The sequence below is a fragment of the Eucalyptus grandis genome, chromosome 3 (assembly GCF_016545825.1).
Source record: "Eucalyptus grandis isolate ANBG69807.140 chromosome 3, ASM1654582v1, whole genome shotgun sequence".
NCBI classification, from domain to species: domain Eukaryota; kingdom Viridiplantae; phylum Streptophyta; class Magnoliopsida; order Myrtales; family Myrtaceae; genus Eucalyptus; species Eucalyptus grandis.
In genome coordinates, this window is record NC_052614.1 from 30,833,320 (window position 1) to 30,905,408 (window position 72,089).

At 40.7% G+C, this 72,089-nt stretch overlaps 2 protein-coding genes and 2 long non-coding RNA genes across 6 annotated transcripts; 2 read left to right on the top strand and 2 right to left on the bottom strand.

Moving 5' to 3' along the window:
• The first annotated feature begins 24,513 nt into the window (after positions 1 to 24,513).
• Positions 24,514 to 26,655, top strand: LOC104454851. Of its 2 annotated transcripts, XR_005549256.1 has the most exons (6): positions 24,514 to 24,637; positions 24,753 to 24,871; positions 25,034 to 25,094; positions 25,177 to 25,289; positions 25,410 to 26,228; positions 26,567 to 26,655. It is a non-coding gene; the product is annotated as an uncharacterized LOC104454851 (long non-coding RNA). The 2 variants fall into 2 exon arrangements; XR_005549257.1 differs by lacking the exon at positions 25,177 to 25,289.
• Positions 26,656 to 26,800: 145 nt separating this feature from the next.
• On the top strand, positions 26,801 to 27,744 carry LOC108960738. Its single transcript, XM_039308464.1, has 3 exons — positions 26,801 to 27,133; positions 27,257 to 27,333; positions 27,444 to 27,744. The coding sequence occupies exons 1-3, from the start codon at positions 27,000 to 27,002 to the stop codon at positions 27,722 to 27,724; spliced, it is 492 nt and encodes a 163-aa protein (XP_039164398.1). The 5' UTR covers positions 26,801 to 26,999; the 3' UTR covers positions 27,725 to 27,744.
• Positions 27,745 to 34,251: 6,507 nt separating this feature from the next.
• LOC108954186 lies at positions 34,252 to 36,313 on the bottom strand. The gene is made up of 4 exons (XR_001979914.2): positions 36,072 to 36,313; positions 35,701 to 35,921; positions 34,746 to 35,108; positions 34,252 to 34,335 (listed from the first exon to the last, which is right to left on the bottom strand). It is a non-coding gene; the product is annotated as an uncharacterized LOC108954186 (long non-coding RNA).
• A 35-nt stretch (positions 36,314 to 36,348) lies between these two features.
• LOC120291382 (glucose-6-phosphate isomerase 1, chloroplastic-like) lies at positions 36,349 to 37,449 on the bottom strand. 2 transcript variants are annotated; one of them, XM_039308656.1, is made up of 4 exons: positions 37,402 to 37,449; positions 37,092 to 37,314; positions 36,858 to 36,996; positions 36,349 to 36,657 (listed from the first exon to the last, which is right to left on the bottom strand). In XM_039308656.1, the coding sequence occupies exons 2-4, from the start codon at positions 37,172 to 37,174 to the stop codon at positions 36,481 to 36,483; spliced, it is 399 nt and encodes a 132-aa protein (XP_039164590.1). In that variant the 5' UTR covers positions 37,175 to 37,314; positions 37,402 to 37,449; the 3' UTR covers positions 36,349 to 36,480. The 2 variants fall into 2 exon arrangements, with proteins under 2 accessions (XP_039164590.1, XP_039164589.1); XM_039308655.1 differs by lacking the exon at positions 37,402 to 37,449 and having other exon boundaries at positions 37,092 to 37,364.
• Between the last annotated feature and the right edge of the window lie 34,640 nt (positions 37,450 to 72,089).

Consider the following 72,089-nt stretch of genomic DNA (forward strand, 5'->3'; position numbering starts at 1 on the left):
CTCTATCTTCCTTTACTTACATGAGAGGTGTAACGAGAATGATCAAACAGTGGGACACATGCTAAATGGGCTCTTTTGGCTGATGGATCACAATGAACTCGCCGCATCTAACGCTTTGCCGATATCTTTTCTTTTTGGTTTCTTCCTTTCTTCTGAGCCAAAGACAACTATATTATCAGTAGGATCTGTAACCCTCGCATAACATTTACTACAGTAGCAAATATAGGGCCAGGTTCCATTTTATGTTCCTGGGCCATTTTGGCCTTCCTGTGCCATTATTGGCTTCATCAGGCTTCAAAATAAATTGGTTTTTTGTCCATGAACTAATAAACAGGTGAAATCTATTTTATTGGCCATCTTGTTTAGCTTGTGATAGGAAATTCATAAACATAACTTTCGACTAGGCAATCAGATTCATCTTCTGTACGACTTCTAGATAGGAGCATTTGCTCTGGGATCAACGGTTGAGGAAGGGGATACTCTGGGATTGGCAGCAATTTTGTGAGCTATACCTTTCTGTCAAGGAAAATTCTTTTGTAAAGATATGAAGTTGTGAGAAGCATCCACATCTTAGTAGAAGCTGGTGCATGGAGGCCTTTTCAATCTCTCTCACCAAAATTATTTGACTTAGCCGGTCTTGGTCCATCTCTTCAGGTTTTGCATAATGCGAGTTTGTACAAAATCCCTTGTCTTGAGCTCAGATATCCCTGAGGAATGTATTATTCCTGGATCGAGATGAATCGGCTGTTAAATTCTGGAGTTTGTAGAAGTTTTTCAGTCTCGAGCTTACATGGCAAGCTGTAGCTCGAGGCTTTTGTCCCGAGTACTTAAGAACAGTCCTGACACTCAGAAATATGATAAAGAACAGAATTCAGTAGCCTTGGAGGTCTCAGAGACTACGCCAGGAACAATGTAGTATCCAAATGCAAGCTGCAAAGAGAAGCCAGGCACCTCTTCCTTCACAGGTAGATGGAGCTTGCTTTTTTGTAAGGATTCTTCATTGTGATGATATTACAGGTCAAAGGTTAGATTTGTTGGAATTTTGTATAAATTGGTGCCAGTGCTATAGCTTGTTCAAACCTTGACTGGATTTCTTCCAGAAAGCAGATTGTTGGGTAGAAGTGCACTTGGTGTCTTCTGATGTGACTTTCACGTTTAGTTCTTTAGCTTTATACTAATAATATCCTGGTTGATCCTCTTCATTTTTGCATTACAACCGTAATGAAGTTATGGAAACTGGTCAAAGGAAAAAGACTTGATGATTGCTGCTTTAGTGGCTCTTATTTGTAAACGCTTTTTTGCTTGAGATTTAATCCTGACTAGCATTACTACACTGTTATTCTTGACCTTGCAATTATGATCAACATGCTTTACTAGAGTTACTTTCCTTGAAATATCCCAAGTGGTACCGCATATGTTTATGGTTTGCTCAAGGACTCGTGGGTTCATCCTTTTAATTTCACATTGTTAGAATTTAAACGTGCGCGGAAGCATGGTTTTAGTTATGGATGATAGTTTTTGGTTAGTGGCGTGTGTGCAAGTGTATGGTGTAGTTTATGGATGATGGACAAGGGATAGACTAGGATAATTGAAAGACAAAGAACATGGGATATGGGAAATAGTTTCATTAGTTGGATAAAATAATTTTACAAGGAAGTGTCAGAAGTGTTGGTGGAGGAGCATGGAATATTATCTCATGCTCCTCACACTCTCTTACATTTGTTGAACTTACATGCCTATTTATAGAGACTAAATACAACATTCTAGAATAATGGGGAATGTTATCCACTTAGGCTTATTCTAGGAAATTCTAGATTCTAGTTTTTCTAGAGACTTCTTACATGTTGGACATTTCTTATTTCTTCTAGAAAATGTTTTCTTCTTTCTTCTAGAAAATTCATCTAGGGAATTCTAGAGAATTCTAGAAGTTTAGCAATTCTAGGAAATTCTAGAAAATGGATCACAATTTCCAACACACATGCATGTTTGCTTCGAAGGTGAATGATGATCGAATAATTCTTGACAAGACAGTTGCTGATCAAGTGTCTTTGTGTGTCGCAACCTCTTTTTTCCTCGGCACCCGCAATCGGGTACGGGCGCCTAAGGAGGCTAATGGCTCGACTGAATTTAGTTAAGCCCGGACTCTCCCAAGTCCACCAATTCACGACTTTAATAGTCTAAATTTTTAACTTGTAAATCAATTTTTAAAAATGGAGTCACCACTAATCGATTTGGAGTGGGTTGATTAGAAACCCAAGTGAAGTATCGGGAGAAATACTCACTCTGCGCAACCAGAGAAATTAGGATCGAGGACTTGATTACACTAGTTAATCACTAATGCCCTTTCGGTACCTAATCTTGTTTAAACACTAGGTTTTTTTGGATGTTCGAGGGATTTTCCATGCATTTTTGGAGAAAAACATTTTTTGAGTCATTTTCTAATTTTTGGACACAAAATGGATTTTTGGGGTTTTTTGGTATTTTTTTTTTGGAAAAATACATGTCTTTTTTTTTCTGAATTTTTGGCTTTTTCATGAATTTTTGGCCTTTTATTGGATTTTTGACATTTTTTGGAAAATATGAAATATTTTTATTTTTTTTATTTTTGGAAAATAAAGTATTTTCTAAATATTTTTTAATATTTTTGGAAATAAATTATTTTTTTATTTTTTTTTTTATTTTTCGAAAATAAAATATTTTTATTTATTTATTTATTTAAAATATTATTTTATATTAAAATAATATAAAAACTGACCCGGTCGAATCCGAGGGTTGGGTTCGACCCGGGCCAGCGATCACGACCGTGGACGGGCCCGCGTTGTGGGCCCGACTCGGGCTTTTTCTTTCTTTTTTTTTTTTTTTTTTTTTATTTCAAACGGCATCGTGGCCCGGCGTTTTAGGAGACACCAGCCCGGCCCGATGACTCCGGCTCCACGACTCCGCTCCATGACTCCGACCCCGTTCCTACGGAACCCTACCCGACCGCGCCCGACTCCCGCCACCCCTCCCCGCCCTCGCGGATTTACCCTACCCGGTTCTCTAAGACGGGTCCGACCCGGCGACCGGGATCGCGACCCGAAAATCGGGAACCCTAGGGTTTCCGCGAATGCGCGGCGCCGATGGGGAAACCGAGGTGTTTGTCGATGTTGACCGGACTACGGAGAGGGAGATGGCAAGGGCGACAACGGCACCCCCCCCGGCACGATTTACCTTCTCGGCAATGGCGCGGCAAAGGGGGCGGCAACAAGGGCAACGGTGGAGAAACGGCGATGGCAACGACCGCGGCGGACAACGAGACCCGGATCTTGGACGGTCAAATTTGGCCGGATCCGTCGCACTTTCCCTCTCTCTCCCTCGGGCTCGCTCGGCGAACTCCCCAAAGTCTCTCAGGGACCCTTCTGAGCTCACCACGCCACGGCCGACCCAACGCTCGAACTCCCCGAAGTCTCTTAGGCACCCCGAGCTTCGGCCGCCTCTCTCTTTCTTCCTCCTTTCTCTCTGTGTGTTTCTCCGAGAACTTCCCCCTCTCGATCCGGAGCCTTGGATCTCGGGCTTGCTCAACCTCGGCTCCCCTTTTGAAGTCTCTCGAAGCTCGAAGCTTTGCAGCCTTCGATCGTTCTCGGCGTGCCCATCAACGACGGGGGGCCCTATTTATAGGCGAGGGGGCGGCCGGTCGATGGAGCTTTGACCGCCGGTCCCCGTGCGCCGAACGCCTCCGTCGGCCGAACCGGCATCCCCATCATCGACACGCCCCGTGACGCCCCTCCCACGTGGGTTGCCGTCCGCCATCTCCTTCTCCGGCGTCGCGTCCTCTGCGCGTGTCTTGAGGCGCGAGGAAGGAGAGACCCCAGTGGGGCCGGGCTGAAAAGATGGGCCGTAAGGGCCCATTCGGAGGCTACTTCCCTTTTTTGTTTTTCTTCCGCTTTTTTTGTTTTTTATTATCCGTTTTTTTCTCCGATTTTCTAAAAAGATAAAATAAAAGAAAACCTAATTAAAAACAAATAATTTTTAGGCGTCAACAAAATGCCCCTCTTTGAAAGTGAGCTCGTAGAGGTTGCATTTAAAGACAAACTGATGCCTAAATTTTATCTATACATGCGTAACAGATTATATTTTACTTGGGACCTATTATCCTATGCAAAAAGAGCAATATAACATTACAAATACTAAGACAGATAAGAAGATACCTATAGTTACTTACCGGGAGTGAGTGAGATAGGGTGTGAACCCCGAGTTTGGCAAGTATCAGGGCGTCATCTTACCTGGTGATATGAAGAGGTTGCTTTTCCAGGGCTCGAATCATTCTTCGGTCGCCTGTTAAAACAATCAATGATTTATCTAGGACCCGAACCTTTCTTCGGTCGCCTTGACGGAAATTGCGTCTCCGGACCCGAACCATTCTTCGGTCGCCGTTAAAACAATCGACGGTTTGTCTAGGAAAACCTTTCTTCGGTTGCCTTGACGGGAGATTGCTCTCCAGGACCCGAACCATTCTTCGGTCGCCTATTGGAAAACAACCATTCTTTGGTTTGTCTTCTCCAGGACCCGAACCATTCTTCGGTCACCGTGACGGGAAATTGCTTCTCAAGACCCGAACCATTCTTTGAAAACAATCGATGGTTTGTCTAGGACCCGAACCTTTCTTCGCCTTGACGGGAGATGCTTCTCTAGGACCCGAACCATTCTTCGGTCGCCTGTCAAAACAATCAATGGTTTGTCTAGGACCCGAACCTTTCTTCGGTTGCCTTGACGGGAGATGCACCGACCTTTCTCAGGGCATCTCATTTGTTGGGAGATAGTACTTGGATGATCACAAGTACAAACTCTTGGAGGATACCTGGATGATCACAAGCATCGGAGGGGTACCTGGACGATCACAGGTATAAACTCTTAAGGAAGAATCAAGGCATACTTGAGATATTCGTGTGGAAATATCGAGGATGGGTCTTGCATATACGTGAAGGTTTCTCACCTCACAGTAGTGGGAATATCGGAGATACCTTGGATATTCATGAAGGTCTCTCACCTCCTGGTAATTGGGAATATCGAGGGCGTACAAACTCTTATTCATGAAGGTCTCTCACCTCTGGTAAAAGGGAATATCGATGACGTACCTTGGATATTCATGAAGGTCTCTCACCTCCCACAAGTAATTGGGAATATTGAGGACGTGCCTCGCATATTCATGAAGGTCTCTCACCTCTGGTAAATGGGAATATCGAGGGCGTACCTGAGATATTCGTGAAAACCTCTAATTGGGAATATCGGGGCGTGATCACATATTCATGAAGGTCTCTCACCTCTTTGTAAAGGGAATATCGAGGACGTACCTTGGATATTCATGAAGATCTCACCTCTTTAATTAGGAATATTGAGGACGTGCCTCGCATATTCATGAAGGTCTCTCACCTCACGGTAAATGGGAATATCGAGGCGTACCTGAGATGTTCGTGAAGGTCTCTCGGGTAAATGGGAATATCGAGGGCGTGCTCTGAGATATTCGTGAAGGTCTCTCACCTCACAGTAGTTGGGAATATCGAGGTGTGCCTCGCATATTCATGAAGGTCTCTCACCTCTGGTAAATGGGAATATCGAGGGCGTGAGATATTCGTGAAGGTCTCTCACCTCGGTAATTGGGAATATCGATGGCGTACCTGAGATATTTGTGAAGGTCTCTCACCTCCTGGTAACATAAACTTGAATATAGCACAAGGCTTACTTGGATGGCCGCAGGCACTCAAAAGGGCTGAAACACCTGAGTAGCCGCAGGAGTACAAAGTACCGGAATACTTGGATGAGCACAAGTATTTAATGACATGATCTGGGACCACTCAGCAAGTCCAAGTGTAAGAAAGCATACCTAGGCGGCGGTGCCAAGCAAAGCAATGGAATGCTTGAACAGCTGCTATATTATTTGGGGACAACTCGAGCAGGTTGAGTGTCATGAAAAGGAAGTACCCGGACAACAGTGGGTACTTTGACGATATAGGGATACCTAGACAGCAGTAGGTATTCCAAGAGATATTTGGTCAGTCACAAGTATCAATACTCTAGGGACAACTCGAACAGGTCGAGTGTCAGGAAAATGGAGTATCCGAACGATGGCCGGTACTAAAAACAATGGAGATACCTAGACAGCAGCAGGTATTCAACGATAAAGGGATACTTGGTCAATCACAAGTATCAATACTGGTGGGACAACTCGATGACTCAAATAGGTCGAGTGTCAAGAAGAGAGTACCTAGACAGTGATAGGTACCTTAAGACAAATGGGGATAGAGATATGCTTACCTGACAATATCTCTGATCTCTAAGAGTATGTTTGCTATTTGCACAGTATGCACACATGATTGTATATGATGTAAATTTATGAGTTCAAATGAGATTCATGCATGATAATTTTTGTCAATTTTGCATCATCTGATTTCCACCGGGGAAGATTTTGAAAGACAACCTTTATTTAGAATGTAGATGTCTTGAGCATGCCAGATGAGGGACTTTCAGTCTGAAAGGACTTTTCGCTCACTCTCATGTAAAAGGCTATCCTGACCATTGATGCAGGATTTATTAGGACCACACTTCTCACTGTCATCATGTCAGCAGGGGTTTGAGTATTCTCGCAAATGGTACGACTTTACCAATGTGAGTGGTCTTTGTTGAAATTATGATGAAGTTTTGGTCAATAGCTCATCGAATGGGACCATCAAGGTCGAAGGCTGATGGACGAAAATGTTGCACGATCATCTCCGGGTTTACAAGTCAAGAACCCTGCGAAAAGAGATAGAGTAATCTTGCTCGTACTTCTTCGGGCGATGCTTATGCACATATGAAATCCTACGTTAATTGAAGTGCCCCTAGTCCGAAGAGACTTTTACAATGGGGATGTAACGTAGGCTTGATTCATGTGTAAAAGGTAGAGCTGGTGATTGCCTTGGCATTTGTCACTAGTCTTTCTTCTCACCGTCAAATGGAGGTTCTATAGACCACAACAACAACATTTTCTTGGCTGCATTTTTTACTTGGGGGCATTGGCCTTGCTTTTACCGCACACTGCTTTTTTCATGCCCCTATTTTTATTCCAGTTCTTCTTTTATGGGCATTGACCTTGCTCTTACCAGGTACACTGCTTTTTTATGCCCATGCTTTTTCATTCTTGTCGTTAGAGGAACTAGCCTAGGCAAGTTCAATCACGACACTATTGTTAAACTCTTGAGTCTTCGTCTTCAACTGGCGCTCAGGTTATAATAACTTCCGCTTTATCTTGATGTGAGGGTAAAATTACAGACTCGCTTGGGTCGTACAATGAATACAAGTGCGTAAAGAAAGAATTGCTCTTCATGACTCTAGAGCACTTAAATTAACGCGAGTGTTCATATGCAATAAAGACACTCGAAGATTGATGCAAGTGCAAGCAAGAAAATTTCTATCCCCTTTCTCACTTTGTGATGCTGACTTGTTTTCGACTTGCCCCAGTGTGGGGTGGTTCTTTGACGGGGATATGAGAGAAGCTTCACCAAAGTGTATGGGGCTTAATGGGGTGAGCAATGAAATGCCTCTCACTGTTTTGGTTATCGTACCATTAGCGAGAGAACTCTTTACCCCGCAGTCATGGAATCTTCTGCACTCATCTCACAAGTGTATAGATGGGGATTGTGTGTAGGATATAGCTTGCCTTTCATCATTCGACGCGACTCATCCAGCATGCCCAATCAATCTCGTATTCTTCACTTAGCTGTCTATTCTAATAATCCTCGGTGGAATCGGTGATTTAGACAGACAAAATTATCATGCATAATTCATCTGGAAATGACATGTAACATTTTGAATATGATGGAGTTTGAACTTTTCAAAACAAGTGAATGGTTTTGACTCAAAAAAGACCCTATTGACAACTTTGGGAGATAACATAATGGTGTTTCCAAGTATGTTAAATTTTGAACATCAAAAGGGTTATTCGCAAATGGGTGTCGATAGTTACTCCTATTGATTTAGGGATATGACACATGAAGGATCAGCTAGGGTTAGGGATCTGATCGTGCATCTCGCTTTTGCCCTGCGCAGAAGAGAAGATGTACAAGTAGATTAATTAGTCCGGCCAAAATCAAATGTGAGTTGAGGCTCGAAGGATCTCTATCATTTGCTTTGGCAATACTTGAGATGCCATTTTGCTTGGGAGAGTTTGTCATGCCTCTCATTTGATTTGTGATTTTTGTTTTTGACAGTAATCCTACAACAAACAAGACATGCTTCACATTGATTCGTTATCCTTACTTTTGACAAATCGGTGATCCCGCAACAAACAAGAGGGAATGTGTTAGTCATGAACTCTTTCAAGAATCGAATTAACTAGAAGCGATACAACTTTACCCTTCACCGGTTTGCGATGATTGGGTGAACTGAAGTGAGATGGGGACACGAAGTCCTATGTCCCTTGCTTTGTTAAGTCAATTATTCTCTCGAATTGGCTCCTAGATGACACGTCCTTCTTTACACAGTCGTCGGTGAATTTGATACGGGTCATTCTCATGGACCTCACTTGGCCAATATTGACCATCAAGTTTGGTTTTTGATTCCCAATGTTTCCTGTCAATAGGAAAATACGTCAAAGCAAATTCCAAGGAGTGGCGAGTATTGGAAACGATACCAAATTACTCTTCTCCAAAGCTTGTATATGCTAGCTCTTAAAGATATTTGAATGCCGATGATGGCCTCTTATCTTGGCATGGTTTGACATTTCTTTCGATTGGCCTTCCTCACTTGTGACCATGTATGCATGATTGCTGGTCGTTGATTCATCTTCAACGCCTTCCTTCTGTAGAATTTCTCCTTCTGTCTTTAACTATAGCATCATTGAGCAAAGGTCATGTACCTCAAGCTTCTATGGAATCTGAGATGGACAATCAAAACCTCTAATTCTCTGATGGCAATTAGTTCTTGGGAGAGCATGCGTCGAATAGAAGTCGGGTTTCTAGGTCCTCATTTTGAATACGGGTTAGAGACGGCTTCAAACTGTCTAGATTTCTTCCCCGTTGACAAAGCCAATTCAAAGAAAGAGAAGAAAAGATCCCTTTTTGTGCTTCTGGCTTGTCAAAGCTAGAAGTCCCGTTGATGGACTCACGACATCTGATTGCTTAGGCACATTATCATGCTATGCATGCTTCAAGTTTGATAATATGCATGTGCCTATTTTCACATCCCATCCTTCGTCTTATCTTCTGTAGATGGCAGAGAGAGGATGTCATTTTCCAAATTATGTTCGGGAATAGGACTTACCATTGAAGCGTGATGATCCTTTCTATTTGCCCCCGCTTTCTTGGAAGAGTGCTTTTGAACTTGGTGAGTTCACATGATGTGCCAGTTCAAATGTCCCTTGGTCACACTAAGTCAAAGGGGTGAGAATGATCTTTTGAGACATGAAGTGAGTGAGTCAGAAAGACAAACATGATTAAATTAATCATCTTATTTTAACAAAAGCTTTTGGGTGATGAAATATTTTTTATTTTCAAAATACGTCTTTAGGGGAGAAAAAACATGAGGAAGCCCAGCCCTCAGTATTCTCCTTGGATGATATTTTCTTTTCATGGTTGGATAACATCACTGGGCAGGTTTGGGATACCACCTCATGCTCTCAAAATATTTTCAACTTTATTTAATAAGTGGATTTACATTTTGGAAAAGTGTTTTCAAAAGTTAGTTCCTCGCGAAACCGATGTTGAAAATAAAAACAAGCCAGACTTAAGAAAGATGTACAAGTTCCCACGTAGGGAATACAAAGAAAATTAAAAAGGGTTCTACTTGAGCGGCCTGCACCCATTTCCCCTTACGGTCCTTCATTGATGGTGTTTATGAAAAGGTCTCCAAACATGGTGGTCATGTCATCTGGCCCTTCTTTCTCTGTTGCTAGGGGTGGCACTTCATTGCCTGAATAATACCCAGCCTTCACCAGTCCTTGATAGATGTCAGCGGTATGTGCTTCGACATTTCTGCTCTGACTATCTTCAAAACTGAATACTGCGTTTACTTTGTCGGTGTGATCAGGGAGCGGATTGTCTTGGAATGAGAAAGCTTTAGTGTCCAACAGGTTTTGGATTCGACTCTTTGGGCGAAGCACTCATCGCTTGAATGCCCCACTTCTTCCATGTGATAGTCACATATTTTTGATGGGTCATAGTTGGAAAAACTTTCAGCGTTGGGTTGTTTTGGCTCAATCGAAAGGAGGTTCTTTTCCGGAGGACTACCAAAACTGTGATGGAGATCCAGGAAGAGGAGTAAATTGTCTCTTGTTGTTGTAACGCTGAGATGGCTGACGGCTGGTGGTCTGTTGCTGTCTTGCACTTGTCTGAATTGTTGGAGAATGATTGTAGGTTGCATTGACATCTACCAGGGGTTCTTTATCTTTCTTCATGCTGAACTTGCCCGTGGATGCGGATTTCGTGAACCAACCATCCCTCAACCCTATCTCGATTTGCTCCCTACTGGAATGAGTTGATTAAATGATTCGATCGTGGTTACCATTCGATTGCGGTACTCGTAAGGGAGAGTTTTGATAAACATCTTTCTCAGCTCGAAATCGGTTGGTTCAGGACTGATTTGGGCGGCTAGATTCCTCCATCGGATAGTATATTCTTTGAATGATTCGTGCTTTTTCTTTTCGGTACGCTCAAGATCCTCACGAGAAGGGGTAATATCCATTATGAACTTATACTGCTTGAGGAATGCCTCACTCACTTCGCTCCATGTTTCGAGGAGATTCATGTTCTTTGTAATGTACCATCTCAGGGCAGGGCCTATTAGACTTGATTGGAACAACTGGATCATTAATGGTGCATTATTAACGTATTGGGTCATTCAACCAAGTACATTTGCAAATGAGCCCTAGGACAAGTCGTGCCATCATACTTCTCAAACTCGGGCATTTTGAATTTTTCCGGCATTTTGACATTGGAATAAATGGAGAGGTCCGTCAAAGTAGGATCTTGGAGGCCTTGCAGTTGTTTCACTTCTCCTCGAGCTTTTTGAGGCGTTTGTCATGCTCGGTTTAGACAAACCGTCCGACTAGCTTTCTCGATCATGGTTGGGTGCGGATCATCCTCCAATTCGGGCATGTTATCGTTAGGTATCTCCACCTTGATCACCCATGTAGATGATTGTGGCAACAATACCTCGATTGAGGCCGGGCGGGAGTAAGCTTGCCTTGGATGGAGTCTATCTGCTTTGAGAGTTGTTGAAGCACATTGAAGACTTGTTTCATTTCGTTTTCCATGACCGCAACACGGCTTGGTACATTCTCTTCGGCCATTCTTGCTCTTGCTTTTGAGCGAGCTTGGATCGGCGAACGTGATTACCTGGCCATGAATAAACAAGCATGTGTGAAGACAAGGCGTAGATAGGGAGTCTGTCCATGATGACAACCTAATCCTACTCTTTTTGTTTATTCATGAAAAGGTAGAGGATTTCCTAAGCATGAATTGAAAAATGGCATGTGACATGCTAGCATGGGCTAAAAGGCTATTCAATTTGAAAGGCGAGGAAAGCATGAATTGTAACAAATTTTGAAAAAGACTTCTATCCCTTTTTGAGGCAAATGAAAAATCTTGCGAAAAAGAACTTTTTAACATGCTTAAGAATAAAAACATCAACTGAAAGTAATTTCTTTTGCAATTTAAAAAAAAAAAAAACTTTATGACAATTACTCCCAAATTTAGATGACCGTGATATTAAATCCTACACTAATCATGGACTACTCAATATATACAGGAAGGAAAGTAAATTGCAAAGTACACGAAATAAAAACTTACTTCACATGAGGAAATTGATGGCAATCACATAGACATGCGCATGACATGTGCGGCTCGATTTCTAACGAGAAGGTTTGTTGAAATTAAAAGGATATCCGCCCGTCGCAGTCTCGCGTTAGCAGCATACCCTCCTAACCTCGGCTAAGAAATTTGGGGAAAAGAAAGGCAACCTCTACATCGCAGTCTCGCGTTCGAGGTCATATCTTTCTTAACACCATCCTAGAAATCCTATGGCGGCCTAGGTCCGGCGGCCGGGTTGTGTGTGCCATGTGTAGTGCTAAAACAGCAAAGCATGCACAACAATTTATAATCACAAGATAATCTATTTTAAGCAAAATTAAAATAAATTTCTAAGCTTTTGACCTGCATGAAGAAAAAAACCTAAGTCAGTAAAGAATTTAAACAAGACAAAAATGGCCTAAGTCCTCAAAGTCCCCAGCGGAGTCGCCAGTTGTCGCGAACCTCTTTTTCTCGGCACCCGCAATCGGGTACGGCGCCTAAGGAGGCTAATGGCTCGGCTGAATTTATTAAGCCCGGACTCTCCCAAGTCCACCAATTCACGACTTAATGGTCTAAGTTTTTAACTTGTAAATCAATTTTTAAATTGGAGTCACCACTAATCGATTTGGGGTGGGTTGATTAGAAACCCAAGTGAAGTATCGGGAGAAATACTCACTCTGCGCAACCGGAGAAATTAGGATCGAGGACTTGATTACACTAGTTAATCACTAATGCCCTTTCGGTACCTAATCTTGTTTAAACACTAAGGTTTTTGGATGTTCGAGGGATTTTCCATGCATTTTTGGAGAAAAAACATTTTTGAGTCATTTTCTAATTTTTGGACACAAAATGGATTTTTTGGGGTTTTTTTTTTTTTTTTTGGAAAAATACATGTCTTTTTGGCTTTTTCTGAATTTTTGGCTTTTTCATGAATTTTTGGCCTTTTATTGGATTTTTGACATTTTTTGGAAAATATGAAATATTTTTTATTTTTTTTTTTTTGGAAAATAAAATATTTTCTAAATATTTTTAATATTTTTGGGAAATAAATTATTTTTTTTTTTTTTTTTATTTTTCGAAAATAAAATATTTATTATTTATTTATTTATTTAAAATATTATTTTATATTAAAATAATATAAAAACCGATTTATTCGAATCCGCGGGTTGGGTCCGACCCCGGCCAAAGAACACACCCGTGGACGGGCCCGCGTTGTGGGCCCGACTCGGCTTTTTTCTTTCTTTTTTTAAATTTTTTTTTTTTATTTCAAACGGCATCGTGGCGGGCGTTCGTTTGGGACACCCCAGCCCGGCCCACGACCCGGCTCCACGACCTGCTCCGACTCACAACCCGGTTCCTTCGGAACCCTACCCGACCCCGCCCGACTTCGCAACCCGGCTCCCCGCCCTCTGGGATTTACGGAATCCCTATCCGGTTCCCGATCCGGGTCCGACCCGACGACCCGGGATCGCGACCCGGAAAATCGGGAACCCTAGGGTTTCCGAATTGGGGGCGCCGAAGAGGTGCAGCGGCGACGATGGCGAAGACGGCGGCGACGGCGATGTTGACCGGACTTACGGAGAGGGAGATGGCAAGGGCGACGACGACGGTGGCGGCACGATACCCGGCTTTCGGCAATGGCGCGGCAAAGGCGACGGCAACAAGGGCAACGGCGATCGATGGCAACGACCGCGGCGGACAACGACTGCGACGGTGGATCTTGGACGGTCGAATCTGGCCGGATCCGTCGCCGAAGTTTCTCTCTCCCTCGGGCTCGCTCGGCGAACTCCCCAAAGTCTCTCGGGGACCCCTCCAGAGCTCACCACGCCACGGCCGACCCAACGCTCGAACTCCCGAAGTCTCTTAGGCACCCCGAGCTTCGGCCGCCTCTCTCTTTCTTCCTCCTTTCTCTCTGTGTGTTTCTCCGGCAGAACTTCCCCCTCTCCGGCCGCGAGCCTTCGGATCTGGGCTTGCTCAACCTCGGCTCCCCTTCTGAAGTCTCTCAGCAGGAAGCTCGAAGCTTTGCAGCCTTCGATCGTTCTCGGCGTGCCCCTCAACGACGGAAATGGGGCCTATTTATAGGCGAGGGCGGCCGGTCGACGGAGCTTTGACCGCCGGTCCCCGTGCGCCAAGCAGCCTCCGTCGGCCGAACCGGCGTCCCATCCGACGCCAGCCGCCCTCCCACGTGGGTTGCCGTCCGCCCTTCTCCGGCGTCGCGTCCTCTGCGCGTGTCTAGAGGCGCGAGGAAGGAGACGACTGGTGGGGCCGGGCTGAAAGGGGAAATGGGCCGTAAGGGCCCATTCGAGGGCTACTTCCCTTTTTTTTGTTTTTCTTCCGCTTTTTTTTGTTTTTTTCTCCGTTTTTTCTCCGCTTTTCTAAAAAGATAAAATAAAAGAAAACCTAATTAAAAACAAATAATTTTTAGGCGTCAACAGCTGCCCCTCTTTGAAAGTGAGCTCGTAGAGGTTGCATTTAAAGACAAGCGATGCCTAAATTTTATCTATACATGCGTAATGCATTATATTTTACTTGGGACCTATTATCCTATGCAAAAAGAGCAATATAACATTACAAATACTAAGACAGATAAGAAGATACCTATAGTTACTTACCGGGAGTGAGTGAGATAGGGTGTGAACCCCGAGTTTGGCAAGTATCGGGCGTCATCTTACCCGGTGATATGAAGAGGTTGCTTTTCCGGGGCTCGAATCATTCTTCGGTCGCCCAAAACAATCAATGATTTATCTAGGACCCGAACCTTTCTTCGGTCGCCTTGACGGGAAATTGCGTCTCCAGGGACCCGAACCATTCTTCGGTCGCTGTTAAAACAATCGGTGGTTTGTCTAGGACCCGAACCTTTCTTCGGTTGCCTTGACGGGAGATTGCTCCTCCAGGACCCGAACCATTCTTCGGTCGCCTATTGGAGTAATCAGTGGTTTGTCTTGGACCCGAACCATTCTTTGGTCGCCGTGACGGGAAATTGCTTCTCCAGGACCCGAACCATTCTTCGGTCACCGTGACGGGAAATTGCTTCTCCAAGACCCGAACCATTCTTTGGTCGCCTGTTAAAACAATCGATGGTTTGTCTAGGACCCGAACCTTTCTTCGGTCGCCTTGACGGGAGATGCTTCTCTAGGACCCGAACCATTCTTCGGTCGCCTGTCAAAACAATCAATGGTTTGTCTAGGACCCGAACCTTTCTTCGGTTGCCTTGACGGAGATGCACCGACCTTTCTCGGGGCATCTCATTTGTTGGGAGATAGTACTTGGATGATCACAAGTACAAACTCTTGGAGGATACGGATGATCACAAGCATCGGAGGGGTACCTGGACGATCACAGGTATAAACTCTTAAGGAAGAATCAAGGCATACTTGAGATATTCGTGTGGAAATATCGAGGATGGGTCTTGCATATACGTGAAGGTTTCTCACCTCCTGGTAGTGGGAATATCGAGGACGTACCTTGGATATTCATGAAGGTCTCTCACCTCCTGGTAATTGGGAATATCGAGGGCGTGCAGGATATTCATGAAGGTCTCTCACCTCACGGTAAAGGGAATATCGATGACGTACCTTGGATATTCATGAAGGTCTCTCACCTCCTGGTAATTGGGAATATTGAGGACGTGCCTCGCATATTCATGAAGGTCTCTCACCTCCTGGTAAATGGGAATATCGAGGGCGTACCTGAGATATTCGTGAAGGTCTCTCACCTCCTGGTAATTGGGAATATCGAGGGCGTACCTTGGATATTCATGAAGGTCTCTCACCTCCTGGTAAAGGGGAATATCGAGGACGTACCTTGGATATTCATGAAGATCTCTCACCTCCTGGTAATTAGGAATATTGAGGACGTGCCTCGCATATTCATGAAGGTCTCTCACCTCCTGGTAAATGGGAATATCGAGGGCGTACCTGAGATATTCGTGAAGGTCTCTCAGCTCCTGGTAAATGGGAATATCGAGGGCGTACCTGAGATATTCGTGAAGGTCTCTCACCTCCTGGTAATTGGGAATATCGAGGGTGTGCCTCGCATATTCATGAAGGTCTCTCACCTCCTGGTAAATGGGAATATCGAGGGCGTACCTGAGATATTCGTGAAGGTCTCTCACCTCCTGGTAATTGGGAATATCGATGGCGTACCTGAGATATTTGTGAAGGTCTCTCACCTCCTGGTAACATAAACTTGAATATAGCACAAGGCTTACTTGGATGGCCGCAGGCACTCAAAAGGGCTGAAACACCTGAGTAGCCGCAGGAGTACAAAGTACCGGAATACTTGGATGAGCACAAGTATTTAATGACATGATCTGGGACCACTCAGCAAGTCCAAGTGTAAGAAAGCATACCTAGGCGGCGGTGCCAAGCAAAGCAATGGAATGCTTGAACAATGGCTACTATTATTTTTGGGGACAACTCGAGCAGGTTGAGTGTCATGAAAAGGAAGTACCCGGACAACAGTGGGTACTTTGACGATATAGGGATACCTAGACAGCAGTAGGTATTCCAAGAGATATTTGGTCACCACAAGTATCAATACTCTGAGGACAACTCGAACAGGTCGAGTGTCAGGAAAATGGAGTATCCGAACGATGGCCGGTACTAAAAACAATGGAGATACCTAGACAGCAGCAGGTATTCAACGATAAAGGGATACTTGGTCAATCACAAGTATCAATACTCTGGGGACAACTCGAACAGGTCGAGTGTCAAGAAGAGAGTACCTAGACAGTGATAGGTACCTTAAGACAAATGTGGATAGGGATATGCTTACCCGGCAATATCTCTGCTCTCTAAGAGTATGTATGCTATTTGCACAAAGTATGCACACATGATTGTATATGATGTAAATTTATGAGTTCAAATGAGATTCATGCATGATAATTTTTGTCAATTTTGCATCATCTCGATTTCCACCGGGAAGATTTTGAAAGACAACCTTTATTTAGAATGTAGATGTCTTGAGCATGCCAGATGAGGGACTTTCAGTCTGAAAGGACTTTTCGCTCACTCTCATGGAAAAGGCTATCCTGACTATTGATGCAGGATTTATTAGGACCACACTTCTCACTGTCATCATGTCAGCAGGGGTTTGAGTATTCTCGCAAGTGGTACGACTTTACCAATGTGAGTGGTCTTTGTTGAAATTATGATGAAGTTTTGGTCGGCTCATCGAGGGGACCATCAAGGTCGAAGTTGATGGACGAAAATGTTGCACGATCATCTCCGGGTTTACAAGTCAAGAACCCTGCGAAAAGAGATAGAGTAATCTTGCTCGTACTTCTTCGGGCGATGCTTATGCACATATGAAATCCTACGTTAATTGAAGTGCCCCTAGTCTGAAGAGACTTTTACAATGGGGATGTAACGTAGGCTTGATTCATGTGTAAAAAGGTAGAGCTGGTGATTGCCTTGGCATTTGTCACCAGTCTTTCTTCTCACTGTCAAATGGAGGTTCTATAGACCACAACAGCAACATTTTCTTGGCTGCATTTTCGGTAGGGGGCATTGGCCTTGCTTTTACCGGCACACTGCTTTTTCATGCCCCTATTTTTATTCCAATTCTTCATTTATGGGCATTGACCTTGCTCTTACCAGGTACACTGCTTTTTTATGCCCATGCTTTTTCATTCTTGTCGTTAGAGGAACTAGCCTAGGCAAGTTCAATCACGACACTATTGTTAAACTCTTGAGTCTTCGTCTTCAATCGGCGCTCGAGGTTATAATAACTTCCGCTTTATCTTGATGTGAGGGTAAAATTACAGACTCGCTTGGGTCGTACAATGAATACAAGTGCGTAAAGAAAGAATTGCTCTTCATGACTCTAGAGCACTTAAATTAACGCGAGTGTTCATATGCAATAAAGACACTCGAAGATTGATGCAAGTGCAAGCAAGAAAATTTCTATCCCCTTTCTCACTTTGTGATGCTGACTTGTTTTCGACTTGCCCCAGTGTGGGGTGGTTCTTTGACGGGGATATGAGAGAAGCTTCACCAGTGTATGGGGCTTAATGGGGTGAGCAATGAAATGCCTCTCACTGTTTTGGTTATCGTACCATTAGCGAGAGAACTCTTTACCCTGTAGTCATGGAATCTTCTGCACTCATCTCACAAGTGTATAGATGGGGATTGTGTGTAGGATATAGCTTGCCTGTCATCATTCTGACGCGACTCATCCAGCATGCCCAATCAATCTCGTATTCTTCACTTAGCTGTCTATTCTAATAATCCTCAGTGGAATCAGTGACTTAGACAGACGAAATCATCATGCATAATTCATCTGGAAATGACATGCAACATTTTGAATATGATGGAGTTTGAACTTTTCAAAACAAGTGAATGGTTTTGACTCAAAAAATACCCTATTGACAACTTTGGGAGATAACATAATGGTGTTTCCAAGTATGTTAAATTTTGAACATCAAAAGGGTTATTCGCAAATGGGTGTCGATAGTTACTCCTATTGATTTAGGGATATGACACATGAAGGATCAGCTAGGGTTAGGGATCTGATCGTGCATCTCTGCTTTTGCCCCTGCAGAAGAGAAGATGTACAAGTAGATTAATTAGTCTGGCCAAAATCAAATGTGAGTTGAGGCCTGAAGGATCTCTGTCATTTGCTTTGGCAATACTTGAGATGCCATTTTGCTTGGGAGAGTTTGTCATGCCTCTCATTTGATTTGTGATTTTTGTTTTTGACAGTCAGGTAATCCTGCAACAAACAAGACATGCTTCACATTGATTCGTTATCCTTACTTTTGACAGTCAGGTGATCCTGCAACAAACAAGAGGGAATGTGTTAGTCATGAACTCTTTCAAGAATCGAATTAACTAGAAGCGATACAACTTTACCCTTCACTGGTTTGCAGATGATTGGGTGAACCTGAAGTGAGATGGGGACACGAAGTCCTATGTCCCTTGCTTTGTTAAGTCAATTATTCTCTGAATTGGCTCCTAGATGACACGTCCTTCTTTACACAGAGTCAGGTGAATTTGATACGGGTCATTCTCATGGACCTCACTTGGCCAATATTGACCATCAAGTTTGGTTTTCGATTCCCAATGTTTCCTGTCAATAGGGAAAATACGTCAAAAGCAAATCCAAGGAGTGGCGAGTATTGGAAACGATACCAAATTACTCTTCTCCAAAGCTTGTATATGCTAGCTCTTAAAGATATTTGAATGCCGATGATGGCCTCTATATCTTGGCATGGTTTGACATTTCTTTCGATTGGCCTTCCTCACTTGTGACCATGTATGCATGATTGCTGGTCGTTGATTCATCTTCAACGCCTTCCTTCGTAGAATTTCTCCTTCCTTTTAACTATAGCATCATTGAGCAAAGGTCATGTACCTCAAGCTTCTATGGAATCTGAGATGGACAATCAAAACCTCTAATTCTCTGATGGCAATTAGTTCTTGCGAGAGCATGCGTCTGAATAGGAAGTCGGGTTTCTAGGTCCTCATTTTGAATACGGGTTAGAGACGGCTTCAACTGTCTGGATTTCTTCCCTGTTGACAGTAGCCAATTCAAAGAGAGAGAAAAGATCCCCTCCTTGTGCTTCTGGGCTTGTCAAAGCTAGAAGTCCCGTTGATGGACTCACGACATCCTGCCTCGAGTTATCATGCTATGCATGCTTCAAGTTTGATAATATGCATGTGCCTATTACATCCCATCCTTCGTCTCCTGTAGATGGCAGAGAGAGGATGTCATTTTCGACATTATGTTCGGGGAATAGGACTTACCATTGAAGCGTGATGATCCTTTCTGTTTGCCCCCGCTTTCTTGGAAGAGTGCTTTTGAACTTGGTGAGTTCACATGATGTGCCAGGTTCAAATGTCCCTTGGTCACACTAAGTCAAAGGGGGTGAGAATGATCTTTTGAGACATGAAGTGAGTGAGTCAGAAAGACAAACATGATTAAATTAATCATCTTATTTTAACAAAAGCTTTTGGGTGATGAAATATTTTTATTTTCAAAATACGTCTTTAGGGAGAAAAAACATGAGGAAGCCCACCCTCGGTATTCTCCTTGGATGATATTTTCTTTTCATGGTTGGATAACATCACTGGGCAGGTTTGGGATACCACCTCATGCTCTCAAAATATTTTCAACTTTATTTAATAAGTGGATTTACATTTTGGAAAAGTGTTTTCAAAAGTTAGTTCCTCGAGCGAAACTGATGTTGAAAATAAAAACAAGCCAGACTTAAGAAAGATGTACAAGTTCCCACGTAGGGAATACAAACGAAAATTAAAAAGGGTTACGCTCGAGCTGGCTGCACCCATTTCCCCTTACGGTCCTTCATTGATGGTGTTTATGAAAAGGTCTCCAAACATGGTGGTCATGTCATCGGCCCTTCTTTCTCTCGTTGCTAGGGGTGGCACTTCATTGCACGAATAATACCCGGCCTTCACCGAGTCCTTGATAGATGTCGGCGGTATGTGCTTCGACATTTCTGCTCGACTATCTTCAAAACTGAATACCGTTTACTTTGTCGGTGTGATCAGGGAGCGGATTGTCTTGGAATGAGAAAGCTTTAGTGTCCAACAGGTTCTGGATTCGACTCTTGGGGGCGAAGCACTCATCAGTTGAATGCCCCACTTCTTCCATGTGATAGTCACATATTTTTGACGGGTCATAGTTGGAAAAACTTTCAGCGTTGGGTTGTTTTGGCTCAATCGAAAGGAGGTTCTTTTTCCGGAGGACTGCCAGTACCTGTGACGGAGATCCAGGAAGAGGAGTAAATTGTCTCTTGTTGTTGTAACGCTGAGATGACTGACGGCTGGTGGTCTATTGCTGTCTTGCACTTATCTGAATTGTTGGAGAATGATTGTAGGTTGCATTGACATCTACCGGGGTTCTTTATCTTTCTTCATGCTGAACTTGCCCGTGGATGCGGGTTCGGTGAACCAACCATCCCTCAACCCTATCTCGATTTGCTCCCCTCTTGGAATGAGTTGATTAAATGATTCAGCGATCGTGGTTACCATTCGATTGCGGTACTCGTAAGGGAGAGTTTTGATAAACATCTTTCTCAGCTCGAAATCGGTTGGTTCAGGACTGATTTGGGCGGCCAGATTCCTCCATCGGATAGTATATTCTTTGAACGATTCGTGCTTTTTCTTTTCGGTACGCTCAAGATCCTCGCGAGAAGGGGTAATATCCATTACGAACTTATACTGCTTGAGGAATGCCTCACTCACTTCGCTCCATGTTTCGAGGAGATTCATGTTCTTTGTAATGTACCATCTCAGGGCAGGGCCTATTAGACTTGATTGGAACAACTGGATCATTAATGGTGCATTATTAACGTATTGGGTCATTCGAACCAAGTACATTTGCAAATGAGCCCTAGGACAAGTCGTGCCATCATACTTCTCAAACTCAGGCATTTTGAATTTTTCCGGCATTTTGACATTGGAATAAATGGAGAGGTCCGTCAAAGTAGGATCTTGGAGGCCTTGCAGTTGTTTCAGCTTCTCCTCGAGCTTTTTGAGGCGTTTGTCATGCTCAGTTTTAGACAAACTGTCTGGCCTAGCTTTCTCGATCATGGTTGGGTGCGGATCATCCTCCAATTCGGGCATGTTATCGTCGGTATCTCCACCTTGATCACCCCTAGTAGATGATTGTGGCAACAATACCTCGATTGAGGCCGGGGCGGGAGTAAGCTTGCCTGGATGGAGTCTATCTGCTTTGAGAGTTGTTGAAGCACATTGAAGACTTGTTTCATTTCGTTTTCCATGACCGCAACACGGCTTGGTACATTCTCTTCGGCCATTCTTGCTCTTGCTTTTGAGCGAGCTTGGATCGGCGAACGTGATTACCTGGCCATGAATAAACAAGCATGTGTGAAGACAAGGCGTAGATAGGAGTCTGTCCATGATGACAACCTAATCCTACTCTTTTTGTTTATTCATGAAAAGGTAGAGGATTTCCTAAGCATGAATTGAAAAATGGCATGTGACATGCTAGCATGGGCTAAAAGGCTATTCAATTTGAAAGGCGAGGAAAGCATGAATTGTAACAAATTTTGAAAAAGACTTCTATCCCTTTTTGAGGCAAATGAAAAATCTTGCGAAAAAGAACTTTTTAACATGCTTAAGAATAAAAACATCAACTGAAAGTAATTTCTTTTGCAATTTAAAAAAAAAAAAAAAACTTTATGACAATTACTCCCAAATTTAGATGACCGTGATATTAAATCCTACACTAATCATGGACTACTCAATATATACAGGAAGGAAAGTAAATTGCAAAGTACACGAAATAAAAACTTACTTCACGCGAGGAAATTGATGGCAATCACATAGACATGCGCATGACATGTGCGGCTCGATTTCTAACTGAGAAGGTTTGTTGAAATTAAAAGGATATCCGCCCGTCGCAGTCTCGCGTTAGCAGCATACCCTCCTAACCTCGGCTAAGAAATTTGGGGAAAAGAAAGGCAACCTCTACATCGCAGTCTCGCGTTCGAGGTCATATCTTTCTTAACACCATCCTAGAAATCCTATGGCGGCCTAGGTCCGGCGGCCGGTTGTGTGTGCCATGTGTAGTGCTAAAACAGTAAAGCATGCACAACAATTTATAATCACAAGATAATCTATTTTAAGCAAAATTAAAATAAATTTCTAAGCTTTTGACCTGCATGAAGAAAAAAACCTAAGTCAGTAAAGAATTTAAACAAGACAAAAATGGCCTAAGTCCTCAAAGTCCCCAGCGGAGTCGCCAAGCTGTCGCAACCTCTTTTTTCTCGGCACCCGCAATCGGGTACGGGCGCCTAAGGAGGCTAATGGCTCGGCTGAATTTATTAAGCCCGGACTCTCCCAAGTCCACCAATTCACGACTTAATGGTCTGAGTTTTTAACCTTGTAAATCAATTTTTAAATTGGAGTCGCCACTAATCGATTTGGGGTGGGTTGATTAGAAACCCAAGTGAAGTATCGGGAGAAATACTCACTCTGCGCAACCAGAAATTAGGATCGGGGACTTGATTACACTAGTTAATCACTAATGCCCTTTCGGTACCTAATCTTGTTTAAACACTAAGGTTTTTTGGATGTTCGAGGGATTTTCCATGCATTTTTGGGGGAAAAACATTTTTTGAGTCATTTTCTAATTTTTTTGGACACAAAATGGATTTTTTTGGGGTTTTTTGGTATTTTTTGGAAAAATACATGTCTTTTGGCTTTTTCTGAATTTTTGGCTTTTTCATGAATTTTTGGCCTTTTTTTGGATTTTTGACATTTTTTGGAAAATATGAAATATTTTTTATTTTTTTATTTTTGGAAAATAAAGTATTTTCTAAATATTTTTTAATATTTTTGGGAAATAAATTTTTTTTTTTTTTTTTATTTTTCGAAAATAAAATATTTATTATTTATTTATTTATTTAAAATATTATTTTATATTAAAATAATATAAAAAATAAAACCGGTCGAATCCGCGGGTTGGTCCGACCGGGCCGCCCACCCACTGGGACGGGCCCGCTTGCGGGCCCGACTCCCCTTTTTTTTTCTTTTTTTTTTTTTTTTTTATTTTATTTGAAACGGCATCGTGGCCGGGCGTTCAAGGACACCCGGCCCGGCCCAACGACCCGGCTCCACGACTGCTCCAACTCACAACCCGGTTCATTCGGAACCCTACTCGACCCGGCCCAGGATCGACCGCAACCCGGCTCCCCGCCCTGCAGGGTTTACGGAATCCCTATCCGGTTCCCGATTCGGGTCCGACCCGACGACCACGGGATCGCGACCCGGAAAATCGAGAACCCTAGGGTTTCCGGGTGGGGGCGCCCGAAGAGGTGCGCGGTGACAATGGCGAAGACGGCGGCAACGGCGATGTTGACCGGACTTACGGAGAGGGAGATGGCAAGGGCGCGGCGACGGTGACGATCACGATACCCGCTCGGCAATGGCGCGGCAAAGGCGACGGCAACAAGGGCAACGGCGGCCCGATGGCAACGACCGCGGCGAACAACGACGAGGACGGTGGATCTTGGACGGTCGGATCCGGCCGGATCCGTCGCGCCGAGTTTCCCTCTCTCTCCCTCGGGCTCGCTCGGCGAACTCCCCAAAGTCTCTCGGGGACCCCTCCGAGCTCACCACGCCACAGCCGACCCAACGCTCGAACTCCCCGAAGTCTCTTAGGGACCCCGAGCTTTGGCCGCCTCTCTCTTTCTTCCTCCTTTCTCTCTGTGTGTTTCTCCGCCGGACTTCCCCCTCTCCGGCCGCGAGCCTTCGGATCTAGGCTTGCTCAACCTCGGCTCCCCTTCTGAAGTCTCTCAGCAGGAAGCTCGAAGCTTTGCAGCCTTCGATCGTTCTCGGCGTGCCCCTCAACGACGGAAATGGGGGCCTATTTATAGGCGAGGGGGCAGCCGGTCGACGGAGCTTTGACCGCCGGTCCCCGTGCTCCAAGCAGCCTCCGTCGGCCGAACCGGCGTCCCATCCGACACCAGCTGCCCCTCCCACGTGGGTCGCCGTCCGCCTGCTTCTCCGGCGTCGCGTCCTCTGCACGTGTGCTGCAGAGGCGCGAGGAAGGAGACGACTGGTGGGGCCGGGCTGAAAGGGGAAATGGGCCGTATGGGCCCATTCGAGGGCTACTTCTCTTTTTTTTGTTTTTCTTCCGCTTTTTTTGTTTTTTTCTCCGCTTTTCTAAAAAGATAAAATAAAAGAAAACCTAATTAAAAACAAATAATTTTTAGGCGTCAACATTGTGGAAAAGCAGCAAAGGGTTCACTGATGCATTGGTTCTGGACCATGTTTGTTCAGGAGAAACGTGTTCTTATCATCAAATTGGCGATGTCTTCGTTTGTGAGAAGACTGGAAATGTTCATGGTAAAATACTTTAATTGCTAACAATGACAAGTCTCTTTAGTATATCCAATTTATATGTGTCGTGCAGGAATGTCTTTCCTAATGAGGTTTCCTTCATCATCGTCTTTTCTTTCAGTCTGTGATGAGACGTGCAGAGAAACTGTTATGGATCCTGCCAATGAGCTCTTGGTTTGCAAAATATCTGGACACTGTTTAAATAGGTTGCTGTCAGCTGCTGAAATGGAGACTGATGCCGTGAGTAGAACGTCTTCTTTCAACACTCCAATTTCTTAAAACAGAGTCGTTCTTTTATCTATCTAGCCAGGATCACAAATTAACAGCTAGCATTTGTCATTCTCGTAGAGTAAAATCTTTGAGGTAACTGATTTTTTTGCTTTTTCACATGAAAAATTTCAGGAGCAGCAGCAAGGTGGTGTGACAGATGAAGCTGAACCATTCATGGGACCTGGTCGATTTGGTAACTAGTTAACCGTTTCCTTTCTCTTTTTTCGTTAGCTATGATTGACACGTGCCTCACACTTCATGCTTGTGTCTTGCAGCACGAGCTTATGTCTTGGGATATAATTGTGCCAACGAAAGAGAATTAGATGCTGTGTTGAGGTTCTGCTGAGTTTTGGGGATGGAATGTATATGCCTTGATCCTCCTCTCAAGGTAGTTCATAGCTATTTGAGGAGTCTTGCCTTGAGTTAGATGTGTTAATTGCTGTCATTTGTCTTATCGTACTTGATTGAGATAATTTAGTTGTCTCATTTTACGGTTTTCCATTTCCAGCGGATTCCACTAAGGAAATGGCAATGTCCTAAGTGCCGCTCGAAAAGTGATTCAGTTGAGCCAATAAGCCATCTCGATTCCAGTTTGAAGCGAGCTCGGACGAAAATTTGTGGGTCAAGATCCAAGACTTTGTCTAGCACGGAAAAAGTATCTCGAATGCTTGGTGGCTCCCATTTTCCAAGCAAGAGGTCTTTGAGTGGAGGGAATTCTGTTGTAACACCTGAAGTTCAGCCATTGGAAGGTAAACCAGATCTGTCCCAGGAGAGGACCCATGCACCATCAAGCCTAATTGCCCATCCCTGGGTGGTTCTACGGATGGAACCTCTTCCTCTCAGAAAAATGATGATGAACAGAAGGTAGATGTACCTCCAGCAAAAGCACCTTCAACCAGAAGGTTAGCTTCTCCTTCTGTGCCCGCTTCATCTCATTCTCAACTGGTGAGTTCAGAACAATATGATGAAGCATCAAAGAAAAATTCTCAATGTTATGATGGATTCAATAGTCGAGATGGTCAAGCTGCTCTCGGAACTGGTGCTAGTAAAGAGAGCTAAGAAGAGAAAGCTTGTGCAGAAAAATGACATTCAGAAGAAACGCATGACTCGACGATGGAAAGCAAATTATTGCTACTTCTAAGAGCAGGAATGATGATGGCAAGCAAATTATTGCTACTTTTAAGAGACATGGGTCGAAGAAGAAAGCTGCATTACCTGAAATAGGTAATTCACAATTAAGAAAGAGAACAATTGTAAACAAGGGTTCACGGTCTGCCATGGAAGAAATGGAGCAAAAGAAGGTTCAAATGGTCCAAATAAACAAAAGGTAGATACTTTTACATTGGCCTTTTCATTACCGACATATTACGTATAGACATATATAAGATACTTCCTCGCATTCAGTTACATTTAGCAAATCTAAGGGACTTACAATTTTTTTTTCCTTTGCTTCCTAAGATATGAACCTCTACAATATATTGAGTGGACGCAGTTTGGTGTTTGGTCCTCTTGCATGGCGTGTTTGTTTTCTAAAGATATCTAAAAGCCCTGGATATATTTTGGTTGGTAGTTCTAAGTTGATGGTTTCCACATGCAAAGACACAGGGAAAGTCCTTTTAATTGAGGCTTGATGATATATTAAAAATTGATTTTGTGGTGCATAAGGTTTCTGGAGAGTTGAAAAGCCCACCAGTAAAGCCAAAGAAAAGAGACCGTCATGTGAATAATACACCAATGTGCATAAGCAGTACCGCCAGAGTGAATTCAGTAGGTAAATCTACTTATGACCAACTTTGTTGTTTGATTCTGGTGATCGATCTTAGAATCCATCTTAATTCATTTGACACTTTTCTGCTTTTCATGTTGATCGGGTTTTGGGCTATCGTGTTAGAGGTAATGATGCAAGTTCATTGTTTTATGTTTATGTATGTATTGTAGACATCCTTGATTCTGTTAGTTTACTTGTTCCAGAGAAGCAGGACAGACATCAACATAGTACTTTCGGCAAAATCAACTTAGATGCAGGAGATGGGTGGACTTGCTGATGATAGACAAGCTGATATAAGTATTGACAGTGATATCAAATTGCACAATCTAAATGTTTTTCAGTGGTTATTCTCTTATTGGCTGGAATTTTAATGGTAAAACTGGAGGAAGAGTCGAAAACTGTAAAACTTGGTTGACAACATTTTATCTTTCTTCTATTGAGGTTGAAAGACGTGTTTTGAGCAGGTTCGTCAATGTAGACCTGCTGTGTATAAAGTTTAGTTACCAGGTTTAGTTCAAATGCTTTACTATCGTTCCTTTTCAAGTGCTGAACGTATTCTCCTCGGTTTTTATCCTCTAATTTTGCAGGAGGAGCCCCATATCTAGTGCAGCAGCTATTATTTACATTATCACTCAGCTCTTTGATGAGAAGAAGTCTCCCCAAGGTTTTAGTTTCCCCAATTCTATTCAATTTAAACAACTAAAGACATATTGGTGCATATGTAAATGGCATTTGAGATGGCACGTGCATATAAATAATCGAATGTTTGTGTAGATATATCACTTGCTACTGGAGTCACCGAGGGGATGATTGCGAACTCCTCCAAGGATCTGTATCCTCACATTTCAAAGATAAATACCAAGCTGGTATGCCAAGAAAGAGGATCTAAAGAATTTCTACAGCTTTTGAGTGTGTGTAGATATACAAACAGAATTGACATTAGTTTACTTTCAATTAGTTTTGGAAATCAGAACAATCTTGAATTTTTAATTATTGTTATAAAGAATATGGTGGTTCTTAATTCTCACTCTTTGTATTGTTGGAAGATATCTTGAAAAGTTTGTTATTCAAACATCGTAATGCTGTGTTCAAGTTCTTTTTGGCCCTCGACTACAGAATACATGTGTCATATAAAATACACTACTTCGATTTCGCATGATAATGTGGGCGAGAAGACACAACATTGTTCAACTCTGACGAGATGTTGGTTTAATAAGTTATAAGTCCGTTCACTTTGGTCCTTTAAGCTCTCAATTCAGCTGGTTAAATCTCATTAGTAGTCTCCATACCTGTTCCTTCCTTTGATTGGTCATCATAGTAAAACTCAATTTTACCAGGTACGTTTCTGTGACTAAAGAGATAAAAGGCGGAAAGTATTAGCCAAAAGCATGGGAATGCCAAGGTCAAGTAGACCGAAAAACTACTTACAAAATTCAATGAGAATCATTTCTAGAAAAAAATGACATTTACGGACACTTTTAATTTGTATATCCAAAGCATGACCAAAGAGTCAACACCTGACAAGTCCTGCACTTCCTAATCTCATGGCAAGAAAATAACTTACAAATGAGATTAAAACCTAAATAAGCAAGTTAGATAAGTTCAACCATGCTTGTTTAAGAAATGTTCCTGATCGATGAATGTAATTGCATAGAAGGAATGACTTCTTGATAGCATTTTCTCAGTTGAATGATCGATTCCAAATATTCTTAGGAGTTGCAACTGTGATCCAGATATAAACCCATATAATGAAGATTCTGAGACAGAGATAGAAGAGCTGATCTTAACCTTCGATAATACATCTTTTATCATCAAATGGCTTGATTATTGACTTAAGGAGAAAAAATATGAGAAGGAGATCACATCATCACAGGTAGAGTAAATACTGACATTGTTATCACTAAATCCCTAGAGCAAGATCAGGTTTTAAAGATAAATATTTAATGCCTTCAGAAGGACCCAGCTGATCTAATGTTGTATATACCCCAGCCAAGAGAATGACCCCACCCAAAAAAAAGAAGTAACCGATAAACAGAAGAAGAAGAATGCATAAAGCCTACCACAAAAATCATCTACACCTATTGCGCAGAACTTGTAGCCATCTTACAAAATCGATAGCATAGTATATATAGTCCACTCTAAGGTCAAGATTCTGACATCACACCTTTGCTCATATCGAGACTGATTTCGGCCCCTTTTGACAGTCCACTTGGAAGGAACAAGAGTTTCGTTCTCCTACTAGCAGCTGCACGCCGGACGTTTTGGAGGGGAAACGGCAACTTAAAATAAGGATGTACACTTAGTCTAGTTCTTGTTCTGTGAGCTGCTTCAGTCACCCTCTTCACTTCCTCGAGCAAATTATAGTCTGTCCATCATGAATTTCAAAGAATTATGAGCATAAAAAACTCAAGAATAAATGAAAGATTCTTAAAAAGTAAATATGAAAACAGAAGTCTTGACCACCTACAGACACGTGTCGATATCTGAGTGGTAGATGCGCACCACGTCAGCAGATGACGTGGCGCGCTCATACTACTGAATAATTTCTCGATTTAAAATAGGATATTCAAATTCACATGAAGCTATAAAAGTGAACCTTCAAAGTCCAATTCATCGTCTGAGTCACTAACTGATCCATCTTTGTAATGAGAACTGAAATCATAATGATTGTTCACTGCAGAATCTTCATCAAACGCATCTTCCACGTTATCATACTCATTCTTTTCGTTGTCAGCAGTTTCTAACGCATATATATCATCAATACCATCACGCGTGTCTTTTGGGATCTCCCTACTTTGTTCCTCATTATTATTATCTCTTGCAAATTCTTCCCCGCTTTCCTTCTCTGTCTTCTCCCCTGTCCAATGAGAAGCAACAAGTTGACTCAACTCTTCCTTTGACAGTTCGTCAGCATTCTCAGATGCGTCATCTCCCTACAAGTAATAAAACAATCATTAAAAAGGGGCATTGTAGCACCCCGAACCCTTCGAAGGTCGCCACAAACACCGATGTTACATCTTATTACCCTTTTGTTCTACCCTTAGAAGAAGCGTCGTTATTCACAGGCATTTTTTTTTTAAAAACGGTCCCAGCGCGACTCACTAGCGAAAGCTAAATAAAGCATCACCATCTCTCCCCCTACCAACCATGATACCAATACACACCACTAATCACCATAATTTTTATAGACGAGCCACAACACTTTATTTACATATATTTCCAAGATGGGACTTCTTTTGGGTCGGTACATCAAAAAGGAAAAGCTAGGACTCAACCATGTCCAGCTTAAAACCTCAAAAAGAACCCTCGACCCTCTACATCACATGTGCACAACCCCCATCATAAGTGTCGGCTAACTATCCAAAAAGAAACAGCCCCTACTCGTCACGCACAGGCCTCACACCCAGTCCGGTGCGTCAGGCGGCGGCGGTGGCAGCATCCTTCTCATCACCCCATCGCGGCGAACGTGGATGGAGACAAACTCCTGAAAAATCGGGCCCCCAGCCAGGCCTATGTCGTACGAGACAAAACAGCGCACACGTATGTATGTCAGTCCAAGCACAGAAGGATAGCTATACTCCTCACACTCTACCTCGACGTCGGATGGTAAACCGTAAAATGCACCCTACGCGACGACTGGAAGCGGCATACTGCTAATCTGAAATGTTGGTCCCCAAAGGGGTGAGTACAACCACTCAGCAGATAAGAAATCCAACAACCACTCAATACATCATACAAGTCATACATGCATTGCAGGCATTACTTACCTCGAAGCCATGCGCATACTATCATGCATCATCATCACAAATTATAACACATACATGTGTATCATCATCATGTCATACATGTCATCATCATTATGACATCACCACACCACACATGTCATCATCATCATGGCACCACCACACCACACATGTCATCATCATCATCGTCATGCATATCATCATGCATATCATCATGCCATATCATATATCATCATCATCATCATCATCATCATCATCATCATCATCATCATCATCGTCATCATGCATATCATCATGCATATCATCATGCCATATCTTATATCATCATCATCATCGTCGTCATGCATATCATCATGCATATCATCATGCTATATCTTATATCATCATCATCATCATCATTGTCATGCATATCATCATGCATATCATCATGCCATAGTTTAATTTCCACTGTTAACCTCCCATTTGATCACCACATCACCCATTTCTCAAATCATCAATTTTATCATCCCCTCGGGCAAAGACCTCCGAGGCTTTCGGCATTCAGCCATTTCAGGCCACCGAGCATCCGGCCCCCCACATTCTGGGCATCTCGCATCCCAACTGGCATCACGAGGCATTCCCCTCGGGCAGAAACCTCCGATAGGGCTTCAGCATTTACACTCCCTGGCCGGGCATCCCGCACCCCAATCCTGGCATCGCGAGGTATTTCCTTCGGGCAGAAACCTCCGACAGGGCTTCCGGCACCCCCACATTCCGGGCATCCACGAATCTCCCGGGGCCATCCGGCAATGCATCTCTATACATTTCGAGCATCATCCTCCACCACAACCACCTACTCACTTATCATTATCCACATTTACCAATTTCAATCTTAATTTAGCATGGCATATGACATGACATCAAACAAGTCATTATTGGCATGAAATTCACACATGCATCTCAATTCAATGTCATGCACACACCAAGACCTTATCAAACATGCAACAATGTATAATTATTTATTAATAAATTTAATGGAATTTATGGCCAATAAAATAATCCATTGTATTTATTTATTTATTTATTTATTTATTTATTTATTTATTTATTTATTTATTTATTTTTAAATTCCAACTTTTGCCATTTTCATAAATATTAAATTTAATATCTATAAATTCCCAAAATTATAAAAATTAAAGCAATTATCAAACAAGCCAACAGGATGATAATTACATGCAAAATACATGGCCAAATAGAATTTTACACAATCTCATAATTTTCACAAAACATCATATGATTTTCGGATGAAACCAGAATGCACGGTTTCCGAAGAAATTCGATTAAAATATCCATACAGCCTCCAAAAATTACGAAATTTTACTGAGTTATAACCAAGACATTTTCGTACAACTTTCATGAAGACTTCCAAGCCAGATTCTTTTTAGATTATTTTATACAGTCTCACGAAGCTTCTGGATCCATTACCGCATCGTCCAGTGCAAACTTCTCCGAAATATTGAGTTTTAACCTACCTATTCTCTTTAGTTTCCTCTGAAATTTGGATATGTTATACATAAAGATGTACTCTACAAGTTTCATGAAGATATATAAGTCAAATAACCAGATTATGGTCGTCATATAGGTCCATGAAGTCTCGGGTGTCCCAAAATACATCTCCAGAATTACCGTCTTCAAGATCTAGTCGATTTACTAGGCTACACTTGTTCATTTCACTTCAAATTTGAGTATGTTATATTTTAAGATGTCCCCTACAAAGTTCATGAAGAAATCGAAGAGATATTCTTAACAAAAACCAACATGCAACCACAAATCCAACAAAAGGTCAGTAAAATATTTCCAGATCTGAGGTCTCCGTAGGATGAGACTTTAACCCGTCAAATCTCCATAATTTTCCACAAAATTTTAGTATGTTATATTTCAAGATGTTAGCTACAAAGTTTATGAAGAAATAGAAGCCAAAATCGTACTCTAAACATGCATGCAAGCTCACACAACATCCCGACTCACACTGTTCGAGCGAAAACAGCCAAATCATTCAAACACAAACCATCCATACTTCGGTTTTTCTCACCTAAACACCCAAAAATTCAACATGCAAGTAACATACACACATGCAAGATCAGCTAGAGGACTCCCACTTGCCTCTAGACCGGTCGGTCGATGGCGTAAGGCGGCGAGCACGGCAGCACAAGGCGGATGGACGGCGGTTCCTCCTCCTCTCTCTCTCGGCCACTCTCCCTCTCTCTCGAAACCTCTCTCTCTCTCACTCTCTCTCTCGGCCGAATGGGGAAAAACCGGCCACCCCTCTCTCTCTTCCCTTTTATCCCCCCTAATTCCCATCATTAGCAATCATCACATGCCTTTAAACTAGCCAATGCACGGCATTCTCCTTTGTGCCACTTGTCCTATTGCATGCATAATGGGCCTTGAATTTGGGCTTGGGCTTGGGCCTCCTTTGTGGCCGGTCGACCACTCCCTCTTGGGCCTCCATTGGGCCGGCCAACTTGGCCCATTAAAAGCTTAGGCCAATGGGCCTAAGGCCCAATCCAAAAAAATTGACTTTTCCCTCTCTTTTTTTTTGAATTTCTTCTATAAATATTTTTAAATTTTTTAATATTCAATATGGCCAAAGTCTTGTGACATTTTGTTTATTGAAATTTAATTTATAAAGTACATAGCCAAGCATAGATTATTATCATAATCTATCAAATTTAAATTCTCACAAACATATGCACACATCATCTATTCTAAAAAAAAAAAAAAAAAAAAAAAAACTAATGGCTAAAGCATAAACCTTGGGAAATTTTATCATCTAATTAAAGACTTTAACACACCTTATGGCTTGACATTGAATTTTGGGATGCCACAATTCTCACGAGTTCTGGAAAAGCCAGCTAAAGTGAGATATCTGAGATCATTTCAAATTCAAAACCACAAGAACTTCAGAAACTCCATAAAAATAAAATGTTCTGCATTGGGCAAGAGGAAGAAAAGTAACATGCAGTCATGTGGACACCTCAGTAAAGATATTCATTCTCAAACCTATGATATCTACTTTATGGAAATTACACTGATAAATCAGATTGTTCTTGCCAAATTTTGAAAAAAAAAAAAAAAAAAAGCTGCATTTTCTATTAGAGGTCAAAAGTGTAATCAGAATATATTTTTTCATGTTGAGTTAAATCTAACAGAATTTTCCATGACATGTGAATTATGTTTCATACACTGGCAATGGCAGAAAAGGAGTATGCTTAACCAATTCATCTGCAAGGAATGATGTCAGAGAAAGCAGAGATACCCCAAGCATCAAATGGGATCATATTACATAAAAACACAAGACAAGAGGAGTCCATTAATGAAGGTGATGAGGACGACTATAATTTCTATGGCTAACACGATTTCTATTAGACATTCACCTCCGCCAAGCCATAACATTTTCTGCTATGATCGACTGAAATCAAAGTTTGGTATGAGAACATAAAATTTCATGCATATCGCTGCGTTGCAAAGGCAGTACTTGTGGTAAGCAAAAAGCATCTACGACATAATACTTGCTTATGATTGCACCAGATTTAACCAGAGAAATCTAAGGGTTTGCAGTCACATTAAAGCAATAAAATCAAGAGAGTTGAGATAAAGTACTTCTGCATCTATATAACCATTAGCCACCTTGCTTTCAGCATCAACAATAGGTTCAGATGATACAATTGACTCTTCCTCATTTGCCAGTGTTAAAAACTCATCTTTCTCTTCCACAACATGCTATACAGAACAACAAATGTCCAGATTGTTGGAATCATGTTGACTACAGAGAATCAATTGTGTACTGCATGATAAAACTTTTGATGACTTGCCGTAATTCCCTTATCTTGGACTCCAGTCGATAGATGATCATGTTCTGCTGCCAAATCTTCTTCCGAATCCTATCGAAAGTGGAGACATGTAAAGAACTGGGAGGAAGTTTATTGCATAGGAAGTTAACATAGTAATATGCATCCACAACTTTGTAAGCATGGCTTACTATTAGGGAAAAAAAGAAAAGAAGAAAAAGAAAGGCATTGAATCAACTTGCATGTGCAGAGGCACCATAGCTATGATGCCAACGTAACATTATTCAGTCAGTCAATAGGTAATTTTATTTCAACCAAAAAAAAAAAATGTTAGGCCATTTAAGAAATTGTCCATGCAGATCGTATTCTACATGCTACAGAACATGCGGCAAGCAATATAGATCCCACACCAAAACTTTCAAAAATTAAGAAACAACAATTTTCTACAACTATTGACCTACAACTCGTTAAAAAGTTAATAGGATAGAGAAATTCTATTGAACCTGGTCAGATGGATAATCATCCACAAGGCCAATCCTTTCATCAAGCATACTCTCTGTAGTTGACGTATCACTTTCACCTCCTCCACCCTTTTCAATTCTCTCTTGATCAATTTCCTTAGCTGTTTTGGTTTTCTCTTTGCCAGCTTTCCCCTCAGCTTCTCTTTTTTCCCTCTCTTGTTTTTCTTTTCTCATTCGTTCTTTCTCCTCTGCTTTCTCTATTTGTTCTTTGCGCTCTATATTTAGAGATGAAAAAGCAACAGACTTGGGTCGACACTGACCTTCCTATCTCCAAGCAATGGGCGTTAAGCTCCCAGGATCCTTCTCAATGGTGGCTCTGACTTCTTTCTTGGATCACTGTTTTGACTGGAAACACCCCAGAAGAAAAAGAAAAAAAAAACAATTAAATAAATAGGTACAAAGTAACAAAAATCTAATCATTATTTTATCATTCAATTACCATGGTAAATAGACATTGCATGAAGTCCAGAATTGTCTTCTCAGATATAGATTGTTTATCATCAATCAAGTCAGACCACTCAAATTTCTATTAAGGTGCCACCTTTTTAAGCATAAAGATGGAGACATCTATAGGTTGATCTATAATGCATGGTCATAGGCTATGATTTTTAAGCTAACAAATTCACGAGTCTTGAAACTGGAGATTTCCCTCAAACGTCTGGGGAAATATAATCTGGAAAGAGTCATCCAGGCAGTGATCCATGGAGCTGTACATTAGCAAACAGAAACATCTCCTCAGCAGAGCCCAGGCTCTGAGGGATTTGGGATAAATAGAAAATTTGAAGCAGCAAAGCAAAAAGACAGTCAAGCACTTTGGTCATGGAACAAGACACTCTACATTGACATCTTATAAAGTCAGATTAATCTAAAATGCTATGTACTTAAATGCCAATGAATAAAGAACTAGTAACTTGATTTTTAACACAGGAAAACATACCCAGGCTTAACATGACCACTAAGCGCAAGATAAGGTGTCTTCATTTGAGCTTGAGCTTCCCTCATCCTCTATGCAGACAAAGAAGGCGTGTCTGAATTCTTCATATGCTTCAACTTCAATTCTTCCTGGTATTGCTTCATGCGCTTCTCTTGCTTCATTTTGCCAGGCCCTTTTCCATGAAATTTATGGGAAAGCAATCGGAAAGCTTCCTTTGGGGTTAACTGTTGCAAAACATTGAAAACAAGAAGATTGGCATAAAAACATCTAAGTAATGAAATGGCGTTTCTTTGTCAGAGGCAAAAGAAATTATAATGGACAATTTAGTATTACAAGGCTTTATGATTAATATCTTTTTTTCGTTGAAAACTTACTATTCGGCCAAATTCATCTGTCCTTTCAATGCGGATCTCTTTCTGTCCATCATCTGCAATGCCTACGAGCTTGCTTTTCTTCTTATCCATGTTTCTACCACCCCACTGAACAGTTTCTTTAAGTGTTCCCCGTTCCTTAAGAGCTGATAGTTTCCATCTTAGACAAGCTTGTTATAGTAAGATACCTGGCCTCACTGAGTACAGCCAGAACCCGTTTCTGACGAGCAAATACTTCTGCTCCTGCCTTTTTCCCAGCTTCAACACCTAAGAATTTCAGTCGCACATCAGGGCCAAGAAAAAAGACAGCCAGTTGGATGAATTGATTTAATTTCTTGACTCAGAGAGGCCACACATATTCTCAACAGCAATAAGCCCAAAACATATAGCAATCATCTAATTTAAATAAGAATTATAAGGTAAACGATTTACCAGGTTGATGATAGGCATTAATATTAACTAATGAGGCGAATATCTCAACTGCTCGCTCATACAATGCTATAAGAGCCCCCACTGATCTAGGGGTCACTTCTTCAACAGTGACTGTTATAGACTCACGATCATTGGCATATAGAGCATAGCCCGTTCCCTACATAAGTTCACCATATCTAAAAGAGATCAATTGCAGAAAATAACCGAGTGACTATAAGTAAATCATGCACTGAACTCATGTCTCCTTTCCAAGAGAAGTGTGAGATCTTAAACTTCAGAAACAATAGACATAAGAACTTCGACTATTGCTAGAATCTTCTTAAAGGTAAATATTAGTAGCTCTTATTGTAAACTAACTTGAAGCATTCCAAACAGATAGTCACCACAGGTAACACTAGGTTCAAGCTCCCAATCATGACCAGGTGGTCTCTCACAAAGCACTTCAATGAATGTTACTAAGAAGTTGTGCACACCCTCTCTCAGCTGTTGTTTGTAGCTATATTGAAATTAGACAATAACATGCATCAGTAATAATCACGTCACCAACATGTAAAAGTAATAGTGGCATTACTTTATCAAAAAATAACTTACGCATGCTGATCTGTGCTTCCTTTATTCCCATAAACAGTAAGCCCTTGATTGACCTGTGAAATGAACAATTTGAGATTTAACATTTTGGAAACTAGAGATGGAGACGGAACTCCCTATTTTCACCAAAAAATTAAACACATACCAGATTGCCATCCAAATCAAATTGTTGCAGATACCAACTGAATAACAGAAGGCTGTCTTTGTAAGGAAGAATTACCATGTCCTGACAGCAGCAATTTAAAAAGTGAAACAATTGTCAATGACTGCAAACTGAAAGGGAAAAACTTTCAAAGACTGATAGTCACCTCACCTTGCGCTTTTTCGTTAGAGGGTCGTAAGATTGAATTAGGCCATCATACAACCTGTAAAACAAACGATCAGGGATAGCAAGAAAATGACATAAACAACCATTACTGCTGTAGACCATCATTGGAACAACAGCAGCAGCCAGCCATCACCGAAGGAACAGCAGTTGCAAGTGAAAGAAGGAGATGAGGATTGACAAATAACATGCTCAACCAAGACAGAAATAAAGTATTGCTAGTGAATGTCTAGAGTCCTCACATCTCATCAAATGGCCACCAGGCCTTTATTCTAAGTCCAACCAATCCTTCAGCGAGCACTCCAGCATCCTGAAAATTATTAAGAAATTACACGAGTACATAAAAATTTAAAAAAAAAGGGCACAAAGATTAAACCACGTAGTAATTACGAAAAAGTAAGAAAAAACGTGTCAACATTATCTAATTACTGTAACCACAAAATTCAGCGGGGCTTTTTAAACTATACTACTACTACTACTACTACCTAATAATAATAATAATAATAATAATAATAATAATAATAATAATAATAATAATAATAATAATAATAGCAGCAGAAGCAGTTCCAGTACTGTTTGACTATTGTATCAGAAATGTTCAATAGAAACTTTCTGATATACTTCAGTATTTTAATTGAAGGGAAAAAAAAAGGCTTTCTAATTAAGAAAAGATAATAAAAATATAGCACTGTACCAATTAACATAATCGGATTATACTGCAAAAATTACGATTATACCTCTAATACAGCATTGTTATAATTGCTCATCTTTCCCCCCACTACCAGGAGCTTTGATTTTTTCCCGGCAATATCAACAAGGACTGGAGCTTCCTCATCCCGAGTAACAGTGCTCTCACCTGCACCTGGCTCAATATTTAACATTTGCTGCATTCTTCTCATTTTTAGGGAACTTTAGAGGCAGCTGAAAGATTGTGTCCATTCCCAAGGACCCTTATACGACCATATTTTTGCCTCTCTGCATATAGCCAAGAGAGGTCATAGCCTTCATCAGGGTTCATCAACTTGTTAGCTTTATGTTCCCTTTTCTTTGGAAGTGCCTCTAAGTCAATTCCCAGCTTCATTGAACCTTTAAAATCTGCAGAATGAGCCTTTTTTGTACTTGTTTTAGCAACGGGAACAATATCATTGGGGAAAAGAAGGACAGCAGCATCACTGGTGTTTGATCTAGGAGCACTATCCAGTTCAGGAACAACTTCTCCAGGGGAACAAACGACCCCATAAGCCACCTGTGGGAAAGCCTTTGAATGTGAGAATAATGGTTCTGTTCAGCTATTTAATAGGTTCAGCCCAGCCAAGGGGAAAAGAAAACAAAGAGAAGGACTAACAGATAGAGAGAAAGTTTACTGGAATGGAAAACTAGAAGGAAAACTGTATTAAATGAGGGATTTGTTTGTTAACAGCCAAACCCTGGAGGGCGCATCAGATAAATGGTGGATATGTGCTAGAGAAAGAGACGTTATGGAATACTTCTCTATTGACCTTCTATTTTATTTTGTCTAAAGTCTTTTACCTTCGTTTTTTTTTTTTTTTTTTGGGTGGGTCCAAAGTCTTTTCTGGCTCATACAGCCACTTAATATGTCATAGCAGAACCTCAAAATCCAAATAGTGCAATTAATTTAACGACATATATAATCGTCATGAACCATGCCAAAGAACTGAAGCAAGATTCACCTCACTAGTCACTGTTATCCCCATTAGTTTAGTAAGTGATACATGAACGACAGAAAGATGAGCAAAGCTAGACATGAAGTATGACAACTCCAACAAATCAAGCCCTGGAAATCAGCTTTTGTATGGAAGCATTGTATATCCACCATGTAAGAGAACAACTGTTGACACCTAAATTTTGGCGACCCGTTTAGTCATTTATTGCATTAAAAAATTAGGGGTTAATTTTATCCCTAAAAAAATAGTTAATTGCATAGCATATAGTTTTAGGTGCATTTATTTACATTGGGCCGGTGACGGATAGGTTCGAATTAATGCTTCAGAAACTTTAATTTGATGAGTCAGGCTAAGCCCGCGAAGAGAGTAAATTGGCCTAAACTTATATCCTTGAGGAGATTTTACGGATTTATATTTGTGAGATTTCAATTCAAAAGCAAATATTGCATTTGGAAAGGCAAATATTGCGTTTGGAAAAGAAATTTTTGTGGATATAATTTTGGAAAATTAAAAACCCTAATCCGTGGCCTATAAATAGATTAATACGCATAGGGTTTTAAAGAGGCCACACAATTCCATACACGGCCACATTGAGATACGGAGAGTGTGTGAGAGGGAGAATTTTTCTATCATCCGTAGGGAGCTTCTAACCATAAAAGAGAAATAAGAGAGAGGAAGCGTTTCTTCCTCAAGCGCGTCTCCTCAGCCGAATTGAGCCTGACGTTGCTGCTTCCTCTTGGTCCCACGACCTGCGTTTCTATTCTCTCTATTTTTCAGGTTATTTTCGGATTTTCTAGCAAGTTGTCAACGCGGACAGCCTCGAAGAAGTTGTTGTCTCCTGCACCACAGGACAACCCGCTGGTTTGTCCGAGTTGCGGACCATGGCAAGAATTCAACAACTCGAGCATCGCCCAGATCACAAGCCATGCACCGCCATGCCGAGTGTTGCAGTGATCCAGGAGTCCCACCAACGAACGCCCAGCGATTCTAGACGAGCTCCTGCAATTCCGGAGAGCGTTCAAGCATCCCTACGACATCTCTAGTCCACGGTTGTGTTCTCGAGCTGAATCTTTATTCTGCAGGTCATTCACCATATTCAGAACAGCCTTGTGGGGAGATTGTCCCCGGAGCTGCAATCAATAAGTCCCATCCGTGCTTGAACGCTATCGTCAAGCCTCTTTGTTTGGTCGTGCCAAATTCTTAGTCCTCGTTGGCCACGTCTATAGCCATTATTCACTGTGTTCATGAGCATCCCACGGTGACCATCCCCACTCCTGCCGTCCGACAAGTGCAAATTTGGAAACACATCCGAGTGACATCAAGAGTTAGCTAAGAATTTTGGTCAATTTGGTTCCCATATTCTGTTGCCATTCCTTGAAATATTCTAATGTTGGTTGAATTCCTGATAAAGAAAACGACAGCCACAATTGGGTGGAGACGTTAAAAAGGGAAAAAGTTTATTGCTTCTTTTTCTCTTTGTAGGTCAACGGAAGATCAATACAAGGGAACTCGATATCCTGAGAGACGAAGCAGAGCGGTGATTTTTGGCTTGGTTTGTCAGTCCTTGCAGCGAAACCAGAATCTCCAGCAATTCCAGGCCGGTGAGCAATTTCCAAGGGTCAAGCACTGCTCAGCAGACCCAGATTTCCCATTGAATTTCATCCGAATCCAGCGAGCGAAGCCAGTCAAAATTTCTCCACCGTCTGGACCTTGAGGAGGGTACACGTAGCAAGGGAATCTCCACTGAGTCATCATCCTCCACCATGGTGCATATATATAAAAAGAAAACAAAGAAAGGTTTACACTGCTCCTAATTGTCTTTGCAAGTTCCTAGTGTTGCAGGCATTTCGAGAAGTCTCTGCCGTAAGGCTGGGGAGTTAGCCGTGCACCTCCCCACCGCCTCGTGAGCCATCACCTGTCTCAAATCATCGAGGCATCACCGTGAGTCCACCATCTCGGCTGCTGTCCAAGCCGAACCACCGTCTGCAGCAGATCGCCACCACGATCCACCACCCTGTTGCCCGCCGATTGCGATCCCGGTCCGATTGCGCAAAGTCCAAATTTGGAAATCAATATTGGATTAGGTAAAAATTTCGTTTTATTTGATTTCTGAATATTCAATTTCCTTATTTGAAATATCCATTGATGCACATGATGGAAATTCCTTATATGCTATGATATCCGTAATTTTGAATAGCCTTCTAAATTAGGAAATCTTCCTAATTTCACAACGTGCATATGATTGATGGTCCGATTTCATGCTCGAAATACGACCCACAATCGCACGGAAAAATCATCAATCCGATCTCACGCTCGAGATACGATTCGTGATTTTGTTTAAAAATTGGCAAATCCGATCTCATGCACGAGATACGATTCGTCAATTTATTTTTGTCAATTTATTTCCCAAAATTAAATGGACATGGATGATATCCTACTTGATTTGGTGTCGTGCTTTCTTGATGCTGTCTGATTGCTCCCGTAAAAGAAAAACCAAAAATATTTATTTGAGTTAGATTAGGTTCATGTTAGAATATTACTTGCTTTAGGGTTATTTTGCATGTCTAGAATAGGAAATTTATTTATTTCGAATTTCTTAAATAAAAAGACCAAAAACATTAATTTAGGATTTTCTTCTCATTAATTTAAATTGCTAGTTTAATTATTTGGCAATTTTAAATTTCGAATTTCATAATAAAAAAGAAAAAAAAAAATTAGAATTAGGGCATTCTTTTTTTGCACGTCATTGCATATTATAATAAGAAAATAAAAAAATCATGTGCACGTCATATAGCATTTCATTTAGAGATTGTTGCTAAGTGCATTTAATTAGAAATTGCATGTCATTAGAATTAGGTCATTTAGTTAATACGGCATTGCATATTACATGATTTTCATTAAATAAGTGAAAAAAAAAAGAAATTGCGTGTTAATTAGAAACCATATCTAGGATTATTGATGTGGATTTTAATTTAACATTGCAGATGCTTTCGTTGCATTGAGGTAGGTTTTTACAATTTATTTATTGTTTATCTGGGTGTTAAATTGGTGGATTGTGCATCCGTATGATCACCTCATATGTTAGAGAAATAAATTTAAAATCAATCCAAACTGCTTGCCAACATTTTTCAAAATAAAAAGAAAGGTACCAAAAGGACATTAGAGAAATCTAACGTAATCAAGTCCCCGAACTCATAGATCTCTGGTTCGTAGGAGTAAAGTAAATCTCCCGTTACTTTACTTGGGTTTCTAATCGACCCACAAAAAATAGATTAGTGGCAACTCCTAATTGAAAATCAATCGCATGTTAAGAACTTGAACCTAAGTCGCGAATTGGTATGGGCTTGGGAGAGCTCGAGTTAAGTCTAGACTTAACAATCCATTAGCCAAACCCTAGGTGGTTCACATCTCCCGAAAAATTGGTCGCAACAACAACAATGGGATGAAGTAGCCAAAGTAAAAAAAAATTTAAGATTTCAACAGCTTATCATGGGCAATGGAAGAATCTTTATTAGAAATGACAATAAAAGGATGGCATCGAAGTCCATTTCATCTAGAAAATTATTCCATGGAAGATATCAGAAGCAATACCATTGTGTTAGCAAACAAAAGAAAGCATAGGGTCTTATAAAAATCAAGAGATGCACCACTGGATGTGAAGAACCATTAGCATGATGGATTAGCATGATTATTCTCCATAGTTGGCTCATTTTCACATACAGAAGCCACAACTGGAGAGTAATCATCCACAGTAGTGCCATTGGATTGTACTGCTCCCCAAGAAGAGGTCCAAGCTTAGCTGCACAGCTGGTAATGACCCTGTCTCCAAGCTTCCAACACAAAGGTGCAACTTTCTAAATCACATAACAACTTATTAGAAACTAAAGCAAACAGGAACCACTCTGAAATAGCAAAAGAAACAACACAATTACCTTATTTTCTTTTAAAACACTAGCAAGGCGAGGACTGAGAAGCCTCAAGGAGATATCCTCACTTTCACCGAGGATGTCTGTGATGATTTGCTCCACAGCCCACAATGTCATCTGAGGGATTCAATCTTGACCAAGAAGAGATCATCAAAAAACAAGAAATAGGAGAAAAGATAGAACAACGTCAAGAGCTACAATTTTATCAAAGAAGCCATCAAATGGGAGCAACAATAGAGTCTCCTATCAAATAATGTTGATATTGACACTAGAAAGTAACGTCTTTCTCCGAGATGAATAGGATCACTACTTAATGCACAAGTCCTATCAAATAAGAGTCTCATCAATAGAAGAGCTTTCAGTCTTTCAAAACAATTCCACATATTATTTTGAAAGAAGAATGTAAGTTAGAAAATAAATGCAACTGGTAAGCCTTTTACCTAATGATTTCCTAGAAAGTTTGAAACATCTGGACAACTAGTGCATCACATTTAAGGTCAATCATAAGAAGGCATGCTTTGACCCGTGCAACAGTCTCAAGTATGGAGAGGGCCTTTTCATAATATTGCCTAGATGCCTGAGATAACTTCAAAAATGCCTCCACAATTAACTCCAAAATCACCTGAACGTCAACGAAATGAATTGATGAGAAAACCATTCAATACCAACAGGCTGATCTTTACTGGAATGAATAGTGTTGGCCACATCAAAATAGCCATTATAAATTAGGATAACATATGTTGCACCTTCATCTGGTCATCATTGAACATTTCTTTAGGTGCACTTAGCCTCAAAAGCTCAGAGGTAACATATTACAGAAACTCTTATACCCTCAACATAATGTTTCAAAAGAGAATAAGAAATTAGTGCCTTCATGACTGGAAGAAAGGAATCCAGTAGAGGTTCTGATGCCCCTTGCTCCATGTTAGCCAACAAATCCTCCACCTCCTGAAATGCAGTGGAACATGTACGTGAAAGCAAACTGTTGGTTTTTTTTTAAGTAGAGCAACAACGTCAGCTGACAAGAGATATCGTATGTAGCCAAAAAGGTGATTAAATGAGCTTAAAGAAGAAATCTTGGAGGAAAAGGACAATCTACAAAACCATACGAAGAAACGGTACATGTGATAAAGAGGTATGATGGAAAAAAATTCAAAGCAGAAATGAAAATCAGTTCCAAAGGAAAAGAATGCTGATGAGTAATTCTGCACAAATACTGCACAGCACCAAACAACTATTAAACACCATCAAGCTTATTTTTTATCCCAAGCAGCACAGCATACTGTAAGTAAGGCAAAGAAACACAGCACACCAGATCATCATTTGCAAATGCATGAATGGGCATATTGGGCACCATTCATTAAGAAGAACGAGAAGCTTGTCAACAGAATAAGGGGCATTGAGGAGGCCATTGCCAACCAATCTGAGCTGCCTTGCCAAAGTCCTCTCAAATGAAGAAGATGACGCCATTTTTTCTTTCTTGAGCACCTTAGGAAAGATGTCTCTAGAATGGCACTACATGTATCATCATTTACATAATCCAGGAACCTTTTCTTCTCCTTATCAACCTGTCCAGAGGTAGAATCTAGACTACCAGTGGTTGGGGTTTCACCACCAACATTTGGAGGCACCTTAGCCTTTGACATTAAATCTCTCATCAATGCCTAATTGCAAAGAACTGTCAAGTACACTTCAATTAAATACAAAGAATTCGAGATCTGACCACTACATCAAATGATCAATAAAAGAACTGCTTACCAACCAAAAGTGCAGAGATTGGAAATTAAGAGTAAATTTGAAATGTTGAAAGAAGCCAAGAATCTGCATTAACGTGACAATGATTAGCATACAGACACCCTAGTAATCACACTACCTTCATCAACCTTGAGGCCTGAAACAATCTTTCAGTATCTGTCATGACAATCCTGCCTTCCTATGATTCTCCAATCGTGACACTCTGATTTTCTGCATTGTGTGTGCTGGGAATACTATTGGCACGAAGAGCTATTGCTTTAGGACCAGAAGCCCCCTCCTCTTCTTGCTTCTTTAGAGCCAATTAACTTATCTTGAGGCCCACTTCAGCATCATGAGCTCTCTCAAATACAGTAGGCTTCCATCCAATCTTTTCCCTTTATTATTGCAAAAAACAAAGGATAAAAGATTATGACCCCAACAATTCCTATAAACTCCTATAATAAAAGCCAAGTATGTTAAATGAACAATGTACTTGAAACAGGCTCTTCACACTATTGCATTTGCAAATAGCCAAATTACTAGGAAAGAAACTCCATGAAGAATGTACAAACCAAACCTGAGCAGGCATTGGAGGAGGCAAGGGATTCTTGATCATTGAGAAGATTTTTTCAAATGCTTACAACCAAAAGCAGATTGTTGCGTTGATTAATAATTCAACATCATAATATGGCATCCTTTATTGTAGCAGGAGCAGTAAACTATACAAGTCTCAAAAAATGTTTACAAATTGATCCAACTCTATGTAAAAGTGCATGCTCATACCAAAAAATCCAAGAGCTGCACGTTGATCCTATCCTATCTATAAGTGCATGCTCATAGCAAAAAGACATAGGAGATACACATTGATCCTATCCTATGGAGAAGTGCATGCTCATAGCAAAAAAATCAAAGAGCTACACATCAATTCTACCCTATGTAGAAGTTCATGCTCATAGCCAAAAAGAAATCCAAAAGCTACACTGATTGACATTAGTTAACTATCTACACTTTCAAGAGAATTTGTTTTATCATTTCGAAGTCAAAAAGCGATGCTTCATCTTGCCCATGTTCCATCATTAAAGTTAATTTTGCAAACAAACATAATAAGAGTATTAGAATTACTTCATGCAAAAACAAGATAAGATAATTGATAAAATCATTTGATCACATTAAACAAGTGTCATACCTCATGCAAGGTGCTACCTACGCATGAAGATGCTTTTATTTTTCTCTTCTCGGCGACGCCCTTGATCCGAGTATTTGGTACACCTTTTGGCCTTCTCTTAAGGGGATCAAATACTCGAATTCCATGATTTTCTACATATTCAGATTCATCACCTTCCCCCAAGAAATCAACATGATCTTTACTTATTAGAGATTGCATTTTAGTTGTAATTTGAGAACAAAGATGCAACAAGGCTGTAATTGCAAGCTCCTCTGTTACATCATGATTGGCACTATCATTCATGACACTGAAAGCGCATCAATCCCTTCAAACGCATTGTCTTTGATTTAACCGCATCATGAGAGTTTTATGCAACATCTTCACAATTCACAATAAATCTCTTGTTTTGCAACTTTTGTCCACCTCTTCAAAATATATTGCGATGGAATGCTTGTAACATTTGCAACATTTGTCAAGATGTAAAGAGCATGCCTACATAACCATCCTTGCATTTCAAATAACTTGCAACTACAAAAAATGGTAGAATCACTTGGACTAAAATGCACAATATGCTTTCGTTCACTACTTCCGGTTCCCACGATATAAGTATGTAAAGACCCATTAGTTTCTGATCGAAGAACATGTTTAGATAAAACATGCAAGAACTCAGCCTGAAAATTTCTGTAAATAATATGAGTATATACTTGTGCAGCATGTTGCAAAATTCCACTATTTTCAACCACAATATGTGGCTTTCCTTGAGCACACTCAAAATCATCAACAATTTCAATGTTGTGCATTTTTTTAGCTTGTTTCTCATAATAACCAACAAATTCAGATGAAGTCACCGTCTTACACGCCATATCTTGAAATACATTATTTGTGCTCTCACTTCTTTGCGTAGATCTAATTCCTGCAGAAAAAAAAAATCACGACCAAATGCAAGACACTATTTATGACGCAGACGATATAGATTATCCAACCACTTATTCTCACTTAAATTCCACTCTTGACATATAGCTTTCCAAGTTGTCTCCATTTCAATTTCATATTCACAACGATATAGAAGCTTGTGCCAATATTTATCACGAAAACTTGGCTTTCCAATAAGATGTGCAATATGATGCGTAGCATTTTTCCCAATATGCCATATACATAAACAATGATCAGAATTCAGGAAAATAGTTCTAATAGCATTTGCCATAGCATGATCTTGATCAGTGAAAATGGTTTTGGGTGCTTTATTACCCATTGCCTCCAAAAAGGATTGAAATGCCCAAACAAAAGAGGCAATAGTCTCATCTATCATAAATGCACAACCAAACAGAACATTTTTTCAAGGATGATTCACGCTAACAAAAGGCGCACATATCATATTGTATTTATTTGTACATAAGTAGTATCAAACACTACTACATCTCCAAAGATATCATAGTCCAACTTGGATATACCATCAGACCAAAAAACATTGGTCAGCCTCTGATCCTCATCCAATTGAAATGTATAAGAAAAATTGCTTCCATTTGATTGTAAGCAATTAAAATGGTTGATAAGCTTTTGACAATCACCTGCATCAATCAGATTCCTTCTTTTCGATTGTAAGAAATTTTGACAATCACGCAATGTAAAGCTAATGTTATTTGCCCCAACCCGCTTCATCAGAAAGATAAGAATATGCTTTTGTAGACCTTATACCGACCCCAGTAATAGAAGTCAAAATACCTTTGCTAGTGTCTGTAATATGTCGATACGAGCGTATAAGGTGTTCAATGAAAGGATGATTATAAACATCTTCAAACTTGGTAACTTCCCAGACTCCATTTTCGATTTTAAATTTAATACAAGCCTGACATCATGTTCTCTTCACTGTCCTATAAATATTTCTTTGTTCATGAGGTGGGATTGGTAGAGAGTGTCCTTCACAATTGCATACAAATGTGCATCTTCGCAGTATTTATTTACTATTGTTCGCTTTTTGTCCTGTTCGCACTCCAAATCCTTTGCAAATTGCATATGCATTGTATGTATTATAGGCTTCATTCTCATTAATAAACACCATACAAATTCTGAATTCAAATTCTTCATTAACATTGTGTGCAATGATATTATCATTTGAAGCCTCTGCAATTTGAGGAAAATATCTAATCATTTAAAGAAGAAATATGAAGTAAATACAAATTTAATTCTAAAAAGATGAAGGCATACCCATTTCGCCCGAGAATAGTTCGACTTTTACTGGAAGTGAATGTCAAACACGAGTTTTGGTGTCCACCGACATTGGGTTCTTCATAATTACAACCTCATAATCACTTGCAAAAACCTTTTAGCCAACATATTCTGGTAACATAAACAACAATTATCCATTAGCAAATAATAACTAAAATTGAAAGTGAAATAAAAATAAAAGCAACAATTATTAGTCCAGATTACTAACAACAGGAGCATTATTCAACCTTACCAAGAATAGGGCAACATAGGAACTAGATTGTCGAAAAGGTTGGGTGCACTCCAAGAACAAAGATAAATGCAAAAGCCCCGAGGTTTTCTTGTTTGAAACTTATGCATCAACAACAATAACAACTGCAATCATAAATAATCGAGGCTTTTGCCTTTACCCTAAAGCAGTGAGCATGACGAAAATTTCTGATGCCAACGCAGTATTCTCAATCTTGTCTCTCCAAAGTAATTACAAGAAATTGCATAGAGCTATTTACAGATAAAAGTTGTTGGATTACATGGAAGCTCCTGTAAAGGCAACCAAAATAAAACGAGATCCATTGATTCAAAATGCATCAAAATAGCCAATACCAACTAGAAAAAAATATAAGGTGCTTGGCATGTTTGATTCAAAATTATACGTTACAATGCTTGGAAGACCAATAATAAGTACGGAATGCATTACATGGACAAAATAACACCAATTGCAAATCAACCATGGCAAACTAAGAGGGGCAAGCTATCATATTCATATTTCGAAAGTGCTGAACAACATTCAATAATTGTTCGAAGAACATCTTGTAAGGTAATCGTTGCCTAAACTAAAGCACAGGCACTTATAAACAACATAATTGAGTAAAACAAGGCATTGGCCTCTTCTATAACATATGTGCAAAGTCAAGTGCACATTAATCTTCACTATCAAGAGGAGATGCAACCTTCACAAGAATTTCTTCCCTTTCTTGTTTCAACGAACTTGGAGCTTTTACATAAAACCGAACAATAACCACTTTTATCATAATGTATATCTATAGAAGAGTAAGCATAAGGATAGCAGATGAGATAAGCACCGTACCATTTTTGGACTTAAAAATCCATGCCTTGTCGATGTTGCAAATGTCAGAGAACTCCTTAAGTAATTGACATTGGGAAGCTTAGTCTTCTTCAGTTGCGATGTCCATCCCTAAGTGCACCACCATGTGAGGGACAACCTGAGAAACATCCACAGCAAACAAGGTTATAAATTTCTTACTCCAAATGGAAGCAAAGAAAAGAAAAGAAAATACATTAGAATAAATAGCATACTGAAACCATGTGAGGGACTTCTATTGCACTCTCATATTGATACATTATCACTAAAGGCAGTAGAAATGAAGTTGGAGAGAATTTCTTTAATGTCAACCACCAAACTGACTTTCATTTAGGCTCGTGAAACCAGTCTGGAGTATAATTAAATAGCATGAAAACCTAGTAAATCTTACACAAACATATTACTCTTATTTTGCTAATTAAATTGGAGGACCAACTAACAAATGTATAAAATCGTAAACAAAGAATAAAAAGATCAATTTCGCTTCCAGCAATTATACCACATTGTTTTTTTTTTTATCAAACAACACTTTGTAAGAGAAAGTTCTAGTCTTTAAAATATTTAATAAATTAAAAGCAGAAGTACATGAAAGGACATGACAACACTCCAATATTCAGATACAGAAAACAGTATAACGCTGCAAAATCTTTACTAGCTTATTAACGATAAGAGTTCCCTTGACGGCTCTACCATCATTGAATAGACGGCACTGGATCAGCAAAGGTTGCAAGAGAAGTGTAAAGAGCAGAAAGTTCAACACATACCGTGCGACAATCAAGCACCAGCATTGAAAAGAAAATCCCATCAACTACTGGTTCACAGATGCCCTCCCTAGGTATCTGCTCATCGTCACCACAGCCAGCAAATCTCTAAGATAAAAAAAAAAAAAATGATCAAATCAGAGGCAAATAGTATCTAGAACAGCTATAAATACAAACTTCTAGGAAATTAACTTAAAACTACAGAAATGAAAGACGGGACGAAAATGTATTCAGTCATATGACTCCTCAACAAGTTTTCCATAAATAATGCACAATAGAAGGGAGAAGAAAGTAACAAAATTCTTGTGGGCCCCATGGCACTGAATATATCTCAAAGAACTCCCCAGAAGGGGCGACAGCTTAGTTTAATTATATTCTTCTACTTGGGATTATTTGGAACGTCTCCATTTAAATGAGGGGAAAGAAAGGCCTAAAGCAAGATATTGTACTTTCATGAATATTTGTCACTAACAATATCAACAAAGGCATACAACATAAAGGTGACTGTTTAAGGAAATTGATCACTAGTAGTATAGACTAACAATGCTTTGTTGTAGTAAAAACTCACCAAACTGTGATCTGCAACACCTAAGCTACAAATTCACATTGTGTACAGCTTAGATCTGCATTTCATTCATGTTTATTTATGGGATTGCATCCCATAACCAAAATATTACTAGACGGTCCAGTAATTCATCGTACCCAGGCAGCATCATCCTATTGCCAAATATAGTATTTCCATTACAGTGTCATCACTATACTATCTAAAGACATAATGCACAATTAACCATAAATGACATCATTACATACTATCAGTTTTCCTTTTTTATTTGTCATAATTATTTTTTGGAGATCAGTTTTTCTTGCATAGCAAGAGGAAAATACCACTAAGATGATACTCATATCCACAGGTCACAAACCTTAAAAGTAGAAGCAATCACACCTCTTCCCTTGAAAATATTTTCAGGACACTTCAAAGCTATGTCCTCGGATACAAATCCAATCCCATTAGTATGTTTTTGGCGGAATGGAAATGCAGTCTTTCATTGCAAGTTTTTGGTAGGCCCAAGAGATTCAAGAAAAAGCAACAGCAAAACATCTTAGAATCTCTTCCCTTTCTTGTTTCAACAGACTTCGAGCCTTTACCTATAACCGAACAATAACCACTTTTATCATAGTGTATATCTATGGAAGAGTAAGCATAATGATAGCAAATGAGATAAGCACCGATACTATTTTCAGACTTAAATATACATGCCTTGTTGATATTGCAAATGTCAGTGAATTCTTTAAGTAATTGAGATTGGGAAGCTTAGTCTTCTTCACTTTCGATGTCCATCCGTAAGTGCACCACCATGTGAGGGACAGCCTGAGAAACATCCGCAGCAAACAAGGTTATGATTTTTTTAGTGCAAATGGAAGCAAAGAAAAGAAAATACATTAGAATATAGTAAAATCCAATATGCAATCCAAAACTATTGTCAAATTAGTACCAATAAAAAAGAGTGGTAGTTCTCAACTCAACTATTAATGAGGAATGAGAAAATTCATAACCTCAACATCTCCTGTAGCATTAAACAACTCTCGTTGCAAAAATCAATGAATCCTAACCTTCCAACTCTCGTTGAAAGGTTCCAATTAACAAAAAAAAAAATGAAAAGAAACACGAGGCATGGCGGCAAATGATGATCGAATGAATCCACTTTCGTTCTCCCTAACTACTCGAGCATTCACTAACAACAGAACAACCCCAGAACAACCCATCTTCGTTCTCCCTAGCTACTCGCGTATTCACTGGCAACATAACAACCCATCTTCGTTCTCCCTAGCTACTCACGCATTCACTGGCAACAGAACAACCTAACAAGATGCAAAAACAACCCATTTGGGATTTCGACTGTGCATTCCGAAACCAGCCCATGAGAGGGGAGGAAGAAGGAAACTCACCGGTCGAGAGAGAAACGCACGGACCCCACCGAGGTCCACAGCAAGCGGGAATCCTTCTCCAGCTCACGCCTCTCCTTCTTCTTCGCATCGTCGACCCCGCCCGATCAGCGGCGGGGAGCCTAGTGCTGCTCGGGAACAAGACTGAGGCCCCCTCCCTCCTGCCGGAGGCCGATGGCTTCACGGCGGAGGCCAACAAGAATCCTTCTCCAGCCCGCGCCTCTCCTTCTTCTCATGACCGAGCGGGCCAATGTTAGGGATAGCACCCATTCAGCGGTGGAGAGCCTAGTGCCGCTCGAGAACAAGACCAAGGCCACCTCCCTCCTGGCGAAGGCCAATGGCTTCGCGGCGGAAGCCAACGAGACGGGGAGGACGAGCAGATGTTGGAGACGGAGGATGCCAGAGGCAGATGAGGCTTTTGGGGGAGGGAGCCGGAACCGAACACAAACCTTTAGCTCGATCTTTGAGGGAACAGTCGAAGCTGGAGGGAGTCGGGACCTAAATGCAACTGGTGAGGCTCCAACGTGCTAGAAGACTAGTGAGGCTTTTGAGGAGGCAGAGCTAGACTCGAAGGTGGAAGTGGAAGCGGAGAAGGAAACGTAGGTCTTGTTCTGTTCTGCGTTTGTTCTCCCGCGAGGGAAGGAGAGAGAGTGAGAGAGAGAGAGAGAGAGAAACGCAAAAAAATCGATTAAGGAGAGCGAGTGTCTTTTCTTCTGCCAGCAAGTGTCTTTTCTTTTGCCGCGCAGGAGCGTGTCTTTTCATCTGCCAGCAAGCCAAGCCGAGCCGAGCCTAGCGAGTCTTTTCATTTTTCAGTGGATCCCACGTGACAAGTGTCGAAAGCTGAGTGGTATGTGTGCACCACGTCAGCGGATGACGTGGCGCACACATACCACTGAATATTTTCTCCAAAAATAGTGTGGTTCCTTTCCTTTGCTAGTTTGGCAACACGAGAGAGAGAGAGAGAGAGAGAGAGAGAGAGAGAGAGAGAGAGAGAGAGAGAGAGAGAGAGAGAGAGAGAGAGAGAGAGGAAGAAGGAGTGGAAAGGGGTCCTTTACCGATTAAGGTTTAGATAGCACAAGATTCATGGTTCAATTGCTAACTGCTCAATCCTCAATCTTGAGGGTTTGAGGGATTTGATGATGAATATCGGGATTAAGCACGCCATTAGAAGAATTACTATGATTTGCTAATCATTGCTGAAAATCAATTGGAATCCATGATCACAGAGAGCACCGAAGCCATTGTTCTTTAAGCGAGGAGTGCGCTCCTCCTTATATAGTCTAACTTGGAAGATATGATCCTCCTCTTTTTCTTTTTTTTGAATTTCAACGAGTGGTTATTATCTGAGGGAGAAAAGAAAAATAGAGGAATGAGACTGAGATCTTCCTTTTGCTGAATTAGAAATAGCTGTTACTGGAGGGAAAAAGAATAAGAAAAGAACCACAAAATTTAGTGAGCAGTTATCAGTGGAGGATTGTATCGCAAAGAATACTAGCAAAACCGAACCTATTACTTGTATGCGTCTAAAATAAACATGTATAGAAAAAGATGATGCAACTCAAGTGTACACAGAGGGAAAATCCACGGGGATAAACGTAATTCAGAGCCATATATTCATGTGTGAAAAAAATGCCTAATCGTAAACTATCCTTTCCCATCCCATCCAAGCAAGGGGGCATCCTAGGCAAAGTGAAAACTCCATGAACCATTAATGATGCATATTAGTCACTCATCAAACTTTATGCGCCCCTATTCAAAAGTCTTACGGCCAGCAACTACATTCAATTTAGTGTACAAATTAAGAATGATTCTTTTTATTTTTTATTGACATTCCTACATTAATATATGCTTTATTTTTGTTAATTCATTTTACTATGAAAAACATAAAATAGTTTCTAAAGTAACTAGATGTTTTCGAAACTTTGGGGGAGAAACTAGGATCCTAATGCTTCCTTAGAACCCCGGGCTTATTTAGTCTCCCCTTAGACACGTCGTATCCAAGGTACCTACATAAACCATTCGCAAGCATGCTTGAACCCAAAGTCGATGCTTAAGATATAAAGAAATCGCTCTTAAAAGTTAATAGACCAAAGAAAATTTAAGCATTTAAGATTTCAAAAGAGTTTCACCCCTCAGACTCTCAGACTTTCCTCTTCCTCGGACAGTCAGCGGGTCCACTGAAGATGAGCGAACAGGACCAAGAGGGAATTACCTCCTAATTAGTGCTAAAGCATTTAATTTAAACGATCACCATCCCTGCATACATTCCATAACAAATGGTCCACAATCATGTCAGCTCTCCCATCGGGCACGACTTACATTCTTTTAAGCCTAAGTATTTCTTGGAATGGGGATCGCTAGCCTAAAACCCAACCAGAGATTTGGAGACTTGAACATTTCGGTTCCACTAAACTAGTTTGATCACATAATCTTGATAACTAATTTTAGATCTTGAACACATCGCCAATACTAAGTGACCATTCAAATGTTGTTTTTGTGGGGTTGTTTTCTCTATTATCTAACTAGTACTCAAGCAATGTATCTAATGAGATCAAGTAAACACCAAACTGAAGGCACCTAGCTAAGTGATTGTTATAAGCCTCCGGATATAGACCACCATCAGCTTGAATTTACAGACTAAACCTATCTAGCTGACTTTATATCTAACCATTTTATTAGTGACAAAACTAGACTATTCTAAACAATCTTTTATTATGAAAATAGTCTAATTAATTTTCTTTATAAAGCTAGAATATATTGAATGAGGCCTAAACTAATTAGAACCTGAGTTCATTACCTAGCTAACCTAATTACATCTAAGCTATTCTAGGTTAAACTATTCTAATTGTCGCCATCCAAGGCCAAAGGACCACCTCGACGGTCATACTTCTTGGACTTCTATGTCACTCCTCGACCAGTTGAGCGAAGCCATTGGAAAATCTTCTGAAAGACTCACGCATTTGACATGGGGGAATCTAGCTCCGCATAATGAATCAGGATAAGAGATATCTACAATGGGAAAAGCGGATTCGTTCGTTGAGGGAGGTAGACACGAAAAGTGAGATGTCATAGAAGGGGAGAGACAGAGTGTTTCAGGAGGAGGCGGTATTTTCCTTTTCATCGTGAGACACTCTTCATCTTTTATAGTCCTTGTCAATTGCTTGAAAGGCCTTCAAAATAATCGAATACTCATTCCATTTGCAGTGAACTCAACCTCGAAGCTAGTTTACAAGCACGGTCCAAGCCCTCCCCTTTTCTAGGGTAAACCTGTGAACCCCACCCCTCGAAGACATTGCAAGAGTGAAGTGGATTCGATCCAAATTCTACGGCACCAATGCCACCGACAGCTAATGTCTCAGTCGTCAGTGTCAAGTATGGTTTCTTTTCGGCAAGAGCTACTCAGTGATTATAGGACTCGGCATGCCAAAGAAGAGCCTAACCATCTTGTTCAACACAAGAAGTGCGCTCACATGGACCCAATGCAAGCCCTATGCAGTGTCTTGCTATGAGCAGACTGAGCTAATCTTCAACCCCTTTAAGTCTTCGTCCTACGCTAACATCTCTTACTATCCTCCATCTTGTACTAAGCTTCCTTCTGACACTAGTTATTAACCAAAGCTCACTTTTAACTAACGGTACTCCATCTTAGGACTTTTATAGGATAAGTATACTAAAAATGCCAAAATTTGTATACGACGCTCACTTTAGTGCCAAAAAAAATTGATCACTTAAGTGCTACTTCTTTATTAAAAATATAATCATTTAAATGTCAACTCCAATATGGGTCACTGAAAATTTGATATGGCTATATTTTATTAATTTTTTAATCCTACATAGCTCGTCGAGTGCATAGTCAGCATATAATCCTAAATGACGTCATCTAAAAGTTACAAATAGTGATCATTTGAGTGACAAATTTTGTTTAAAGTGATCATTTTATTATCAGTTGATATTGAAAAACAATCATTTCAATGCCAAGCACACCACGTGGAAATGCCACATGGACAAGATTTTTAGAAAATCTGCCATGTTATATTATAATTTTAATTATAAATGTCACATAATCGATTTGGCCAGAATTTCTCACCGTTGGCACTTAACTAATCTTTTTTCTTCAATTTGGCAATTAAGTGAACCGGCGAAAAAATTTTACACTAACATAAGCTCCCTACACAACTTTTGACACTTATAATATACTTATCCCGACTTTTACCTGTTAGGAGATTTTTTTGTCGCATTGATTTTGACTTCATGTTGCTTAATGGTATGCAAGTCAAAAACCTCGCCCCGGCGATTCAACATGTTATTCCACATCAAGGTATACTGACGATTCCTCCACCAAAGGCTTCTTTGTAATAGAAACACTGACCTTATCACCGTTCGACACAATCGCCTGCTTTGAGTCTTGGTGCAATCAAAACAACAACGGGTTTGAGGAAGAAAGTATTAATAAATAAAATCATGTGAAAAAATACGAAAAAGTGAAAATTTAAAAATTAATAGTAAGATGATGATAATAGGAGATCTTAATTCGGTCTAGTCCATTTCGCATTCAGCCCATGTCCAGACACATAATATTAGCACTAAAAACCTAAGAAGTTTGCCCGACCAAAAATCAATTGAGCCAAGAAAGGAAAAGGCCCATAGCGATGAAATCCCATTAACCCCTATTCCCTAGCCCGTGTGGCTCAACTCCCTTCGACTCTGCAGCAAGACAAACGATGAATGCGTGTGTTGATGCGATACAATCCCTCCACTAATAACTGCTCACTAAATTTTGTGGTTCTTTTCTTATTCTTTTTTCCCTCCAGTAACAGCTATTTCTAATTCAGCAAAAGGAAGATCTCAGTCTCATTCCTCTATTTTTCTTTTCTCCCTCAGATAATAACCACTCGTTGAAATTCAAAAAAAAAGAAAAAAGAGGAGGATCATATCTTCCAAGTTAGACTATATAAGGAGGAGCGCACTCCTCGCTTAAAGAACAATGGCTTCGGTGCTCTCTGTGATCATGGATTCCAATTGGATTTTCAGCAATGATTAGCAAATCATAGTAATTCTTCTAATGGCGTGCTTAATCCCGATATTCATCATCAAATCCCTCAAACCCTCAAGATTGAGGGTTAGTGTCAATCTTTCTATCGGACTAAGCCTCAGCCTCAGTTTTCCTTTCCTCGAGAAGGCCTTCTCTAAGGCAGCCAACTAGATGATTAGTAAATTTTTGTATTTCCTTAATTCCTTGAATTTTCAAATTGATCTTCTTTTTTCTTGTATAGGAGGAATAGAAGAAGCAGGTGGTGTGGAAGATGGAAATTTGCCTTGGACTTTTACCTGTTAGGAGATTTTATTCATGTTGATTTTAATTTCATGTTGCTCTATGGAATGTAGGTCAATAAACTTGCCCCAGCCATTGGACATGTTAATCCACATCAACATACATGGATGAGTCCTGCACCAAAGGCTTCTTTGCAACAGAAACAGTGACCTTATCATCGACCTACGCAATCACCGATTTCAAATTCAAGTGTGGTCAGAACAACAAAGGTTCCGACGAAGAATATGCCGGAATGCTAAGGCTTGCCTAGGACTGGATTTCATTCTTAGGATGAAGCGTGACTAGTTACGGCCATATTTGACATATTGCCTCCCCACTTCGATGAGGGTATCGAATAACGACACTGTTTTCACATGTCATAGCAGGACTTCATTTATGTGTGAAAGTACAAATTCAAAAAATATTAGTCGACATGACATATCGTAAGTGAACTATGGTGTGCCCTTCTAGTGCAACTTATGTCAACACCTGTTTTTTTATTTTAACTTTAAATGAAATCAGTAATTCAAGCAAAATCGCCATTTAGGTTGTTTTTATTTAAAAATATGAATAAAGAAAGCTATGTGAAAAATACGAAAAAAAAAAAAGTAAAAATTAAAAATTAATATTAAGATGATGGTAATAGGAGGTATTAATTCAGGCTAGTCCATTTCACAGTCCTGGCGCATAATTTTGGCCCAACGGACCTAAGAAATTTAGCCCATTCAAATGAAAAATCAATTGAGCCTGGAAAGGAAAAAGCCCATTCTCTTGGTGTGCTTAATCATAATATCAATCATCAAATGCCTCAAACCCTCAAGATTGAAGGTCAACTTCAATCTTTTTACCCAACTGAACCTCAATCTCTGTTTTCCTTTCCTTGAGAAGGTCTTTTCTTAGGTGGCCAACCGGATGGTTAGTAAATTATTTTTATTTTATTAATTCTTTGAACTTTTAGTTAAATCTTCTCTTTTTTTTCTTTTTTAGGAGTAGTAGAAGAAGAAGGCGGTGCGGAAGGTGAAAATTTGCCTTGAAGGCCAAGGCGTCAAGGCTATCATAAAGTTTTGTAATTTGTAATATTAGCATTCCTAATGTTTTAGTCATACAAATTCCACACTCTTCTCCACTATTTGTGACTTCTCAATTATTAGAACCTAAGTTGATTGGCTAGCTAACCTAATTAGAACTAAGCTATTCTAGGCTAAACTATTCTAACGGTCACTTTGGATGGTCAATGAACCACATCAACCGTCGCACATCTTGGACTCTTATGTCCCACTTCGACCGGTGAAGTGAAGCCGTTGGAAAACCATCCAAAAGACGCACGCACTTGACATGGAGGGTGTCATGCCCCGATCCTCGGGCACGCACCCATCCCTCACCTAGTTGATTTAATAGACAGGACACATCACTGACCCATTCATTTTAATACGCATGGGGAAGCATAATAAAATCCCTAGACAATAAAACAATGAGATAGGAAAATAGGACCAAATTTCTAACTTTTAAAACAACCACACTTATATACAATGCAAACCATAATGCATATTTATACAAGGCAAACTACTAGTCAAGTTCAACTTAAACAAACTCATAAAACACAGTCTGCAAACAGGGGTGGGTTTCAGTCCTCATCAGGATCCTCCTCTACGTCCTCCTCCAGGTCCTCTTCCTCCTCAACAATCTCTCCTTCTTCCATGCTCTAGCTGGAGTCCACTACTGAGCACTCCAAAGAGTCAAGATCATCACCAAGCTTGGGATCCTTCGCATCCACCACCAATCCACCCTTAGGATCTATTGTCCCCTTCCCAAATGCTACCTTCAAAATGTACAAAGGTACATCAGATTCCGGTACAGGGCTCACCCTTAGTCCATCACTGTAATGGTGATACCACGATCGAAATTTGTGGGGGAACTTTTGGGGTTCGCCCATATCATTCCAAACAGTGGATTTCACCAATACATATTCCAAACCTTCAGGGTGATGGTGTGTCAGAATATGATAACCTATCTCGGTAATTTCTTTAGGTATACCAAAATGCACGGGAGGAGGTGGAGTTGCTGCCATCTATGGACCTGAAATGTTGTCCCACAACAAGATAAGACTACGTCTCAACAAGTTCTATCCTCCTAAAACTCAATTACGAATCAAATACGGCCTGAGTGCTGCCTAAACACAAACATAGGTCAAAGGACTTACCTTTGTCTCTGTTCCTTCCTGCAAGTCAGTATACATCAAATATACATAAACCTCATCAGTTCACCCAATCAGATCAAGCTATCAATCAATCGACTCAGTCGATTATATGTCACCACGACCTTCCCGTGGTTAGTATATTCAATACTATCTATAAAGTCCTATTAATTTAGGACTGCTCACCCGAAGCTGAAAATAGATAGTATAACTCGCCCAAAGCTGATAATATAGTATACTGTATATATGCTCGCCCAAAATTGATAGATTAAGGCCTCCAGGCCATCATAGTATACTATATATGCTCGCCCAAAACTAATAATATATGTGCTCACCCAAAGCTGATACTATAGTATACTATATATGCTCGTCCAAAGCTGATAATATGTGCTCACCCAAAATAGTATATCACCCAATTGTACAATCAATTCATTATTTTTATCATACCCTATAAAAATAGTCATGTATAAGTACATGGTCGGCCTTAGCCAAGATATAGTATTTTCACCCTTGAAAATCCCACCATTTATATGATCCACCAAAATATTTTTGGCGTTGCAAATTGAAGCTCAGTTATTTTCCAATAAATTACAAAAATTGATTAATTTAGGAATAAAATCCTAAAATCACAATTAAATCAATTCAACACAAATTATGGCTCAAATAACTAAACAAATTGCACCACAATAACTAGCAAAAAATTCCGGTTGCCGGCTATCCCGGTCTAATTTTCAAAAAATAATTAATTAAATAAATAAATACAAAAAATAATTAAATAAATGCAATAAATCCAAGTTAGGCCCATAATGCCGAACCTGGACACCGAAAATGCAGAACCGGAAAAATTCCGAGGTTCGTTAAATAAATAATAGAATGTGTTTACTCACTAATTGCACTAACTAACCACCTAACATGCATTGGCAATTATCTAAATTCACTAATTTACTCTAATCAAACCACCTAATCCATCTTAGCCTAAACTAATCAACCCCTAAGCATGATTAACCAACTAAGCAAGGATTAGTGTGAGTTAAACTCACTTGTTTTGCAGGCCAAGCGGTTCAAAACATTAGCGACGCAACGAGGAACGATTCTCTCCAAAGCGGGCCTAGCTTTTGAGGTCAAGAACAACCTCAAAATGGGCCAAACCTCCTGTTGGAAACCCTCTCTGTTTGCTGCTGGTCTTGGCTGGAAAAGAGAGCAACAAGCTCGGTTGAAGGCGGGAATGGATCGAGGAAGGGTGAAAGGATTAAGCCGGGCCTTGGGGAGGACTTACAAAAGTCGGAGGCAGGCCAAACGACTCCAGCATGACTGAAACAGAGGCTATAACACACGACTGGGCTGCTGGAACAGCGAGGATAGCACGGCAGGCGGAGGGTGTGCGCGGCTAGGCACGACGACGAACGAGGTAGCGGGGCAGCGTTCCGGCAATGTGCGGCGTGCCCGCGACATGTGGCGTGTGGTGGGGACGGGATGGCTTCGGCGAATTCTCTCCTTGGATGCTAGTTCTGCAAATTGCACAATGAAGGGGAGGAATGTGACATCCCAAATTTTCAGTCATGTTTTTAATTGAATAAATCGGGCATTTCATTGACGCGTCTATAAGGCCGTTCTCAGAACTAATCATTTTAGAGATAACTAGACTATCTGGGGAAATTATTAAGAATTTTAAGGCAAATAAGCTTGAGAATTCGACCAAGAATCAGCTCCTCGACCGTGCTCATCTGTCGAGATCATTACGACACATATATAAATCGATTTGAGATCAGATATAGGTTGGTTCGATTGAGATGTGTGGCTAATTGTGGGTGACACCACTAAATTGGAAAATTCTCGTCGACTAACACTAAACTGGTTTTCTTATCATTTTGGTACCCTGTGTCCGTATTTGAATCCTCAAGATTTTCACGACCACCGAGAGTCGTCAATGTGTCGAGTGAGTTCATAGTGGCTCGATGAAAATCAACCACAGGTCATTTACACTAAAAATATCTGAAAAATACCCAGTAATCTAGGTCACGCTAAAAACGTACCCAAGTGAAATTAACCGCGAATTCAGACCCGATTTCAGAAATTGAAAGTTATATGGTGTCACGATCTATTTTAGGAACGTTGACTCAGTCTTAGAAGATTTTTCGGAGATTTCGGGATTTTTTTACGGAAAATCAATTCGGACGTGGCGGAAATTAACAGAAATTCGTATGGGCCGAATTTAAGCGAGTTTTGACTTGCAAGCCAAGCCATTTGACGAGGGGCACTTGTAGAAATTATGTGGGATTTTTCTACATCAAATTTGGACATCAAATTGAAGTATTTGGATGGAAATTTAAGCTTAATTTGAAGAATTCGAAATAAGGCATGGACAGCAACTTTGGCTTCAAAAATGGATAATTGGTGGTTTATTTTATGGTATTATTGAGCAAGAAAGTATTAGGGGACATCCAAGATATTATTGAAGACTTGTGGGAGCAAGCATTTATGGAATTTGGATCATCTTATTGATTTTTCTTTATCCTTATCCCCGCCGGTCTCCCTTGTGCGTGGACGACAACAGCTCATCCGCACGCCCCAAAGTCCCACGGTCTACCCTGCTTTTCTTTCATTTTTCCTCGCTAAAGTCATCCCAACTCTCTCTCTCTGTTTGCAATCCATGAAGCCAGCAAAACCGTCTCACCTACAACTCCTCTGCCACTAAATTGCTTCAATTTCAGTAGCTCCATGGCCTGTGTTACCATCGTCCACGACACCCTCTCCCCTGCTTTGTCCGAATTCCTCACATTAGCACGCCCACCGACCCACTCAGCTTCTCCACACATCCAAGCTCGGCTCCTTCAGTCAACAACAGCAACAAGTGAAGCCTTTGGTTGACCGAGCAGCCTTGCCTTACTGCCACTTGGCAGCGTCTGCTCTTTGTTCAGTCAACAAAGCCGAGTTGAAGACCACCAAGTGAAGCTGCTTCTCCTCTTTGCCGTGCCAATTGAAGCCAGCGAAGCCCCACACGGATCCAGCAACTTCCATTGGTTCTGCTCCAACATCTCTTGTTTCTTCGGTCAATCTCCAACTAGTGAAGCCCAAGCGGTTGACCAAAGCTGCTGCCCATGTGTCGCCCAGCGAAGCAATTGAAACGAGCCGCAGCTGACTGCTCATCTCTCCACGTCCACACATCTCCGCAGAAGCTCCCAACTCTCATCTCCACGGTTTTTCCCCTGCAGCCGATACTGCCGATCCTCCTGCGAAATAGCTGCCGGCATCATCGCCCTTGGTCAACACCACAGCAACTTCTCCAACGCCAACCTTCAATTGTTGACTCCTCACGTGGGCTCATCTCCACGAAACAGTAGCCACTCGTCCGCGTGAGCTCCCCCAAGCGAAGCAGCACCTCCAGCGAATTCAGCCCAGCACGTTCGCACGTCTTTAGCCCAACGTCTTCTGACCCAGCAGCTCCTTTGAGCCTATCTGCAGCTCGGCCCATAAGAAATCAGCCCATTTCAGCAGCTCCATTGAAGTCCAGCAAGCCCAGTGTTTAAGGCCCAATCCCAGCTCACTTGAAGTTTAGCCCAAAAGTTCAGCAGCCCAAGCCCGCGAAGCAAGTCAACCCAAGCTTAGGCCCAAGTTCAGTCTAAGCCGAGAAATTTCTGTGGGCTTGCGAGGCTTGTAAGCCCGGCCCGAGTGTCCGTCGATGCTGCCGAAAGTTCGGGTTTTGACCACCGTCACGGTGATCCGGTCCCCGCTTTTAATCAAGTGAGTAATATCACTAATCCTTGCTTAATAGACTAATGATGCTTACGGGTTGATTAGATTTAATTAAGTGCAATTAGGTGGTTAGATTAGAGTAGATTAGTGATTATTAGATAATTGTGATGCATGTTAGGCAATTGAATTGTGTAATTAGCAAGTAGAGACGTACTACTATTTATTGAATGCATTTCGGGATTTTTTCTAACCCGTTTCAAACTCCAATCAGGCATTATGGGCTTAAATTGGATTTTTAGTATTTATTTATTAATTTTCGAAATTAATTATTTAATTATTTATTTTTCGGAAATTAGGCAAGGATAGTCGACGACCAAAATTTCGTGCTGATTGTCGTAATGCAATCCGTTTATTTATTTGAGCTCTACGTTGTGCTTAATCGAATTAATTGTGCAATTTGAGGAATTATTCCTAAATTGATTGAAATTGAGTGAAATTGAATGATTGATCGGCAGAGAGCCAAGTATGGCTATTTAGCATTTACAATGCTTTGATGAGTTGTAAAGTAGAGAAAATCATGAGGCTGAATTGAGAATAATTTTGGCTAAGATTGATCAGGTATGAGGTATAGACATACGTGGTTCGGTGATAAGGAAATCACTGGTGAAAACGGCGCCTTAAAGAACGCATGACTGCTGTCTATTGCATGCCTCACTACGAACATACGTGGTTCAGGTGATTAAGAATATCACTGGTGAAAACGGCGCTTTAAAGAACGCACGAGTGCTGTCCAGTACATGTCACCTTAGCAAAAACGACGCCCGAGAGCATTACTGTAGCTCTATGAATAAGAGTGCAAATAGGAGGTTTTATATTGAGAAGTGATTTGACTTGGAAATGGTCTGACTGACATCTAATCGACTAGGTCGATTGATCAATAATTGATATGTTGTCGTGAATTGATTGATTAAGTGGAAGTGACTTTGAATAGTCCGATTGACATATAATCGACTAGGTCGATTGATCGAGATATCGATATGTGATGTGATTGCTAAGGTGCCTATTGAATTATGCTAATATGCAAGTGGAATCTGAGGTCAAGGTAAGTCTTTTGACCCATGTGTGTATAAGCAGCCCGGTTAGTGTATTGGTTTCCTAATCGAGTCTTAGTGGGGTAGAACTTGCTGAGACGTAACCTCATCCCGGTTGTGAGACAACATTTCAGGCCCGTAGATGAGCCTGTGAAGAAGGAACCAGAAGAGGACGATGAGCCGGTAAAAGATGAAGAGCTTGAAGGATGTGAGCTTAATGAAAAAGAGTCAAAAGAGGATCAGGACGATCCTGAATACGACCAGGATGAGGATTGAGATCCAATCCTCTTTTATGAACCTTGTGTGGTGTATATAGAGTGTGACTAGAATGTTATGAATAGTCTTGTGAATAGACTTTGAGTTATGCCATGTATAAAGGTTCAGTTGTGGATTTCAATATGAAAAATATTGACTTGTTTTTCTATCCCATTGTTTTATTGTCTGGATATTTATAACTGCTTCTGCATGTACTTAATAAACGAAATGGTCGACGATACTTAGTCATGAGATATCGCATTATAAAATCGACCAAGGTAAGGGATGTGTGTATGCTTGAGGATCGGGGCGTGACAAGGAAGGGGCTAGTCGGCAGCTTGAGGAAGGAGGGGGACAAGAGGGGACCACAAGCCTTATTTTTCCAATCCTTGGTCCCCTTGACCACCCTCAACCACCAGCACTTCCTTGGCCCTCATTCAATGCCTTAATTTTGCAACCTTGAAATGGTCAAAAAACCATAGGCATAGGGAAGCTACGAATTTCCCTTAGTTCCTCTTCAATTGGTCTTCTTTTCTTTCTTAAATCAAGACAAATTAGCCTTGATAAATTCCACCAACACCTCAAGGATCAAATTGGTATTTTTTTTCACCAATGGATCTCACTTGCTTCCAAATTTCACGATAAAAAACGGTCATTGACTTTTTCTGGGTAAAAACGGCCTTAGGACGACTTTTTCCAAAAAAGTCTCGATTTGCAGAAAATTTTTCTAAGACTGAGTCAATGCTCATAGAATTAATTGTGACACGATATAACTTTCAATTTCTGAAATCAGACTCAAATTCGCAATTAATTTCAATATGGCGTATTTTTAGCGTAACCGAGTCTACCGAGTAGTTTTCAAAAAAATTTAGTGCAAATGACCCATGGTCAATTTTCTTCGAACCACAATGAACCTACTTGATACATTGGCGACTCTTGATTGTCGTGAAAATCTTAAGAATCTAAATACGAACACAAGGTACCAAAACGATAGAAAAATCAATCTAGTGTCGTCCAATAAGAATTTTACAATTTGGTAGTGTCACCCATAATTAGCCACACATCTTCGTCGAACTGGCCTATCTCTTACCTCTAATTGATTTTTAACTATGCCGTAATGGCCTCTAAAGATAAGCACGGTTAAGAAGTTAATTCCTAGTCGAATTCTCAGGTCTATTGCATTAAAATTCCTTAATGGCTTCCCTAGATAGTCTAGTTATCTTGAGAGTGATTAGCTCTGAGAACAGCCCTATAAGCGTGTCGATGAAAGGCCCAATTTATTCAATGGAAAATAGGATTAAAAATTTGGGATGTCACAGAGGGAATCTAGCTCCGCATAACAAATCGGATAGGGAGGTGTACCCATTGGGAAAATGGGATTCGTTCATCAAAGGATGCAAATAGAAAAGGTGAGAGACACCATAAAGTGGGAGACCAAGAGAGAGCATTTCAAGAGGAGGTGGCCTCTTATGTTTCATCATGAAACTTTATTCATCATTTATAGACCTTGTTCATTGATCGAAAGGCCTTCAAAAGGATCAAATATTCATTCCGTTCACAGTGAACTCAACCTTGAAGCCAATTCACAAGCACGGTCCAAGCCCTCCACTTTTCTAGTGTGAACCCATGAACCACACCCAATTTCTTGATCAAAGCCAATCCACCGCCCCCGATAGCTAATGACTACCCATCAACATCAAGGCCAAGCATGGTTTCCTTCCAACAAGAGCTACTTGGTGACAATAGGCCTTGGCAAGCCAAAGAATAGCCTTATTGTCATGTTCGATACAATATGTGTGCTCCCATGGATCCAATGCAATCCATGTGCAGTGTCTTGCTATGAGCACAACAAGCCAATTTTCGACTCCCGTCAATGTGAAGCCTCGAATTTCGCCCGGCTAATTAATTAGTTGAGACGAATTTTATTAGTATTGATGATTTGATTTAATGGATGAACTTAGGACCCAAGGCAATTAAATTATGCCTTATATTATTATTATATGTACCTAGGTCTAACTATAGTACCTAATTTAATCTCTAATATGCATGGAATGACATGGTTAGCAACCTAGGCCTTATTTCCATGAAATTAGGACATATTTACTTATTAAATTTGATTTTGCTGCCCCAACCAATCACAAGCCATGCATAATGGCTAACATTGCAAAAAAGACAAAAAAAAAAGGACCTAAATAGCCTAAATTAGATGCCATGATGGAGGCTCTCTCTCTTATCCATTAGAATTTCATGCCAAAGGAGTCTTGCACAAGCCATAACTCCCCCTCATCAATTTCCCTAAGTCAGTAGCCCCTTCTTCCTCTTCTTCTCCATTTTTCCTCTCTCTCTCTCTCTCTCAAGCAAGCTCCCTCTCCCTCTTTCTCATTCCTTTCTTGTCACCCGAATTAAGCAGCACACTCAAGACATCCTTAAGCTCACCGTGGACCTAGAAGGAGGAAACCAAAGTGTATTGTTCTTGGTGTTTGGTTATGCTTAAAGCTTTTCTTTTGTGTTGTGATGATGAAAGATGGTTGTTGAGATGCTACAGTGGTGGATTTCAAAGAAAAGATGGACATGCATGGGTTTGACGCTCAAATTGTGTTGCATGTGAATTTGGCGCTCTTGCTTAGCTTGTAGGAGCTTTTCTATGATCTGTGATTGAAGATATACATTGCATGTGGTCTAATATGTCTGGTTTTAGTGTATTCTTAGGTTGTGAACTTGTGTGGTTTGAATTTACAATCAATCTAGACCTTTAATGTGGATTTCTAGAAACTAAAATTGCTAGACCTCTTTGGCTTGTTAATTTTATGGAGTTTCTTGTGGTTTGAATTTGAGGATACTTTCTTCATGAAATTGTACAAGACATATTGAAGTATAACATACTTTAATTTTGGAATTTTTTGAGGTGATATGGATGGTACAATGGACTTCTCCTTTACCATATTTGACCTATTCAATGCAATAGGAATAGTGACTCAATTGTCTTCTTGAATTTTTGTAAATTTTATTTTTAGAATTTGGACTTACTTCCTAAAAGTTGTGGAGGACATCATGATTTATAATATATCCAAAATGAAAGATGTTTTGATATGTTTAAGGCTACAAAATAAGCATAATTTGAGAACTGCTTGCTCTATCCCAATGTACTAGATTTTTAATAAATTTGTACAATAATTTGCTCTTTATAGAAATTTTTTTGGACAGTCTCCTCCTGAAAAATATTTTTTAATTTCTTCTCTATAACATATTTAAATATTATAATTTTTGAATTCATTTACTATGGTTTTGGTGTTGATTTCCGTGACTGTGCAATTTCGGTCAGTTCTGCTTTTGGTCCAAATTTTGTTAGATTCTATAAGAAGATGATGGAATCTTGAATTGTGGTCTACTGATGATATATATTACATTCATTAGGCTACCCATTGGTGTATATTTGGTTTTAATCTAATGCAACTTGCTTGTAGAAATAAAGCTAAAAACATGAGGGCAGAATCTAGATATTTTTGTAGGATATGTTTTCAGTGTGCCATTGCGTCAATAATCGGTTGTGGCGACTTGCTACTCTTCTTAGTGTCACGTGCCTCGCATAGGGTACAATCTATGATGTATGATTTCCATGTCATTGCATGTGTGTGATGTGCTTGTGTCATGGGCTAAGAGTTCCTTGGTTGTAGAACTACCTGTGTGGTGTTTGGCAAGCAGAATTCATCATACTAGCCCTTGTTCCATAGTTGTTCCAGAGGACAGACAACAAATAGCTTCCTTATACGAGATCGCACCACATTCAGCTTAGGTTGGGCGTCTAGTCTATCGAGCAATATAGCAAATCTCTTTTAGGGTCAACAACTGATTTAGGCCTACCATGGCCTCATCAGGAGAGCGGCATCAATCCCTAACTAGTTTGTACTCGGGAGGCCAACCCAACCCCGCCTTCAAAGCTACTAAATAATATAATCATTCTATCCTAGAACTCCCAACACCAACCATCCTCACACTACTCCCAAGAACCAGTTGTGTTCATTTCCTCTGCATCCTCACTCTTTACTCAATAACCCCAAGCATCACTCACAAATGTCACGAGTACAGGAGGATTCAGGGACCATGACATTTTCCCCCCACTCAATTCCGCAACGCCCTCGTTGCAATCCACTTTGTTGCTTCCTTACGTCCCTTAACCATTGATGTGCCACTTTTTGGGATCTCACATTGTATGGTCACGCTTGCCCAACAAAACATGTTTTGTTCCATTCGTAGCCTCTTTTGATCTCAGTTATTCAAGCCCATTTTCGATCACCTGTGCTTTTCTTGGCAAGTGTGGCATTTCTCGCCAATTGCATCTTTTGGCAACACCATTTTTGCCTACTAAGCATTTTGACTCCAACAAACCAAATAGAGGTTATTTCCTTGTTGAAAACATAGCAATAGACTCACTAATTGATTCAGGAACATTATCCCCATTTAGTGAGGATTTGGTTCTTCTCCGACTCCACCCACTCAACAAGGAACCGAATCTTCTAGTGCCTTCATTGTCATCCTAGAAGTTAGTTGAGAGTCGCGCTTTGTCCAAGCACCTTTTGTACTGACGATTCACTCTCCACCCTCGTAGGATCGGGTAAACCACTAGTACTTTCCTATTCAACCCACACTAGAGAGAGGAGTCCGATTCTCTGACTCCCCCACTTACTAGAAGGATTCCCACTCTAATACCAAATTGTCACGGGCTGAGAGCTCCTTAGCCACAAAACGACCCATGCGGCGCCTAGCGAGTGAAATTCACCAAGCTAGCCCTCGTCCACAGTCATTCTAGAGAATTAACGACGAATAGCTTCCTTATATGAGATTGCATCATGTCCATCTTAGCTTGGGTGTCTAGTCTATCAAGCGAGATAGCAAATCTCTTTTAGGCTCAACACCTGGTTTTGGCCTATCATGGCCTCATCAAGAGAGCAGCATTAGCTTTCGACCAGTTTGTGCATAAGAGGTCAATCCCACCTTCATAGCTCTTAAGTAATATAAAAATCCTTTTATCCTAGAATTTCTAACACCAACCATCCTGATGCCACTCCCACGAACCAGTTGTGTTTTGTCCCCTCTACATCCTCACTCTACACTTGATAATTCCAAGCACCACTCACAAGTGTCACGAGTATAAGGGGATTCACGGATTGTGACACTTGCAATGCATAAGATGGGATTAATATATGTGATGCCCAAGGCTAATGAACCTTGGATGCCTAACGATGGCCTGTAATGGATGTCGAAGGTGAATGCCTTGGCTAACAACTAAGGGCGTGCATGACAAAATTTATGTTTCTCTATTTCTCTATTTTTTTTGTTTATCGAAACAAGTTTGGAACAAAAATCCGTTTGGTAATGCAATTTCATTTTTCTATTTCTGGAACAGATTTCTATTCCGAAATAAATTTGAAGCATAAATCTGAAGTTAAAATTTTTAGCTTTTCTATTTCTCGCGAAATGAGAAATCAAAATTTTTCTCATCATTCACTCTCATCACTGCCCATCACCCACTTGCCACCCATGGGATGCTGGACGCCCATCGCCAATTGCTAGCTGGCCACCACCAACCTCGGCCACCAGCCGTTGCCCGTCAGCCATCAGATGTCGACCGCCGGCCGCCACACTCCGGCTACTCGTCGCCAACCGCCAATCGCTAGATGGCGGATGCCCACCAGTCGTTGGCTGCTCATCGCTAATCATTGGATGCCGAAGGTTCATCACCAACCACCAGATGTTCGCCGACGACCGTCCACTGCTCACCACCGACCACCAACATCGGCTACCCGCCACCCGCCACCGGACTCCGGCCACTGGCCACCCACCACCGACCTCCTAGTTGCCGAACTTTGGTTGTCGGATGTCAAATGTCGAACTCGGGACATTGGATGCCAGTTGCCAGTCACTGGACTTCGATGTTGGACTCCATACTTTGGCCGCTTGCCGCCAGTCACTAGACGCCAAACGTCGAACTCCGGCCATCTAATGCTAGTCGTTGCCGCACCTAGAAATAAAAAATTTATTATGTTATCAAACGGATTTTTATTTCAGAAAAAGAAATTTTGAATTGTTATCAAATGCGTTTGTTTACTCAGAAACTTATCCATAGAATAGAAATTGAAAAATCAATTTCTGGCCAAAAATTCATTTATGTTCCAGAAATTTTGTCATGCATGCCCTAAGATGCCTTAATAGTTTTTAGGGATGCCTGAGTTGGTGACTGCTGGAAGTTTGACGCGAATGCCTTGGCTAACAACCAAGATGCCAAAAGTAAGGATGCCTACAATAGAGGAACCGGTGGATGCCCGGTTAGTGAATTAGAAGTCACCACTAGAGCCGCCTACATGAACTAGTTGAGCAATTGAAATGGGGTTCAACCCCAGTGGCATTGTGCATGATAGATGTGCAGTGTGACACATCCATTGCATAGTAATGTGACCCACATGATTGAACATGACATGTGTTGCATTAAATGCATGCTGGCACTACTTGTGTGATGGAAAATGGCCTGAGGCATATCATGTGCTCATACTTGTAAGCACTTGGTTGGATATTAGTTGTGTCCTAGACTCAAGAGTTAATTAAATCAAATAGTTTGTGAGTTCACTGTTTCTTCTACTAAGTGTCGGCTCACTCCTGTTTTTACTTTACCATATCGTTAGCTATGCTGCCAATCCCCGCGTCCCCCATTTCCTAATATGGAGCTTTCGTGGTATTAGAGGATGAACATCATGAGTTCACCAACTTGATTTTCCAAGCACCATGTTCGTACAATACACAGCTGGGTTATTGGTAAATATGGTATAGCCTAACTTGATCTCTTACTGTTTCGTGGCCGTATTCGTGTTGATGAATGGCCACTTGATAGGGCCGATCCCATTTCCTCATGCCCCTGATGCAGGTAGCAGGAGGGATGCGGAGGACTAGATGCCGGTGTATGTTGCAATGGAAGCACGGTGGAGGGTTCATGCTTGTTATTTCATGTTGATTCTAATTTCATGTTGCTCAATGGTATGCTGGTCAAAAACCTCCCCCAGCGATTCAACACGTTATTCCACATCGAGGTATATGGACGAGTCCTGCATCGAAGGCTTCTTTGCAATTGAAACACTGACCTTACCACCAACCAAGGCAACACTTGGTTTGAGTCCTCATGCCGTCAAAACAAAAAAGGGTTCAAGGAAGAATATGCCGAAATGTTGAGGCTTGCCTAGGACCGGACTTCGTTCTTAGAACAAGGCATGACCAAATACTGCCAAATTTCACATATTGCCTCCCCTCTTCAATGAGGTTAAGAACTGAGTTATGATAACTAACACATTCAGTATTCAACGTAAAGCACATGTTTACTCATTTTAAGGTTGCTTTATAGAGGAAAAATAGTTTCGGACCTATAAAATCCAATTATAAAATTGGATCGTAAAATAGTACGAAGTCTACAAACTGTCAACAATAAGTTGGAAAGACGTTACTCTTAAATGCTAAAAGCATCAGATAATAAATTAATACACAAAACACATATTAAGTACTCATAAGACACGTCGATAATGATGTTTCCGCCAAGAAAACACCATAATTTTATGACCTGAACCAAT

Excerpts from the sequence above, each read along its gene's own strand:
- LOC120291382 (XM_039308656.1), bottom strand. The coding sequence starts at position 37,174 with ATGTTAAATCTCAAATTGTTCATTTCACAGGTCAATCAAGGGCTTACT. Across the intron at positions 36,997-37,091 it reads GGAAGCACAGATCAGCATGC|CTACAAACAACAGCTGAGAG; the intron begins GTAAGTTATTTT and ends ATTTCAATATAG. Across the intron at positions 36,658-36,857 it reads ATCTGTTTGGAATGCTTCAA|GGAACGGGCTATGCTCTATA; the intron begins GTTAGTTTACAA and ends GAACTTATGTAG.
- LOC108960738 (XM_039308464.1), top strand. The coding sequence starts at position 27,000 with ATGTTTTTCAGTGGTTATTCTCTTATTGGCTGGAATTTTAATGGTAAA. Across the intron at positions 27,134-27,256 it reads GAAAGACGTGTTTTGAGCAG|GAGGAGCCCCATATCTAGTG; the intron begins GTTCGTCAATGT and ends CTAATTTTGCAG. Across the intron at positions 27,334-27,443 it reads TGAGAAGAAGTCTCCCCAAG|ATATATCACTTGCTACTGGA; the intron begins GTTTTAGTTTCC and ends ATGTTTGTGTAG.